The sequence below is a fragment of the Salarias fasciatus genome, chromosome 22 (genome assembly GCF_902148845.1).
Source record: "Salarias fasciatus chromosome 22, fSalaFa1.1, whole genome shotgun sequence".
NCBI classification, from domain to species: Eukaryota; Metazoa; Chordata; class Actinopteri; order Blenniiformes; family Blenniidae; genus Salarias; species Salarias fasciatus.
Window position 1 is genome coordinate 13,908,150 of NC_043765.1, and position 71,672 is coordinate 13,979,821.

The window sequence follows — 71,672 nt, forward strand, 5'->3', positions numbered from 1 at the left end:
CTTCTTTTAGAATCTGCAATCTCAATAATAAGTGTCAAAAAGTCCTAAAAACCAAAGATCAATGCAAGCTTTATTCCGGCTATACAGTATTCCAATATGCTTTCCTGTATAGCCCCTTAACTAGTGATTAGGAGAAAAATCAACAGCAGTCCAACTGCGTGTTCAGATTTGATCTTAAAACTCACTGTGCTAAATAAAAGAAGTCACTTGCATGCAGTGTCATCATGTAAACGCTCGCGCACCTCAAGTTAAAAATCTACCTTGTACAATAGAGGCCTCAAATCACACTTAATGTCTGTAAATAAGAGAGAAACTGGCGGGACGTGAAATGAACATAAGGTACAGATGAGTGGTGTTTCCGATGCTTCCACTGAACTGCATGAACAGAATGTTTTAACTAGCTATGATTGTATATGTAGTGTGTGTTGTATTAAGATTCCCCGAATGTGTCGCTCTGAATGTCTCTCTCTGCTGTACATGTCAACCAGACCAAGACCAAGACGAAGAGGAAAAAAACTAAAATTATCAATGAATGTTTGTCCTGAATGTGTTCACGACTACACCGGACACACACACACCACACACACATTTCAATGTGTGTGAGCATTTTTGATATGTATCCCCGTCCAGCCGTGCACACTGTCTGTTGAATGTTGTGTGGTCAGAAAAGTCCTGTTGTTTATTTTTTATTTTTGTGAATCGTTTGGTTCAGATCTACGATCTGCTGGATTTTTCGCATTGGAAACTGTGACAAAGCCGAGGACATGTTCGGGCTGTTCGGAGATGTTTACACTTGGGCCAGGTCGCATCGTGAAGCAAAAAGCGTGACAGTCGGTCACCTCGCATTGTTTTAGTTAAACCTTCCACTATCCTCTAATATAAACCTTCTCTTTTCTGGTTTCTCTTGAAGTTTTCCATCATCATTCTTTAAAAAAAAAATGCATGAATCTGTTAGTGTAAATAATCTCAGTCTTTGCACTGGTGTTACGTTGCAGAAATGAACAAACTGTAACAAATTTTAAAGTCAGTCATTACACTGTGGAAGGAAACTTGTGCACACAGAAAAAAAAACATTCAAACAAACCCCATTCCTGGACTCCAGATCCACCACACCACCAAGGGTCCTATTCACAGTCTCAGCAGCTCAGAAACTCACCTCCTCTTCCTCACAGGTGTTTCTTTCCAGTTCAGCTCACGTGGCGGGACGTCAGGCAGCCAGCGTCTCTGCTGAGGGCAATAATATCAAAATGTGTAAGGTCACAATGAGAGTGAGGCCGTAGAGACGTTTTTTTTAAATATTGGTTCACCTCTAATGATTTCCTTTTTGTTCTGGTTCTGTGAAATTAAAGCAAATAAGAGGAATGTATCTTTTTATGTACTCGTCAATTAAATTATTGTGAATATGATTCTTTATCACTTTATGTTGTACATTGTTTCTCGAGCGAGATTGACGAACATGTTCTGTATATTAGGGTTTTTTTTTTTTCACATGCTTTACCCCTTTTTATCTTAATGTCTACAAAACTTCAGTAAACCTTAACAATATGCGGCATAAGATACTTGTCCTCGTGGAAACATCAAATAAATATTGTTTTGATTTAAATAGATGTGATGTACAGTGTGATTTTTTTTTTATATCCAAATCTGATATATAAGAAAAATCTCCCTCTATGGTTTCCTCACTTTCACACATTAATTATCCAACGTTCAGAAAAACATTTAACTTAGAAGCTCACCTGATCAAGTTCCACTGATTCCTCTTTACTTACTTAATCCAACAAGTTCACCCTTTAGATTTTTATCAAAGATGGAAAAAAAACCTTCTCAATTCATAACAATCGAAGACACAGTGAAACAAGCATGACAAACATGAGTGATTCAAATAAACTTTATTGACTTTGCGTCCAGATGTCAAAGGGCATGCAAATACAGGCTTCTGAATTTGAAATAGTTTTTTGTTTTGTTTTTTTCTTTCCCTCCCCTCCTCCTCAGTTTGGAACTATTTTCTTACAAAACTACGTGCACCTTAAGTAATCAATTTTGCAGCGTACAAACCACAAAAATACCAGTTTTACATTATCAAATACTGCACATAGAAAACATTTACAAAGCACAGGTAGAAAATTACAGCTCCCTTTTTTGTTTGTTTTTGTCTTTTTGTAATCTTCTTTGCCATAGACTGCATCCTTTCACTGCTCCGTGAGGCCTTTTCCATAAACTCTGAACACTCGTCGGTGGAAAGCTTAAGGCTGGGTCGGAAAAGAGACAACCACTCATTTTATAACACCAGCCATCCAACTCAAGTGGGCTGGATGAAATGTTTAGTTTTTCTGTTATTTTTCCAGGAATTCTCTGTGAAATGTTTAATTTTAAAGCAGCGGCCCACAGCCTGCGCCTGGGAATGTCATCAATAAGTTTCTATACGCTCCAAGTCCAAGCATTAAGTTGTATTGTGCTTTCCTGGCCTTGATAAGATGAAGGTTGTCTGGACAGCGGGGAAGGCGGGGAGCTACCGAGACCTTAACACAGCTTTTAGACGGTTAAAAAAAGGAACAGGATGGCTACTCGGCAGGGGGAACTTGTGCCGGGACGTTTACAGACGAGAAGGAACTCCTCAGCTCAGCAGCAAGTCCACTTCATTGGTGCTGCTACATGTGAAACGCATGCTTTTAATAAAATGTTAAGTTAAAAAAAATTAAAAAATGAAATTAAATCCGCTGCTTATGAGAGGCTATCATAATATTAGCAGCTATTCACAATGCTCTGCATGCTCCGTTGAGTCGAGATTGCTTTCTGCTGCTTGGAAATGCGAATGGACCCCACCGACTGTGGAGGCTACAACCGATGATTATTGCCAGGAGAAGTATTTCAGAAGAACGTAAGGCTAAAAGTTCCATGCTACTTTGAGATACTTCCGCATCTCTTTTGAGTTGCCTCGGATGTCGAACTGGGTCTGATCTCCCTCGTCAATACCGCCCCTCATCATCACCGTGGTCACTCCATCGATCGGGATAAATACGAGAAAGTCATCTAGCGTAACCATGCGGCAAACATCTTCGTGATCAAAGTACAAATATAACAATTCCTTTATCTATTAGGATAAATTGAGGAGTTAACTGGTGCTTGGGGGGAGAAAACCTTTCTGCTTGAAACCCATCTTGGCGATTTTTAAATAAATAAGATTAAAAAAAAAAAAATAAAAACGCTTTTTTCGCCAGACAAAATTCATGCTCGTTTGAAAAGACAGAGCTGTCCTTTTAAAACAGAAAGAATAAGACATACAGTATACAGTACAGTAAAAGTCGGGCCAGTTGCAGTCCCTGGAAAAGTCTTCAAAGAGACGAGATAGCGAACAAGATGACAACAACAACAGGAAGAGAAAAAAAATTGCACTCTGTTCAGGTGTCAGGATTTAGAAATACATTCAGAAAAAAACTATACATATACACATATATAACTTCAGTACAATATTCCAAGCAAAATACATTTGTTAAAACTTTCAGTTGTGTGCTACAATAGTGAAGCAATGTCTCCTAAATTAAGGCCATTGTAAACTGAACAAGCCCTCATTTTTGCAAAAGAATCCAAAGGCGGGTTTTTTTGCCCACACCACCTCTCTTCTCTCCTCCTCTTCCTCCCAATAACATCTCTGTGCTTAGAAAAATAATATACGCTCTCAACATGGTACTAAAGAGATGATTCAGTTTGGCTGAAATAAAAAAAACAAAAAAAAACAAAATGCATTGGAAGCATTTGGCAAGCGATGAGAGCGAAGAGAAACATGCTGCATGGAGTTTTACAGATGGGGGTTCGTCAATAACAGCCCTTTCAGTCAAATATAAGCTCAGTCATGTTGACATGTTTCACTGGAGACATCTTTCAGGAAGCTTTTCAATAAACTGCTTCATGTACCAAACCAAACCACCAAACCAGGGCTGCCAACTGTCAACCTCAGCTTCAAGTGTGAGATCATGTCCTCACATGCTCACATGTTATATGTCTAATTAAGAAGTTAAGTATTTTTTAAAAGATGGAAAACAATTCTATCAAAAAAGAAATGGAGGTGACTGTGAATAGAAGCAGTAGCAGGAAAAAACATGTAAAAAGAAACTAAATGTGTCTTAAGAAGAACAATTTGCACTATTTTTTGCTAAACATGAAGAAAATCTGAATTATAAATGATGTGATACCTGCTTATTGGTTAATTGAAAGGCTTCAAAAAGTCATTTAGAGGTCAAGAAAAGAAATCAGCATGTGCTGCTTGCAGCTTTGTATAGTTACACTATATCTGGAATAATTACAAATATCTGCATTAGCAGTTTTTTGTATTGAATCAACCCTCCAATGAGCAGGATCCTCCAGTTCATTTCAATTTCATTATTTTAATCCAGTCATGGTCATTAACTGAAACACTTTTACAACGTTTTGAAATTAGACATACTAAGTAAGAGTACTCAGGACAAATTAAAAGATAAAAGCAAATGAATACTTGAAAATAAGATGGAATGATCAGATGTGTGAGAGCTGGCAGCCCCAAACCTTACAACTAGAAACAGCCTCCATCAGACTCCCACATCCTGCTACTTGTGAGGTTTTAGCCCTCTTTTAAGCTTTCAGCTCGTTTCTTAAACCCCACTGAAGTCATCAGACAAGGTGTCCAGAAGAAATGAAACAAAACGCATGATTATCACTCCACACCTAATCTTCGTCGTCTACGATCAAAAGCCTCGATGAGAGAAATCTGAAAAAAACCCTGATCTCTTCCTTGTGGTCCCCAAACTTTCAAGTGGATTTTCAACCTGTACAGTATCTACACATTAGACTCTCTCACTCTCCGACTGACATCTCGCTGTCCTGCCACTCATCGTGCGTCACACAGCAACAATAAACACACCTCATTCACACACTACAATTTGAAGAAAAGGCAATATTTCAATTTCTCCTTTTGGTTGCAAGGATAAAAAAAAAAAAAATCTGAATAAATCTGGCTCTCTGCCCGCCTTAGATATACTTCATATAAGATACAACTTTTTTTTTTTTTTTTGCAACTTCTCTTTTCCTACTTTCAAGTTACGAGAACATTTAACGTTTTGGAGATAACAATTGCACAACTCGGGGTCACACACGGCCTCATACGAGCTCCAAAACATTTGGAGTAACATGGAGAAAAAAAAACATTTTTTTCAGTTTACCAAGGAATTAACATTCAATAGGAGTTTATACAAGTCTAGAAATATCATTTAGGATGGGTTTTTTTAAATAGTTTCGTTAATTTCCTCCTTATCAGCCAAGTTTTTTTTTTTTTTTTTTTAAGTTGTGCACACTAAAGACAAATGTGTGCAAACTTCCAAGTCCTTGTCGATCGTGCCAGCTGTCCACATAAATTGTTAGATACAAATTCATAAGGTACTCAAAGTTACTTCATATACGTGACAATACAACCCGGCAAGGAACAGCTTCAAAACTAGAGAAGAAATTGGAAGCCAGACCTTGACGGTATTTCTAGAAGGGGTTGTGTACACAGTAAGAGGGAGCCCTCCTCCCAGGACGACTCGAGAATGCCACAAATCCCTTTAACCAAGTTTAAAGAGCATTGAAATATGCTTTTTTTTTTTCAGTTGTTCTGAGGTACCGAGAGGGCAAAATGCCTCAGGTTTTTTTTCCCTTTTTGCAGAAAAAAAAGCAAAGAAAGGAATGAGCTGTACAGTCTTTAGGACAGAAAGAACAGTTAAATGTGAGCTGATGAACGCACGCAAGCTCCAAAAAGAGGTGTCGCCTCTGTGCACGAGAACGGATCAGCAATCAGACAAATTCACAACACAATCGGAAGATGAAGTCTTCATCTTCAAAAGAAAAAAAACTGTAAATACCAGCTGTGTAGTCTGGCGCATTGCAACTCCTGTGCCGTCAGTGAAGACCCAACTATTGCATATTAAACCGCAACAACCAGCAGGGCTTTTCTATTTAATTTTTTTTTTTTTTTTCAATCAAGTTAATTCCTAAAGTGTCTGATCATTATTTAAAAAAAAAAAAAAAAAAAAAACATCTGTTGAAGAAAGTCTCCAAACTGACAGATGATGCAACTTTGAAAAAATAAGATTTTGAGCATTTCTCCAAACTTGGCACACCTGACCGTTGCAGCTGACCAGAGGGTCTTCACACTGACTTCGAAAACACAATCCAGCTGCATTTACATGATGCAAATATTCCCCCAAAAAAAAAGGAATGTGACAATAAGAGGTCGAAATAAACGAAGTGGTCGACCGGCGCTAGTGCAGAATTGAGAAAAATAACACAGATTTTTACAGTAAAGTGCTATCGCAAAACACAAGCTCACTTCCTGACAGGAAACCTTAAATAAGAATGTCAAAAGGTGTGTCGCTGACATATTTCACCTGAAACAAGTAGAACCACCGTACACGGCAGGATACATACATGCTAGCAAAAAAAAAGTAACACTGGCTTCATAGTAAGATATCAAAAACAAAAAACACTCATCTGGAATCCGTTTTTTGTTTTTTACGCATTTACAACATCTTTAGTGACAGTCGGAGCGAAGCAGGGTGAAAGATCAGACCTGATACCATATGTGTGTGTGTGTGTGTGTGCGTGTGTGTGTGCGTGCGTGTGTGTGTGCTGACAAGGGCGACAGTAATACTGTAAGCCATTTGTCCACTCCTTCAGTGGAGAGCATTGACAGCCACCCTGTCGCTAAAGCCTCGCTTCCTGTTCCCACTCCTGCAGCGCTCCTCCTCCCTCGGGGGAAACATCGGCACTAACGCTCCCGTGACGTCGGTCAAGGCAAGCTAAAGAAAAAGATCTAAGCGCTTTAAAATGTCTCGCAAGCAAACATGCAGAATGCAGCCAATATATATATAAACACAAATAATTATAATTATTTACCTTTATTATATATATTCCGCCCTGTGAGAAATATAGCAGTGTTGCTACGTCACATAATAGCCATTATGTGAATTTCCAAGCCAGTTACCCAGATATGTTGTATTCGGCCCGTCGATCTCAGCCTGTGTGGAAAATGTCTTTTCTTTATTTTCTTTTTTTGCATTACATCTAAGTCATTGACTCTGCTACATATCCATACTTTATATTATGTACTACTTCAGCTACTACTTATAATAATAATAATAATAATAATTATAGTAACAACAACAATAATAATTGCTTTGGTTTTAAAAAATAATGTTTTTTTTTTTCTTCTTCTTCTTCTTAGTTTGGCATAGAGAGTTTAGAAAGTGGCTTCGGGGTTTGGCCCTGTGATGAGACGTCTGGTGACTTGGAATGCAGAAACATGGCACCTGGTGTATCCTGGTTTCATGGAATGACATGTTGAAACAGCTGTGAAAAGTGCTACATGTTCAGGTAAATCACTGACTGTGAGACCGTGTAATCAACCGATGATGGCGATGGCAGCTTGTTTGGGTGTGTGTGTGTGTGCGTGTGTGTATATGTGTGTGTATGCCTACCTGTCTCTTTGCGCTTCAAATACAGTCTTTGTGTATATACAGTACGTGTGTCTGTGTCTGCATGACTGCCTGCGCTTGTGCGTGTGGACGCCTGCTCCGTGTCTAGGTGCAGGAGGGGCTGGTGGCGCTCTCCAGCGAGGACTGCGAGAGGCGTCTGGTGAGGGGTCCGATGCTGGGGTCTGCCAGGGAGGAGGTAGGGAACAGCTTGTACCAGCCGCTGACTGTGGCAGACAGGTCCAAGTCCTCCAGGAGGATCTGGGCCATTCCCATGAAGCACTTGTGGTCCATACGTCCGTAATCCCCCCAAACTATTACCTGGAGGAGAGACGACGCTACGTTACAGCACCGCAGTGATGGCTTTTTTATAGTAATGAATGCTCACTGAATATTATTTTAAAGAAAGAAAGGCACCTGTAGGACTTTGCCCTGAGGACTCTCGTCAAACAACAGAGCCTGCTGGTAGGTGGGGTCCAGATTCCTCTTCACTACTTTGGTTTTCTTTTTGGCCAAACACACGCCGTTCTCCAGGACATAAACCTTCACGTAGGTTGCTGCAGAATGAACGAAAGAAATCGACCCTCAGAACAGGCTGAAAAAGTGTGAAAAAGTCGTTAAACGGAGTGAAGCCAGTACCTGGTATATTCTTGGAACCCCGTTTGGGGATCAGCCCTCTGGCCTGGTTGACCTCCACCTCTAGCTGCCCTCCTCTGTCAACCATGCCCACATTGACATCCCCTGCAGAGAGAACAGAAAGACTTGAAGTTGCAACAGCTTGTGTTTGACACTAGAGGGAGACAGCGAGCCGTAAAATGTCTCCCAGCAGGCATGCAGGAGCACCTCTCTGTTCAGTTGCTCCTATAACCAATGAGCCTCTTTGTATTAAAGATTTACAACTGCGCTGAGAACAAATGAATATTATCTCCTATTTTTAGATGTTGCTGTGTATTTAAGCATTTCTATGTGAGCGTTCTAAAGTTTTGACATTGACCTGGTTCACCATCAGCTTACCCATGGGGGGTGTAGCGAGTGTTTGCCGGCCTACGATCTGAGCCGGGCCTAGTCCGTCCAGAAAGTCACTGAACTGGCTCTCGGGCCCCAGGCGTGTGGTAGGGAAGACAAACCTGAGAGAGAAAGAGAGCAGAATATATAAGAGGATGTGTGGATGAGTGACTGAAACAGTGCACGGGGATGTACGCATGGCCGGACGGCTGTCGTGGTTATAGGCCGACATCCTGGAGTGATGGACGGACGGACGGATGCTGGCAGGACACTCACGTTCCGTCGGAGCTGTTGGAGTTGGTGCTGCCATCTGTGGAGTCCTTGCTGCCCTGCCGCGTTACCGGGTTCCTCTGTGCGGCGATGCCGGTCTCCGTGCTCCTCCGGATGGTGCTACGAAGCTTCTTCGTTCCGGCGTCTACAAAAACAGAGGTCACAGTGCCTTGTTGAAGCGGGGATAATCCACCGAGTGGGACAGAGCAGGGGGGAAGTTCTCGAGCTGTCTGATAAGGAAGTCAGGTATTATACAGGCCCGGCGATGATAAGCTCCTGGCATGAATCTCAAAAGGAGGCGACTTTTCAGAAGCTTTTATTGGATTTATTTGGGGTGGGGTGTTTTAAAAACAGCATGTACAGGACGGATGTTGTTCTGAAATCTTCTCAGGGATGAGCTGTAAAAGAGCGATCCACCCAATTTGCTTCTCTTCCTTTTTTAAATTTTCAGTACAAGAGAATTCAAGCCCGCTTTGAGAACACCCTATTTATTTTGAGGCAAGTTCATTCAAGCAAACAGGCAATCTCACCTAATATCCATCGGGATGTCCCCGCACTATTGAAATATCGTTCCACTTCGCAGGCATTACCACAGTCCACTTTTTAACAAGCAAAGCTCATTTGGCAACGGCGGTCATGAACAAGGGGCCAATAAGCCATAAAGGGGGGCTCCTGAGCCTTGACTTTTGAAGGAAACGCACACAAATTGGCAGCGTGAGGATAACTGTGTGTGGCAGGGGGGAGAAAGAAAGTCAGGAGAGCGAGCGCAAGACGACGAGCGGGGCGGGTGGCGCACTGAGGCTCCGCGGTCCTGCTGACGCTGGGAGAACGGGAGCGAGACGGAGAGAAGAGGCTTTCAGCACATCATCCTTTGTAAATGGCACACCGCCTCTCCGTGTGACGGGACGTGCCAAAAAAGTGCGAGGCCACAGTCGGAGAGATTTAGGTTGAGGATGTGACACGTAAACTTTCCACTCCTGCAACTTTAGCAGAGAACTTTGATGACTTCCAACCGGTGCCTTCATTCCCACTGTATACAGTTCACAGGGTTCTGAGAGGCGTCGTGGAAATGCAAGTTCATGTTTAATGAGATGGAACTTCACTAAACAGGAGCTGAGTGAAATAGCAACCATTAAGACAGGTTGAGATAATGCCAAAGTAATCATTTGGCACATGAGCAAGATAAAGCAGCTCTATAAGCTGTTCTGGTGGATGGAGAAAGTCACAACCACAGCACAAAAGCGGTCATTTGAACAACTTGAAGGAATTCATCACAGTCATGAGTTAAGAGCGCGCCTCTGTGAAATTAAGTAACATTTCTGCAACACTTTATTCCGAGCACTGTTAATTTTGCAGGATTAATTTGGTTCCTTTTCCAAAACTTTTACCCCTTTCAACCCCTTCGACAACACATCAATAATGAAAATTAGAATGAAACCAGCTCTACCGATCACATTATTCACATTTCAGCAAATGATTTCAGTTACATATTTACTATGACTCATTTGAAGAAAAATGTTATTTTGATTTTAAAGATCAGAAAGTAAAAAAGATGCTGAAACAGCCAATATGTGACACATAAACTGAAAGAAGCACTCGGCATCCTCCACTGCATCCAACAAAGGAACATAATAGCACAAAATTCTCTTTGGATCTGAGGAAAAGCAGGATCAGAAAAAAAAGAAGAAATGTCACGCTGACACGGCGCACATTCACACCTCATGTGCACGTGAGCCATCTGGCCTGCGGGTGACAGTTCAGTGACACACGAGGATGAGAAAGCAGTTTTGAGCTGACGAGCATGTCAAAGATGTTTGATTTTTTTAAGGCCTTAGCAAGGTGTATGATATAAACCTTGGAGGATATTTTGGAAATTAATGCTGCACTTAAATCCTGGAGCAAGAAATCTATATATTTTTTTGATTTGGTGGTCAAATCACTGACTGACACAGCAAATAAAAAAAAGTGCAACCTGCTTAAATGATAGGAACTTATGAATGTTTCCTCTGTCGGGAGTCTGGAGAGTTCGACGGTGCACTGAAGCCATCGGAGGGTAACTTGAACAAGCAGTTGCTCGTTGTTGCCGGTTTAGTGCACACCCAGGTACAGTCGTCCCACTTCATTAGCCCGAGCAACTCCAGTCTTATTAAATATCCTCGCCGTGCCGCCCGTCTCATCGCCATGACAACAGCAGACACCCTGCATCATCACCATCACTATGGCGATAAACGCACGGCGCACAGAGCAACTTGACGAGACTTCGGAGGGTTGGAGGGGCGAGGAGGGAGGGCGGCGAAGGATGGAGAGGGAAGACGAGTGTTGAAAAGTGATCGGTGAAAAGGGAGACGGGCCTGATAGGGACCCGAGGGTGATGGAGATGAAGAGAGGGGTGCTGCCTTCTGCTGCCTTCTATTTATAATCCTGCACAAAGGGTGTGTGTGTGTGTGTGTGTGTGTGTGTGTGTGTGTGTGTGTGTGTGTGTGTGTGTGTGTGTGTGTGTGTCATGACACCCAGACAAACTCCATGCACTCCAGCTGCCATGACAACCCCCGCCCTCAGATCCGGACCCAGACAATGCCACCTGAGACAACCGGCGCCATGGCGACGGGGCTCATCCTCCATCGCTTTCCCAAATGAATCTATCGAGGCAACACTTCACTGGAAGTCCTGCACTTCAGGATGGAACAATGGGCTAACACCTCCATAGCAAAGCTCACATCAACACTCGTAACTCGCCCACCAAGATTTGTTAAAAAAAAAAAAAAAAGCTGTTCATAGTTTTTCCTCCAACAATGATTAGGCTCTAACTGTGCGTGAACCACTGTAGCAGTCACATGTTTACAACAACTGTAATTACTTCATTACAGTACAAAGTGACAGAATTACTTAAACAAAAAAAGTTACTTGGAAAAGTAATTGATGCTTTAAATTGATTTGTCTTTCAATAGGCCGGTCGTTCACGTAAACATCGTTAAGTTGCAGGAGTTGTCCGTACTTAATGATTCGGTCTCATGCATCCTCAGCTGAGCTTATTCAGTGAAATGAATGAATGGCTAGAGGAAGATGCTCTATACGCTGCATTATTTTCATCCTGTTCAATCAATGACAACAAAAAGAAACAGATTAACAGAAGGCAGCATGCAGCTCTTCAATAGGTGAAAAAGTGTTTATGGAAGGTTGTGAACGTATCCGAGCTACGGTCAATACAGTCATGTTTTTTTACTTTGAGTCCGTTATGTCTTTCATTGAGGACAGAATTTGTTTAGGATTGATGAGGCACTGCTGCTGCCCCGGTAAACAGGAGCTTAGTGAGATAGTGACCCGTAAAACAGCAGGTTAAATGCTAAACTAACAGAATTCTTGTGCAACATGTAGAGAAAGAAATTATTGTCATAGATGATAAAAATGAAAAGAAACTTCAGTATTTGTAGTTAATTAGTAGTTAATTCTACAGCAGGCATCAGTTACTGACATGTTACCAAAAACTAGAGGCTCGTCCAAACACACACGTGGAACACCACGAATCAACATTTAACTTCGCCTTGATACCGATTTCTTTCTGCCCCCCCCCCCCCCCCCCCCATCAGAACAGAGCCCCATGCGACTCCTCAACCCCCCCGATGGTGCGAAGCAGTGATCTCTTCCTTCCTATTTAATCCCCTCCTCCTCGTCTGCGCTCTCCCTCCAATCGTTTCCATGGCAATGCCTTCTGCATTGCACCAAGAGCCGGGGCCGGCATGTTCGCTCATGAGCTTTCCCTCTCGCTCCGTGTCTTTCTTTCCTCACGCTGTCCTCTCGAGGAGCCTCGTCTCTTAATCACCGTCACCCTCTTCTCCTCTCTACCCTTCAAATAATGTCTCCCAGTGCTTTCTTTTTTTTAGCCGTTTATCGTTAGTTCCTTCCTCGTCAGATGTATTTTCTTACCCTTTTAAACTTGTACATCTTTCCCCATCTTCATCTGTGTGTAGTTTTTTTTTTAAGTTCCTCAGCGTTTGTCCATCTTAATCGCACGGCACACATCTTAACCCTCCTCCTCCACTCCATAATTTATTTGGTGTGCTTCTTCTTTCCTGTCCTCCCGGTAAACAAACTTTGTTATGCAATGTTAACATCAAATGCACACACACATCCTGAAAGGAGTAATTAGAGGTTGTCTGACATATATGCCAGTTGAGCAGCTAAAATAACATCATTACATAAGCCGTTGTGCTTTATTGTGCTGGAGGAGAGAGGGATTTCACGGGCTATGTGTGTTACAGGGCTGTTAAAGTGTCTCCTGTAGGCTTCCCTGTGATGAGTAATACCCGAACCCTGGAAACGCACTCATGAATCTCACGGACATGTGCAGCGCGGAGAGTGAAAACTCTTCTTTTTGTCTGCAAAAATGTATAAAACACTGGTGCCACACGAGTGAAAAATGTCTCTTATAAGCAACAAACGAAGACATCTAGAGGAGAGGAGAGGATTGGAAAGCGGGCGAGTTCAGTGGGAACGGAACGAATTCATAGCTTGAGTGGTGAGGATTAATCGAGAGGGAAACAGAGAAAGGTGAGATTATGGAAAATGCCAACAACGCAGAAAAGAGCCGTACATTGTGCATACAGTGCCATGTGTGTGGGAAACAGTGTGTGTGTGTGTGTGTGTGTGTGTGTGTGTGTGTGTGTGTGTGTGTGTGTGTGTGTGTGCGCGCGCGTGCGCACGCGCGCATATCTGAGATCTCAGCAGATCATTAAAGCTGCTCTGACATTTGGTGGGAACACTGATGAAGCCTTTCTCATTATATGCTGTAATATAGGATGCTGTTTTTAGACTCCCTGGCTGCACCAACATGCCGACTGGATGCACCGGTGACGGCAACGATACGCCACGCATAGCAACAGTAACTAGGCACGGGTGTTGGAGATGAAAGATGTGTTGTGGTATCTTTACCCCCTTCTAAATTTGGACAGAAGACAAAATGTAAAAGTATAAGCTGGAGTCAGAAAGCATACTGTGTGGGCTGAAGAGTCATAATCATGCAGCATACTAGTTCCTTTCCCTTTTTTTTTTTTTTTTCCGTCTTAAAACTGATTTATAGTATTTGCTCTGACAGGTATGCCACTTGATTCATTTTTGCAATTATTTTCTAGAGATTTTTCTTATATTTAAACCAAATATAAAAATATTTAATAAATGTTTTCACGCCCTTACACTACAAAATGTCAGACATGGACAAAAAATATATATTTTTGTTCATGTATCTTTGAGTAGGTAAAATTTTGACTGAGACAAATGGGCTTGTAACGGTGATGTCTGTGTTTAGGGAGACTGAAGTTTTGACAACACGCACTCCTCGTGAAATTAGTGGTGTTGAGATTCACCAGTTGTTCTCAAAGCTTAGAGAGGTCAGAAACTCACTGACTCTGGACTGAAATGTCGACTTGGCTCTGTGCACTGTGACATTTCTGGGTTAACAGTGTATTTGCATGCTGCAAATTTCTCAATGTTAACATGTGTAATATACACATCGCAAAAGGCTGAAGTGTGATGAATATGGTTTTCCTACACATCATAATTCATATATTCACATCTCAAAACAAAAATACATCAACATCATCTACAAAAGCAGTTGTATTCTCATAAATTGTTTTTTTTTAAGAGCAACTTTGCTCTTGAAGACAATGTGTCAGCTTTTAATAGGAAGAGCTTTCCTGAAGTCCACACTGTTGACTGAGCTGTGATTAAAATAGTGTGATAAAGAGGAACGTTAAATTAAAAAAAAAAAAAAAATGTGTCATCAAGCACTACAAAGGCAGCTTGAGCTTTGAAGCAAGGCTGCAGAAGCCAGGAGAAACAGGCCCTGGCCCCGCCTGCCTGAAATTCTACCTTTCAGGACCGCTGTGGCGAATGAATCAACTTATTACAGCTCGTCCCTTCAGTTTACACCAACAGTAAATAGAAGTGCAGTGAGCGTTTTTTTTTTGGAAATTCTTGCACCAAAACAGCCACGTTCTGACAGCAGTAATTTACTGGAGAGCAAAACTACTGTCAGGCTAGTGGGAAGGAATCAGCAATTTTTTTCTGCCTCTGGTAAAACCTGAAAGCACAACGTTTATTCGAGGCAGCATGTATAATACGAGCGGTCTCAATCTTCTTATTTAGTGCTCAGCAGAAGGTGAATGGACACAATTCCCTAAATTTAAAAGTATTTATGTTGAAAGAGAAGCAGTTATATTGCTAATAGAACATAATGGCTGCAATTCAGCAGAAAGCCTCTTATTTGGAGAATAAATACTCATTTCTGACTTTCAGAATAACCACCCGGTATTTTCTGCGCCTGTTCTTTCCCTCCATAATTTAACTTTTTATGGGACACCGCCAGTGTCTCACGTTTACTTTAAGTTAAGTCTTCAGCTCCAGCGGAGCATACAAAAAGAAAAAATAAAACACATAAGACTAGCTTAGCGTTGCTTTGTCTTTAACTATAATGCACGAGGATTAAACAAATCTAATTTCCTGTGTTGTCCTTGTGTATGCGTGCTCTGTTTGTGTGTGTGTGTGTCTGTGGTGTGTGTCAGAATTACATTAACGGCTCGGGCAGGGACATGCGCCTGGGAGTGGTCAATGTGAAGCGATTAGCCTCTCGCAGCGCCACGCCGCATAGGAAATAATTTCCAGAAATCGAAAGCCCTCATGTGTGGCAGCAGGATGTCTGTCGGCGCATTAATACGCCACACGGGCTCCTGTCTAATGGCAATTCATTACAATGAGGAAAAGAGTAATCTGATTTCGGTGTAATTTCCTCGTGATTACTTAACAGTGTGGCAGATGACCGAACGAGGGAAATGGCTTCGGACAATAGTCACATGTTGGAAAGACTGAATTCCACAAACATTTGTTTACATATAAATTCATCACAAACTCAATTTTTCTATTTCAGATTCAAAGTCCAAAAAATTCCGGCAGAAATTGATCCGACGGGGAAGTTGTGTCTGTGTCTTACACACACTTCACACTCAGGCTGGAGGGACGATAACATTCAGGTCTGAAAATGAAGCTGAACCTCTTGTTCAGCGTTTCCTGCAGTGCCGCAGCAGCAGTAGATTCAGAAATCAATCTACATGTATGTGTGATCAGTGTGTGCGTGTGTGTGTGTGTGTGTGTTGCTCCTATGCACCAAAAGCTTTCCTTTCCGTCCACCTTTCCCCATCACAGCAGCTGGTTTGTGCATCGTTTATGTAAGTGTGTGTTTACTGCACTTTACGAGGAGAGGCGTGGTAATAACATCTCGATTATGAGTATAACACACACACACGCGCATACACACACACTATGACTCATCTGGCGCACTTCAGCTCAGTGACAGTGATTGCCATTTAAAGCCTCGCCGGGGTGCTACTAAGTACTCTTGCTTAATAACAACCAAGGTTGCTAAAATTTGAGAGTTTTTTACTCAATTTCTGTGCTTACCAGATCAGGAAACGTTAAAAAAAAAAAAAAAAAAAAAAGAAAAGAAATGAGAGAAAAAGCCTGGGTGGTTTAGTAAAACACTGTGTGATTAAATGGTTTTATCAGCTGCACAAACATTCAAAGTTATGAGTGTTTTAAATGCCGTGGAGGAACAAAATTAGAAAATAGGAGCCGCTCGGCTCTCCGTCAGTGTAAAGTAAAAATGTTTAATTCAGCTAAGCTCACAAGCTAAACCTAGAGAAGAACGGCTAGCCTGATCTCATTATTAAAGTCAAAATTAAAACAAGAAAACAGATCAATACAGAATCATTTAACTGTGTAATTTATGTTTTTACAGGTACTTATAACTGAATTCACCTGCCTGGCTCACTTCAGTGCCCTGAGAAAATAAATCCAACCATCAATTCAAATGAGTGTAAATGACAGTAATTCACTGGATGTGATTAACTGCAATATAAAGTCGTGTTTATCAAGGCAGGGATTTCCAATATATTCGATCAGGTGTATGAATCAACAGTGAAGGTCCACGTGTGATGGGAAAAATAACTTGAGAGTCTATAACATTTACTGTAGGTGGTCTAAGCTGCATGCTGCTACATTGCGAGCAAGACAACAAAACAGGCACATTTCAACACTGCTGAGCTGCATTTTAAAGTAGCAACAAATTGAAAAGAGTTGTGCTTCAGACCTCTTCTGCAGTCAGATCTGGTTTAGACGTATCGTTTTACATGCAGAGGATACACACTGTTACACAATAGCTGGCATGTAGTCACAAAGGAAGACACAGCTGAACGCTCCACCAGCCCGTCTGGCTAAGAATAGAGCGCCGAGCGCGGATGAGTCGGTGGGCGTGATTGAGAAAACACGATAGACGCTGTGAGTGGAAGTGAGAGCAAAGGAGACGGAGATGAAGGGGAGACAGATAATGCAGGGGGGGGGGGGGGGGCATATAGATGTCAGCTGGCCGGGGAGTGATGGAGGGAGGGGGGTGGTGGGCACCAAGAGGGCAACGGGTGGTGGGGTTGGGGTGGGAAGAGTCAGTGGAGAGATGAGAGACAGAAAGAGGAGAGAAAGTGATCACTGGTCAGCTGAGCCGCTGTCTGGCAGCCTCAGGGAGCACCTGTGGGGCAGAGAAAGCTTTCAGAAACATGAGTAAGGTCTCACTTTGTAGGTGTCGGGAGAGCTACAGTGACTCAACGTGCTTCAAAGAGAAGAGAAGAACGAGGTGGGGGAGCGAAAGGTGGACTGAAAATACAACAAAAGCAGCAGTCTCATCTGAAGTAGCGATAAAAAGAGCCAAGACGGCTCGTTCGATTAGTCATAGCAAACTCTAAATAGCAGTCGCAGCTATTCATAGCAGATCGAAGGATGACAACATCGCAGGGATTCAACGACTCCGTGTTACTATTAAAGAAATAACGCTCTGTAATCCACTGCAGCTCATTTTGTTCTGCCTCCTTTCAGCCGATTGACGTGCGAGAATTCCGCAGTCGAGGTGAATTTCCCCTCAGAGGATCCGATCACCGTAAGCTTTCCAAAACGTCTCTGCCAAAATTCCTACAGCACGGCTTCTAGCTGTGACTCAGAAGCGGAGCTGGAAGTAGGGCATGAATGAGTCACCCTGAAAACACCACGATTCTTCAAATGCCAAGTCTACTGTTTATTGTACAGTTAAATAGTCTGGAGGACTCGCAGAGGCCGAGCGTTACAACCGAGGGCCGGCGAGTTAACACGCAATGAATAAAGTTGTTAATGAGCAGCGATATCGCTCCCCGTGTGAAGCCGACACAAGGCACACTCAGTGATGAGGGACGAACAAAAGACTACAATTTCTGAACACTGAGAGGTTCACTGACACAGACACAGAGGCTCTCAGAAATACAGCTATCTCCCCTCTGCATCACATCTGTCATTACGAGGAGGAGGACAGCGTCCCCATTCCAAGCATTTAGGGAACTACAAAGACCGTAGAATACAAAGAATGTACGCTGGAGTCAAAGCGAAGTGATCAAAGAACAGCTTGGACTAAACATCGATCAGAGGACAGAGATATGAGTGCAGCAGCAGCAGCAGAGACCAGGAAACGATAGAAGCAGACTTCTAGGACATATAGGAGGAAAAGAAAATCTATTTTTAGATGAGTTTTTCCACTATAAACACATTATGGACATTAACCAAACAATCGAACAACATACTGTTACCCAAGCAATTCTCAATAATGTTGAAACATCTTATCAATCCTTTGTGACTAATCATAACTTAGACCCCAAGAAAGACCCTTAAAAAATCTGCTAAATTGCACAGTCATACAAATCGGCTGTGCTTTGAGCTTGCATGCATTTTGAAGATGATGTATGAAAAGGACTGTGTGTCACATCACACACAAACAGGAATTTTTCACCGAGCACTCGCATCTTATGATAAAGTCTGCAAACAAAAGTGGCGGTGAGCCAGGTGAGGAAACACTTCCCTTCTCAATAGCAGAAACATCGTGGATGAAGTCTGAACTGGTCCTCCTTTAAAAACGCAGTAAATTCAATCAGAAGCACAGTGATTTCAGACTTAACAGATTCCACTATCACCATGAAGGCAAACATGATAAATCAATTACGTGCGTCTGTCTTCCTGTGTGGAGTATGAATGTTTTCAAAGACCCTGGCTGTGAACTGACCCGCCAACCTTTTGTCCATGGTAAGCTGGGATAAACAGAAGTTCAAGAATAAACTTGACTTTTGAATTGGTAGGTTTTTGCGCAGAGAATGAATGTGTCCTATGATATTTTTCAATTTGCACTTTTTTCCCCTCATTCGGAAACCAAAATCAGTGCCGAGGATGCAAACAAGTCTGAATCTCAGGCAAATGAAACTCCAGCTTCATGTTCCTGCAGCACAAACATGAAACTGAGTCAGAATTTGTTTAAGAACCAAACTAACAAAGGTCCTCTTCCAGTGTCAGACGTGTTTTCCGTCTTCACTTCTGGCTACGGCGTCACTGTAGAAACAAACACACATTGAAAGTGTGTTGAGAAAACCAAAATAAAAGTGTTGAGTACACTGAGGATGTTAAATTAAGCCGGGGGGGAGGAGATTAAAAAAGAAGTGAGGTGACTGAGTGTGAATGTGCAGCAGCACCTAGACATGTGTAAGCCGCAGCGTTTTACTGGGATTTTCACACGCGCAAAAAAAAAAAACGCACGCGAATGCACACATCTGCGCCTGGCTTGCTTTTATCTAGCTCTCCTTGCGCTCTGAATCTCATCATCGGTGCATGTTTTGAGCGGGAGCTGTGTCTCCGGGTGCACCGGGGAGCCGCTCTGCCGGCTCCGCGCTCACAGCTATGGATAAACCTGCTCAGGAGATAAGACCGTGTTCATGCGGAGGAGTGACTCACCCATTAAACCTGGGAAATCGTTTTTGTGTGCCGCGCGCAGGCGCGCGCGTGTGTGTGCTTTCTCCACACCGATACTAATAATAGCGGGGAATAAATAGAACACAGACGGAACCGAAATGCCAGCCCAACGCTCGGCGGTTATGAAACTTCGAATAATACGACAACAGTACAGTGGGTGTCGGAGCTATGAATGGAGACCAAGCAGCCAACCTGGGGTGGATCACAGAGGAAAACACGCACGGAAACAACTTTCCACTGAAGCTGGATGCGCAGCTTACAGCAACAATACACAAGTGTACTGTGTTTTGATGCAACGTAAAGCTACTTACATAACCCTGATTCCTAAAAGGACTTTAACTTTGACACCTCTGATCACTTTCTAATGTTGGCACCCGATAAAAATGCATGTGCTGTCAAACTGAAACGTGACTGATAAAAAGGTCAATTTGAACCTTACACGTGGGTAAAAGAGGAAATCTATCCGACTGCTGCTGCAACCAATGGAAATGAAGCAGAAAATCGGTCAAAAGAAACAAGAACTGGATCAAAATGATTCGCTGTCGTCCTCTGAACTTGCTACCAGAACAACCATGTGATTATTAATTCACTTTCTAAAGGAAGTGGCAAAAATTCAGCCAATCAAAGCTAATTTAGCAATTGCTTTTTGCACAGAAAATAATAATCCAAGGTGCTTTACGCATTATAAACGATCCCATATGCCCACCCGACCGCCCATTCCCCCCCATTCTCCCTACACTCACATGCACACACTCATATACATACGTTCTTCAAAGAATGAATATTAAATCAAATGATAAATAATAAAAATGAACATGAGGTTGAGTACAGGTGAACCAGATGAGGAAAAAAATCATCAGATAGCAAAAAAAAAAAAAACTGAATGAATCAGCTAAAGGCAAGACTAAAAAGGTCTTAAAAACTTAAACATTCTCTGCGGCCCTGAGGTCGTCCAGCAGACGGTGCATGTTCTGAATTTAGGAATTATTAGGAGCCGTGAGGGTTCATAGGGTAAAAGCAATCCAGACAGGCCCAAGACTGTTGAGACGTTTAAAAACCATTAAAAGAACCTTAAAATCGATTCTGAAAGCACACAGGGAGCCAATGCAGCGATTGTAAAACCAGTCTATATTCTGCTGAAGACTGTTAAACTTGCAGACCTGAAATATTCTTTTTGGGAAGAGCGTTACAATCGTCGATACGACCGGTGTAGCAAGTGATCAACCTGAAAGACTAATGAAATCTCAACGTCTGCAGGAGCCTGAAGGATGCAATCATCTGGACTCCATCAGTCAAAGCGTTGGACACGTTTCCTGAAATGAACCTCAACAATTTTAGCAGTTTTTGAGCTCAAACCTGTTTTTTCCTCCAGTTTTGCCACTGTGTATTGATTAGCCCAACACGTGTGTGATCCATGCTTAAACGCTTCCTGTCTTCACACACAGATACCAGTACTTGCTTCTGCTTTGTAAAACTGACCGCTTCTGTTATTAGCTCTGTACAAATCACCCCGTTAAGCTGCAACGGGGACAAAGATGCCTCGGTAAATAAGACGTAGCTCCGTGTCTTTATGTTTTTGTTCCTTCATCATTTCCAGGAAATGTATACGTACGTAGACTGCAACAGAATTATTTACACATGAAAAGACAGGAGCATTCAGGCTCTAAAAGTGGGGAATTTTCAGTTTTATTTCTTTGCTTTGGGTAGACGAGTTCTCATCAGTTGCCTCTTAAGTAATCTTGGCAAAGTACACAGATTATGTGCTCTTAATAAGAGATTAACCAAATACATATGAGAATTTAACACACACCACTGGATATTTTTACAGAGTCTTTGACTTTTTCAGGAACAAGACAGTATCACACTTTAACTTTTAAACAAACTGCTGGAGGTTCTGTGTAGTTTTAAGACATTATGCAAATCTAAGCACGACAAAATGACAGAATTAAACCATTTTCTGTGCACGTCTATTGTATGATGGATTAAATATTAGGTGTTATAAATGCTCATAATTAGGGCAGAACCTCATGACAGATGACAACTTGCAACAAGGTTCATGAATGATTATATCTAGTTGTTGGATATAAAGTGTTATAAACTAATCATTCAGAATTTGTGCACCTGCGTGGCAAAGTGACAGCTGTGTTTTATCCGATATTTTACCTGCCAGTTTAAAGAAAAGAATCGGAAATGCCATAATATTAAAATTAATGACGTGTTTAGCTTAAAATAAAGTGTCAGCAGTCCTAGGATAATACCTAATGTTCTCTAGCATGCCTGTGAGAGCTTACAGTGCAGAGGGAGCTTTGTGTCAAGTCATTAGCAGTTACATGTTACCCATAATACAACGCCAAGACGGTTTCAACAACATTAGCCGGCTGCAAGAAGAATCAGTCAAGAAAAAGAGTATTAAACTATCTCAACAGATTATTATGTAACACAGCATTCACCCCCCAAGCATATAATCCATATGAAACATGTCAGAAGCCGTTATATATTACCAACAGCTTTCATAAGGCCTTACGAAAGTGCTGGTAATCCATTATACAATAGACCTGCGTATGACCTTATCGAGACAGATTTCTCTTTGAAATTAAATGTTATTTGGTAATGAGAGCACAGCTAGTACATACCCTGCAGAAACTGACACCAAAACATCGTAAGCACATTACCTCTAAGTGGCACTTTAACGGTGAGACTGACATAACCTGCCACATACGCTTTGTTTGGTCTGTTCTCTGTCTTTCTTTGTCTTGCCAGTCGCCTTTTGCCAGCAAAGCGTATTCAGAGCAGCTCACAATCTCATCTCATAATTCAATAAAAATCTGAACAATTAAGGTATTCTAAAATGCAATTGATGGATTTAGAGAAGTTCACATCTGTTTCTGAAATTTTCGGATGGATTACAGCATGCAGCAGCTACCCAGCCAAACACATTATCAATATGAATATGGAGTTACTTTTCCAGCTGTTGTGGTGAATCTCTTCTAATCCTCACCCACATTCCTGCATCTGAAGCAGATTTAATTCATTTTGCGGTGAATCTGTGGCTTCCTGGTCATTAGATGGTGGAGTGGAGCAAAAAGAGTCCAGCAGCTCAGTCCACCCACCTCGATGACCGAGAACATGGAGCACAGCGAGTGGAGCGGACTGCAGAGGGAAGCAGCGAAGAGCCCAATGATACCTGGTTAGACTGAACCACATTGGCTTGAATTGGGATTCAAATTATCTTCAAACACACATAATTAATTATGGCCGACAGTGGCTTTCCAGCTTCAAGATATTTAGCTGAAAGCTGAACACGTTACCATGTTCGGAGTATCTGCTAACATTGGGTTCAGCCGACTACAGTCCTCACAAATGATGTTTAATTGCATGTGTTGTCACCTAATATTACAATTATAATAGTCTGTGATCCATCTGTTCAGTTTCTGTCTCACAACACTGCGTGGTTTGTAACTGGACCAATTCAGATTGTAGAGACTTGTTCATATCTCATATCAAAGCTCCACACATCAAAGGTACGCTTTTCAAAATTAATTTTAAAACCTGTTGCCAACACAGGGTGAAGCCTGCTTTTTCTCCAAAAGAAGAAAAGGTGTGGTATGGATGGAAAGAGAGGGGGGGGGGGGGGGGGGGGCACGATACTGTGATTTTTGTTCCAGGCGTGATGTGTTCCTCTGGCAGCAGAGAACATCTAAATTTAGACGCACCCCTCATATCCCCTTCCTCCTTTCTACCTCCTCATCCACACTTTCCCCTCCACTGTGCTCTCCTCAGCACCGCAAACACACACGAAAGCCCCTGTGGGGAGAATATCGACAGCTCTCTTTGCGTCAGACAAGTGTCAGCTGTGTCTGAGTGCGGCAAGCTCTTTTTGTGTGTGTGTGTGTGTGTGTGTAGGCGCGATTTTTATTTTAACTCTTACTCCAAAAATAGGGAGCACACGCCTATGTGCTGAGCCAGATGTCAACCTGTGTGTGTGTGTGTGGCCAATATTTATTACTAATGCAAAGAGCTGAATCTAATAGGACAGTAAACAAAATGTGTCTATAAACATATTGGTGTTTAAAGGATGGAAATCAATCCTTTAGTTTAGAGTGAGATGCCAGGAAATGTATGCAAAATATATATATATATATATATATATATATATATATATATATATATATATATATATATATATATATATATATATATATATATAAAACAAAAGATTTCAAATGTAGACATGATCACATTTCATCAATCAAATCTATTGCTGATTTTCTTAATTTGCACACCGTGGAGAGACATCCAATCAAGGAGCGGAACAGTTTCGGGTGGCTTGTGAGGTCTTGTCAGCTTCCTGTGAAGGTTCAAATCAAACAGTGGAGACACAACAAGCAGGAATGAGTTTGTTCATCAAACGAACAGAATGTTTTTCAGAACAGAGTGCTGGTGTGTCCACACAGAGGCCGCTCAGGTACAGCGCTGAGCGCAGGTCACTGTCAATTTTAAAGTGTTCTGAGAGTTAGTACAGAACAATGTGGTTCAAACTGAGAAAAAAAATACACAAAGTTAAAACATTATGAAGCTCCCAGCCTTTGTCAAAATGAAACTTCAGCCCATCGTCCAGAGAGAAGAAAAGCAGAGAGGGAGCAGAGAGAATGCCATAAAACAAGTGGGGTATTCATCAGTCAGGAAAAAGATAAATAAAAGTGTCTGTGTGTGATGAGTCTGTTTTCTCGACCAATAAACTAAAACTATCACCAACATTTTGGTCACTGACGTTGAATGCATGCTTGTTAAAGTCCATGAAACAAACCAGACAGTCCTTCGCAGCTGAAGACACAATTACACTCTCACGCCACACAAATCACAAAGCGGGCCGGGAATGCAGTGCGAAACACGCCGACATGGACACACTGTTCTGCGAAGGTCATAGTTCACTGTGCTGTGAGGAGAAACAGAACGCACAGAGGAAGCGTGGCCATGAACAGCCTGCTTTCCACTGACGAGCGGCAGACCAGCTTCAGTGAGTCGGATCTCTCGGCCCTCTCGACCCCGCCTCCCAGTCGTCGCCCACTCTCAGCCTGTGGCAGGTTGTTTTCTATTTACAACCGCGAACGAGTGGGTTTACGCTTGGCATTAAGGAGCAAAGTGAGAAACAGTGTTTTCTGCTGCACGGGCTCTAAAATTATAACATCACACCAGACATTTTATTAAATGTTTGTTTGAATAGCGACAAGTCAGTCGCATAAATCCAAGCCTATGAGCAACGCTGGCTCCTGGCCAGGCCTTAAAACACGTTGAAATGAAGCCCCAGCGCCGTATGCATGCTTGGTGTCACTGTTGTGAAACACAGGGTGGATTTAAACACACAGACTTTAAAAGAAGTTACTCCAGTGAAAATACCACAAGAGGCGAAGCCACTGAGACCTTGTTGAAGAAGGCAGAAGATCATGAGGAAAGGTGCAATGTGAGATGATTCAGTGGAGTACGGTATAAACTTCACCTGCAGAGTGATGACAATCAGCGTATTGGTGTAGCAGGTGTAGCAGCACTGCAAACCTTCAAGCAATGAGACTGAGAGACTCTGAAAATGTTCATATTTGATGCACTTTTGTGAAAAAAACACGAGGCAACCTAAAATGCACTCCGAAGCCCTCTTTGCCACGGCGTCCCTTCAGCCTGTTGCTGTTCAGGCTCCAGTGTGCATGTTCTCACAAACTCACTCATGCTTACTGTAATGTTACTAAGAAACAGTCACTTTGCTTCCCCTGCAACGTTTCACCGCAGTCCTCTGTTCAGTTGTGGATTAAATTGAATCAGTCTTCAATAAACAGCCGTACTTTCATTACATTCACCTAATTTTTTTGAGATATATACTTTTTAATGCTCGTTTTAAACGCCAATAATTCCTGTTTCAACCTGATGGGACATTGATTTATTGGCAATAAGTGAAATCAAAGAAAGTTAAGAGTGGAACTGACCTTGCTGGTTCAGTTGCTGTGTGCTCTTGCTCCACTGCGACAGCCCCACGATGGCCACCATCTTGGCCCCCAGACTAGAGCGCCGCTTCTTGTTCCCAGCCAGCGACGTGGAGTCGGGCCCCCCGCTGCCGGGACTCTTCTCCAGGCTGTACATGGCGCCGGAGATGCTGGAGGAGCGCACCACGTTCCGGGCCGCTGCGCTGAGGCTGCTGAGGCCACTCATCCCGCCCGGGCTGGGCACCTCCACGGAGCTGCTGAGCATCATGGTCCCCACGGGCTGGAGGGCCGATGGGCTGGGGGGGAGGGGCGGGGAACACCGGGGCAGGTCTGAGGAAATGAAACGGTAGAGGATATGATTAAGAAGAAGAAGAAGTGAACTGTTCAATTAAAAGTGCAGTGTGGCTGAAAAAAAATACATCATAAGAGCTTGTTTGAAAGTAAAAAGTGAGCAAAAACGACTCCACCGATAAACAGAACACAAAGTCCGGACTTGATCTCCGGTGCTTCTGCAAACTGAAACACAAAGAACTCAAAGGTCAGCATGCAAGGACGGTGCAGACAGCGGCACACACACTGACACACACACACCTGCTGTTGAGGGGTGACCCTGTCAGCTGGCATTTGTCTTCGGTGTTTTTCTGGAGTCTTATTTTCCGTCTGACCTTAAACAGTGACACATGATAAACTCTGCAGCTCAAGTCGTCACTGCTGGACTGCATCCTGGGAGAATACCGGCACACACTCGCAGAACCTTGATAAACTTTGGAATACACAGCAGCTTTGTTTGCAGAGGCGCAACTCTCCGAGTTTACCACGGCAGACATTTTTGACTTGCGTCTCGAGGTTCGGCCAGCAAGCTCAGGACCGTGCTTTCACAGTGCGAGATGAAAACTTTTATTTTCAGCGCTAATTACCGTTAACACGCCTGAGATACATAATCTTTCTGCAGTCTTCTGGTCATGTGTTTTTAACTCCTTGCGGTCTCCTCACATCAGAGAGATGATATCAGAGCTCAACCGGCAGCTAAGGGGCACATTAAATATGTAGATGCACTATGGCCAACATCATGCTTCTGCTCTTTTTATTCAATTCTCAATTCACTGCATCCACTGTGTTACTCCTGCAACCCAAGCTGTAGTTTTTTTATTTGTCGCCCTGCTCGATTATTTCACATTTCTGTTCATTATCTGCTTTAAAATGCAAATTACTCATGTATAGGGAGTTATATATGCATATATATTATGTTTTTTCTAAATAAATGCAGCTTTATGAAAGCCAAAATGTCATGAGCTAACACTCTGCACTATTTCTTGGCTCAGTTTAGAGCAATTTGTTAATTAGATGTTGTAGCATAAGTCGTGATGTTAATACCAGACAGATTTGAATTTTGAACTGACTGAAGTGTAATAAGAAAATTTTATCCCCTCAAGAAAAAAAAAAAAGCACACAGCCATCCACTTCCACATCGGTCCCTCCAACAGTTTACAGAGTCTTGGCTCTGGAGGACGAGGGATTCATCAAAAGAAGAATGTGAGTGTAAATACTAACCTTCATGTTCATCGGTCGCACAGCTGCTGCCAAGTAAACCAAGTCATACTTTCCAAAGCCTTAAAGACGTCACTTTTACATGCTTAGCCAGTAATCGCAGGGACTGCTGCGCAAACGCTCAGTGCTACTAAAACACTCCCTGCTATAGCTGGAGACCATCAATAATAAATATATAGTACAATGAATTTGCCCTTAATGCGTCTTCAGAGCAGAACACTCGAATACAACCGAGCCCAGCTTCAGACGTCTCTGAAAATCATCGTCACGGCGCCGCTCTGTCACTCCACCAAAGGCAGGATGCTTACAACCCAGAAAAACTTTGCTGAGCGGCACTTTTGTAGCGACGCGTTCACTGCTCACCGACGTGGACGCAGCGGAGAAGGAGAGCCGACGCAGGAAAGGGCAAATTTTGGCATCTTGTAATGAAACCCATAATAATCGGTGACAGATGGGAGAGAACGGATACTTTGTGCTGCATACAGCATCGGGAAAGACTTTTTTTTTTTTTTTTAAAAGCGCATTGAGATGAATGAAACAAGGATCAGGGAGGTAGTGTGATGAAAGCAGAAATCCAGAGGCGCATGTACATCCTTATTTTATTACCATAATCTTTTTTCATTTCCTCCCTCCTGTTTCTGCCGCAGCCCCGTGCACACCGGTCTCTGCAGGGCCTCTGCACTCTCAGCACACACAGGAGAAAATGAGCACGGGAGAGGGATGAAGAGAAGCAAGTGGAAGAGAGATGTGGGAGGAGACGCTTCATCAGGAATGGCCGCCGAGAAAGAACACAGCGGGAAGCCGCGGACGGATCTGTGAGAAATAACGGGAGTGATGACAGTGATAGCGACAACAACTGAGAAGTGCACCCATTCCTCCTTTTCTCTTAACGATAAGACACGTTATCTGCGTGTTTGTGTGTGTGTGAGTGTGTGTGTGGCTGGTGACATGCGCCAATCTGACACCGGGGGAAGTCAAGTGTGCAGCATGCAGCGTTCTTGGATGTATGTTTTACCCAGAGGACATCTACACTAACAAGTAACAATCGCAACCCACTGGATAAATATCAACAGTGTCACTGTGCATCCAGTGAAGGACAGACTTCGCATCCCGAGCACTTTCTAACTCGCACTGCTGCTTGTAAATATAGCACCACTTTTCTTTAACAGGCACTGAAAAAACACTGGATGCTACAGAAACAACCTGTCTCCACCCACAGGAAGCAAACAGCATCCACTTAACGATACTTCTGGAGGCCTGGAGTGGTTGCCTGGCAACCCAACCCAATTTAGTATAACCCCCCCCATTCAGCAAAAGCCAAAGTCAGCAAAAGTCTCAGAGAAAGATACCGGGCGGCAATGTCACAAAGGCTTAAGGGCCGACATGCTGTTGGTAAATGAACACATTTATCCAAGTCAGCAACCTTTCATTCACCCGTTCACACAACAATGGCGACAGCTGCCATGTTGCTTCCATTAGGCGAAGGATCAGGTTCATTGTCTTCTTCCCCCTGTATGGAATAGGTGAGGGGGATCGAACCGACGTCAAAATGCTAAACAAAAGAAAATCTCGGCAGCAACTTTTTGCATCAGGTTCTCAAATAAAATCCATACATTTCTAATTAGGAGTCTTTCAGAAAGTCACACACACTTCTATTGTACATGTGGTTTTTGACCTTGTTGTGTGACTGATGACAGTTTAGGCTCACTTTACGTTCACACCGTTTCTATTTTGAGTTTTTCGCTGAAACGTGGAACAAGCAAGTGAGCGAAACGACAGACTTTCTGCTCTTTCTTCACTTCTCCCCATACACAGGCTATGGAGACACATATCACTCACAGAAAACCATTATAAAGTGAATTTTTTCATAATATGGGATGTTTAAGAGGAAAGACGCTGCTCCTCCATCTCATCACCACATAACAACATCTGGAGAAGTGGAAATGAGGTGCTGTAGTAGTTTTGAGCTACCGCAGTTCGCAGCTCTACTGTAATTTCAAACACTTTACTCAGCAATTTAACCCCCATAGGTAGTCAATCAGTAAAGCACAACGGTTTCTTTTCAATCGATGGCAGGCTGGAAAACACTGACACTTGCGCCATTGCAAACACCGAGGTGCTTCTCAGCTTTGCAGCAGAGTGATGCTATTTCCCAGTCTTAAGAAGCTGATCTGACTTTGATTCTCTGAAGCAGAGCCTCTCATCTTGTTCTGCGTGAACTACACTGCTCATAAATCAAGTCAGAGGAGGGGGAAAAAAAAAAATGTATAGTGTAAGTAGGTCATGTACCAGCCTGGTCGATATCAAGTAAAAATATATATATGTATCAGCGAATCAGTATTCATGGTGGGTTTTATTTTCCATATGGAGCTTCCCTTCAGTCGTCCAGTCTCTAATACTGAGTGTCGACGGTGAAAGCGCCACGATGCACCCGTGCAGTGTTTTACCGGACCTCCAGGAGCACAGGAGGACCCTGAGCACATCTATCTTCATCTCCATGCCAGACTGCTCCCCTGCCATATGTCTCTGTGCTCTCTAACTTCTCATCACCGAGCTCGTTTATTTCTCCCCCCCCCATCAGCAAACCGCCGCTCCGCCCGTCCTGGGGGCTCTCAGATACTTCTCCATACTTCAACACCGACACGTCGTCGCCACATAAATAGCCCCCGGTCCGCGAGAGCTCGCTTCTTAATCAGAATGAGTGTCTGAATGATCCGGGTCTGAGGGGAGGAGGAAATTAAAGAAAAGGTCTTTTCTGGGTAAGGTGTAGGCTCGATCCGGTGCTATCTCCCTCTGTCTGTTATTCTGAGCCAAGGAAACGTGTCTCCTGGCAGGAGCCTCACACTTTTAACCCACCGGTATCAAAGCGGTATTGATTCTTTCACTTAACTTTCAGTCGAAAAACAACAGGCATACTTCCCAGTGCTGAAACGCTGACTAAACAGTCTAGTCTTTTTTTTTAATGAAACGTTTTGTTTTTTTTTAACTTTGGTTAAAGCCCACTTAATGCTGTATAACGGTCTAATAAAAATGAGAAAAAATACTTTCACCAAATGGAGCCTTACCTGGTTCATTTCAACACAAACTGCAGAAAATTATTTTAAAACCCCTAAGAATAACTTACTATGCTGTAAGGGAAAGGACAAGAAACCTGGTAACTCTTTCAGTTTCTCAGATAAATGCAAATGCCACAACCTTGTAATTAGATATGCCTGAGCAATCCATTAATGGCTTCTTTGAAGATGCTCTGCATTATGCAGACTGCGCTGCTAAAGCTGGCCACTTAATTAACCAACAATTTAGCAGCAGCAAAGTAGATGCTGAAGATTTACTGTAGGTCAGAGTGTCTTGAAAACAGGCGATATAAATTTCCCCAGATAAACAGGTGAAACAGCAATGAACTCAGACAAATTGAAACACCCAAAGATGGATTTTCACTATTTTTCATTTTCAAATTGCTGTTTCAGCCTATTTCTTTTACTGCCACACGTTTGTTTTTTCTAATTAGTTTTTTTTTTCCCCCCCCTGATGTCAGTCCTGATGCATCTTTGCCAAGTACATTTGGCAGCAACAAGGTGAATCACCCTCACGGGACAGACAAGAGCTGAGCAAAAACTAAATTAACGGGGTGAGAAGGGCAGGAGGAATCTATCCAGCAGTCAGTCAAATGTCAGCTGACATTCAATCCCTCCAAAAATCAGCATCCCTCAGACTATTCCCGGGCTGCAAAGGTGGAAGGTGTTGGCCACAATGAGCCTGTGTGTCACTCCTAATTTGATTAATGCTCTCCCAGATGAACGTTGTGTCTTCTCAGTTTAGTTAAAATAACTGCGTTATCCTCACTTTCCTCAGGTTAAGGCAACACAAGGGATACTGTGTGATACTGCGCTGCAAGTCCTTCTGCATGAAGTGTAAGTGCTTCCAGCTGCAAATCACTGTAGGTTGAAGAAAATGCACGCTCAAAAAAGCCAGCTTGAACACATTAAAACTGCTTCGGGTTCATGCAACTTTCAGCATATGCAGGAATAACAGAAATGCTCGAAATTAATTGAAATGAAGAGCGGCAGTGCGCCGGGGCAGGCAGGAGCCAGATTGCACTTCCTGTTGATGCAACCATGGAAACTTCCCAGGCCGAGATACCACATGTATCTGCACAGTCTGTGTGTGTGTGTGTGTGTGTGTGTGTGTGAGTGTGTGTGTACCACTCTGATCACAAGGGGTCTCTTAAGGCGAGAAAACAGAAGGCCGGTTTTACAGCTACTCACACGCAGAGTAGAGTTGAGAGTGCCAGGCTGTGGCAGGAGTTTGAGCCAAATGGATCACACACAAATTCACACACACTGAGAAGACCAGCACAGCGAAAGCACACACACATATGCCGCAACCGACTGTGCGTGCCAGAGCGTGGCACGGCCAAAATATTGAATGACAGAGGGCGCTGATCCTGACGTCTTGGCTGATGGGCTTGAACTACCATCCAAGTCTTGTGTAAAACACTCGGTTTCTCACTCAGACAGATTTAATTTCTTCACAAGCTGACCAGATACAGTCACAGCCCCTTTTAAAGATTCACAAATTTTCCATTTCACACACCGTGCGGAGCAACATTATGCCCGATGCTCACGAACACAAATCTGAGTCAGACACTAACGGGCGTGAAATGAACACAAAAAAACGAGTTCATGAGAAGGCTTCTACCGTCGGCCCAATCAAATTTTAATCCAATAAAATCTTTAATGAGGTGACTCATCCAGTCACTCTCTCCACATCAACCTCGTGACAGCAAACATAAATTCAATCCGTCACACCGTGTTTTTACACAAACTGCCTGGATCACGTTGAATCAGCCGCGGCGGGGGAGCAAAGGTCCTCATTTTCTCCAGCAGAGACACAATTATGGGTCAAATTAGCAGGTCTGGGTGTCACATGTGACACATCCACACATCGCTAACAGTAAACAAACATTACATGCAAAAATGCAACAACTTTCTATCTCAGTCTGTTTTCCTTGAACGCAAACTTTCATAAATACTGAGAAACTTAAGTTTAAATTAGCAAACAAGATTATTTTTAAACCTCATCTGCTGAAAAGTTCCTTTCAAAGTGTGCAGATCTGACCCCATACTGAAATAGCGGTCAACAAATCAATGACTCACTCCCTATGCAACTATCCATTTCCTGCATTTAGTCATGCAACTCTTCTTACATTAAGGAGGATCTCATGAAAGCATAATTTAATACTGCTCAAACATTTCTGCAGTCGTATCCAAATAAAAAGTAGGCCAATAATCCTGCAGATTAGGCCACATAAAAAACAGGACTACTGTTGACGGCCATAGGTTTTACCCAATATGAGTCTCTCCTATTAAAAACCAGTATGTCACAATCACATTTCAAACACAGAGTAGTTCAGGCATCATGTACAGAGTCTTCTTTAATACACACTGCTGGTTTACGACTGAAAGATAAAGAAAAGGTTCAATAAACTGCCACACTGACTGACTTAAATAATACTGAAAAGCATTCAGCTCATCTTCCTGTTGATTTCCACTGATTCCAGTCACTTCAGCACTCTTGATAATACCAACACATCAAAACAGTGTGTGAGCCAGCAGCTCTCTGGAGCACAGAGACCTGTCTCATATCAACCTCTGACATCCCTCAGAAGTCTCACCAGCTTTCCCTCTACAAACCTTCATCCGGACTTTTGTGTGAAAATGAGAGATACCATATATCAGTAAGATTTAACCTTCTTGTCGTGACACAGACTAAACAGTCGTCTTTTAATTGTGACATTTATTGCAGAAACTGCAGAGCACGGTCCATTTCCAATCTGTTTACCAGGGTGAACTACAAAGGTTGACCTTAAATCTCTTCTTGCTTTCATCTCTCGCAGTAACCTCAAACCTGTCCGGCGCTGAACCAGTCTCTTTGTATCCTTGCCTCCTTTTCATCGCCATCAAAAGAAGAACGGCAGAGTTACTCAGTCAGCAGCGGCACGGAGGAAAATAGAAAAACAAAAAAAGTCAAGAGCGGCCGGGCTGGAAGGAAAGTGGGTTAAGAGGGGTGTGATGGATGAGACTGGGAGCTTTCCTGACTCACGGCCTGCTTTCCCCGGTGACTAATGTGGTCAGTGACATCTCTCTCACTAAAGCCTCGGCTACCACTCCCGCTCACTGTCCCACCTGAGACGCTGGCAGCCGGGCTGCACCTCACCCACCACTTCACCCAGACTGCAGGAGCTGTACTGGGGGGTCAGAGGAGGGGGGTGAGGGGCCTGAGGAGACACGGTTTACCCGGCGCATGCCTCCTTATTGCGTTTACTGCTAAACCTCCAGGAGATTTGTATACATCAGAATGCTGAGGGGAGGATAAGAGACATATTTATCTCTCTTCCAGCTTACAGTTTTAAGATTTTCTATCACAGGCTTTCAGCCCATCGCTCTTCACACTCACTTAAATACGTGACATGATTTTGAGTTTGTCTGGGTGTTTGATTCTTTGTGGAGTAAGATATCAGTCAGGATTATTGTAATTTAAAGCATCAGTGACTGCACTTGTATTTTACAGAACTATTAAAAAAGCACAGTGAGATCAGACTGACTGCTTTGGATGGTGGATGTTGAATATTTCTATTTGGACATGTCCTACACCAGCTGTGGATGAGTTAACCGGAAAAAGACATTACTGTAAACATAACCTGGTCCCTCAGCATCCCTGGATGGATGATGAACAAAAATTAACAGACTTATTTTATTACATTTATGGTCTGAACCACTCAGCCGACTCAGAGAAATGCTGCAACATTGCAGTGTGTAAACTGAGTGATGAAGATAGTTTTACCATATATCCTCCATATTGATTCATCACCGCTACATTCTTGGCTCTTGTTTAAATTCTTGCATGCTTTACAATCCCCTTGAAGAACCTTACACCTGACGGGCGATCACTTTGAAGTCGCTATAGTCAGACAGAAATGGGCCTTCAAATTGTTTTTAGACAAAAAAAAAACAAAAAAAAAACGCATGAATACGGCGCAAATCAATTAATTATTCATTTCATGTCGTCTCACAAACCCAAGAAAGGCTTCAAAGACTATTTTAGGATTTTTCCATTTTGCGGGAGGCGTGGTACACTTTGGTATGTCTGAAAGGTGGTCATTTAGTGAGCGAGCACGCCACACGTGCACATAATAGAGGTGACCTTGCTGACTCTGCAGTGGCCTCACACTCCTATCAGGTGTTGATTGAAATTGATTTTTTTTTAAAGGAAAGGCTGTTCCACTCCCCGGAAAAATGAGCCTGTCATTCAACCGGGCGATCCACGGATATCGAATACTGAAGCATTTATCAAGAAAAATAGGTCAAAAAATGTGTGTTTGAGTTTGAGGCCTTATATATTGTCAGTTTTTCTTTGATAGCCAGTGAACTGGGCCTTGCAGATGATTCTCGGAGACATACTACGCAACAACACACTCCTAGAGCTGCATCCAGACGTACACACGGAAGCCTGGTCATTACTATGATAAGTGGCTGCTCTGCTCCTGGGTTGTTTTCATTTGATTTTCATTTCAAAGAGCTCCAGGACCAGCGGCGGGCAGCTGCAGATCTCAAGTGTGGTCAGATGCGTTTATCAGCGTGTGTGTGTGTGTGTGTTTGCGCCCGTCGGCTGCACAGGACGTTGCCTTTGCCCTTTCCTGCAGTCCGTTTTTGAGGCTTTGTGTGCATTCTGTGTGTCTGAGTCTGTGTGTGCATGTGAGCAAAGGCTCTCTGATGAGAAACAACACAGTGCACAACAGTCACCCTGGCCTTTTGAGAAGCCAGCTTATCTGACGGATATCATGTGACGCATATATCTCCCCACAACTCTCTGACTCCAACGTGCACATGTTGACATCGCACCCGAGCAAAAAGAAGCACTGTCTTCCCCGTGATTCTGTGTAGCACATCTTTAATCTGCTTTAATCATCGCAACAAAACTCAAACTGGAGTAAGCTGCATGTAACTCTTTATGTATGTGAACTGGGACGAGTGGCTACTTTCTCCCTTTTCATTTCTGTGGCTGAAAAAAGCCCAAGTGTTGGAAAATAGCTTATTAATTGAAATTGGGGGGGGACACGATTTTCAACAGCACAAGGGTGCTTCTCTATTCAGCTTTGTCTGTCTCAGTGTGTTATTGAAAGGATCAAATCTGAGTCAGGCGAGGATTTCATGGCTTGAGCACTGGTATAATTATTCCCTTTCTGCTTAAAAACGGGCCGAGAGGAGCACACTCCTTTAAGTACTCAGTGCTTCTTACTCTGTGCTTAACACTAACAATTACAGATGTCAGAAAAATCAAACAGATTATAGACTCGTGCATTCTGAGGAGGCCTGAGTGAAATTCACATGGCTCTCCGGAGCGCAGCGGAGCCGTCACGTGTTTCCTTCCACAGGTGGAGAACACAGTCTGAGCTCAGATGGGGACCTTGTTGTGTTTGTGCGTGTATGTGGGTGCAGCCATCTGATACAATCTCACACCTCAGCGTGCATTTGGCCTGACCCGGGATCTTAAAATATGCTTACGCCCTCCACCCCACCCCACCCCGAACACCCGTACTGTCCCATCCACCATCACAAATCTATGTACCTGTGGCCCCTGCATCCCTGACTGATATCTGACACGAATTATCTCCTTAAATCTAATTCTTTTCACATTTATTGAACTGCAGATGAAGTAAAATAATATAGGAGGTATAAAAAAAAATGTCAAAACAACAGCAACTGTGAGTTATTTGATCACGTTGCAATTTCTACAACAGCTTTAACCTGCATTATCGGGAACATGTCATCTCATAGAGCCATCTTTAAACCCTTTAAACAGTTAATGAGATTGACTGGAGCAGGAGAAGGCTGTAAGCTATGAGTACATCCTGCAATTGTAAGCTTCACTGTACCACACAGAAAGCAAGTCTCCTCAGCTGGTACCGACCATCTGATGCCACTCCAGCAGAGGCGTTTACATCCGAACAATGAACGCAAATTCACAGATGCATCCTCTCATCTCCCAGCACCTGCAAATCCGTCCATTGCATCATTCTGGAAATGCATTATTCTGTAGGTTAATGCCTCCTGCAGGACTGAGCTCTGCAAGCGCCGCAATTTATATATATATATATATATATATATATATATATATATATATATATATATATATATATATATATATATATATATTAAAAAATTCACAATTTACAGATACATCTTTTAAAAAAAAAAAGATGAATCAATCCACTCACCACTTAGAGCAAGGAGCGGGCGAAGGCAAGGTGTGGGGTCGGAAGTTGTCAAATGGATGTTTGCTGCTGTCGCTTCGCTAAGAAGATCATCGTTCGGGCTTGTATCTGGTCGCTGGTGTGCGGACGGCGGCGGGCTTTGCAGGACGAGGCTCTCTGCTGCTGCTTGCTGCTGCTGCTGCTTGCTGCTGCTCACGCGGCGTCCGAGGCGCGGTGGAGGCGAGATGCACGCGCCGCCGAGAGGAGGGGGAAGCGGCTCTGATCGCTGTCAAACAGCGACTACATGTGGCTGTGTGAGAGGTGGAGGGTGGTGGAGCAGGATCACAGCTGCTCCTCCTGCTGCGTGCTTTGTATGCTTTGTGGTCATTTACAGTCAAACGACAGATTCTAATGAAAAGAGCAAAAATGTTTTTACCGCCAGCAAGACACCTGTGACACACGGAGGACAAGCAAGAAGAAGCATCAAGTATCTACCTAAGAACATTAAACTATTCTTCTGTGACTACAGTGTAAAATACCTAGCAGACTGCAAATTAATTCAGCTTTTAAGATGCTCCAATAAACCAGTTGCATTCTGATGATGTGTATTTGCACTATAAATATGCATGAATAATTTAACGGAAGAATCAATTAATAAGACCTCTGTTAAAATTGGCAATCCCTTCAAACAGCATGTGTGCATGTTAACAAGATGAGGAAATAATTCACATATTTCTGTCATTCCGTAATGTACTGGACTATTTTTATGCAAATTTCTTTTTCAATAAGTATTCAGGCTATTTTATCTGTATTTTGTAACCATTTTTTTTTTGGAACAATTAAAGTTGTCTTTCTAATATACCATATGTTTTCACAATGTTCATTTTCCAACTAATTTTTTTACTTATCTGATAAGTGTTCTGACAGTGAAACTCGATGTGATTTGTAAGTAAGTATTTTGACATGGATATTGTACTTTTGCTTGGTATTTTTCAATAATAGTACTTTGTAATTGAGTTCAATTATTGTCAAATAGGTTTTACATGAATGAATGAATGAATACATCTATTTCGAGGCACAGGAAAAACAGCACAAAATAAATGTACTGTACAATATTTTACACAAAATTCCCCACACTGGGCAGAAAAAAAACACGATTGTACAGAAGTAGTACATTAAAAACAAGAACACAAAAAAAGGAAAAATTAATAATAAAAAAACAAACAAACCAAAAACAAAAATGAATTATGAATATAAAATGTCACTCCGACTTTTCATCTATGCATGAATCTATTTGACCCATGCCGAGGAGACAGGAATCCTCAGCCTGATAGTGAGTCTGAGGGTAGAAGTTGCTGCAAAACCAAGAAGAGAAGAGTCATGAGCACAGCAGCCCATCATGACACACAGATTATGTTCCTCATACTCCCTAACAAACAACTGTGTTCTTCAATGAATGCATGCACCAACATCCATAGATGGATGAGTGTGACATTAGAAAAAAAAACAACAACAACAACATAATGCATATAGGTAGTGCTGGCAGTCCATCTAAAAATAAGACTCTGACACATCATTTGACAGATTGAGCTCTGTCCTCACTCAGGTGAGCTCTTAGTGTGTTAAAAGAGCAGTGATCCAAATATGAACCCACAAACATCTGCAGCACAGAAAATAGGTTTGCTGGTGAAATATGTGCCACTCTGTCACCCGTACTGCAAGCCACTGAAACAGACATAAATCAGACCTCCGATCAATGCCCTGTTTCCCATAGGCGAGCTGCTGTGGCACAACACAATCAATTCTATGGTAGCAATTACTAAAGCGTTGTTCTCTGCTGAAACAGTAAGGAGGGCCGACCGGAATCAGCCCCCATCAAACATTAATAGCGGCTCTGAATCTGAATCAGCTCATTGGCATTCTGCACAGAGGTGGCTCAGGCGGCGCTGGGAGCATCTGTTGCTGTCATCAGCTGATGCACTGACCACCGCGGCTGTGTAATGGCAATGAACACAGTGTGCGTGCACTGTATGTGTGATTAAAATCAGAAAACAGCAGGTGGAGAGGGAGTCATATTTCAAGGAATTGATCCAAACAGAGCTTCAATATGCATGTACGGCTAGAGCAGGCAATGCAAATGGGGCATTCATGGTTCTTTTACCGCTAATGGACGAGTGTTAAATGTGCTAGAGCAATAAAAACAATGAATGTTTGGCCTGTCGAGCAAGGCTGCTTTGAATTAACTTGCAGGACAAACAGGATGGTTGGGTTTGCTGTCATTTCCACAGAAAGGAGGGTAGCACATGACAGGTGCACTGTGGTTCATCATTTCCTGAAAGCAGGTCATGTTCAGAGTACACTGTAGCCTCAAAATGAGTTAATGCAAAGCATTTAATCAAATGTATTCTCTCCTAATAAAAATATAATTCCAGATAAATCAGGGATTATGCATCCAGAGATTAATCCCTCACCTGGAATTTGGCACTGATTCACTCCTGCACCCTCATTAGCGTGTTACATAAACAAAAGTGGACCGGCAATTTAATGCTGCAGCAGTCACAAGATGAGATCTGCTAATTTGCGTGGAGGGGAGAAACAAGGCAAAGCAAATGCCCATATTTCTCGGTAAGATGTGTTTAATAGCCATCGGTTGGCAATTTGAAGAAGTTTCAGTGAAAATGAGGGTGCAAGTGCTGTTTTCACGAGACCGGCTCTTTCTCAATCGTTCGTTAATCTGCTGAATTATTTATGTTTTATCTGGTGGCAGGAGCGAGTGGGAGGCTCCTGCTGACACAACCGAGTAGCCGGGGGGGAAAATTATTATGGAGCACTCTGTTGCGTTGCAGTTAATGTTCTGCTATCATTTATAGGTACGCATAAAACTGTATCAGTTATACTTGCAGTGCCTTTTTCTTTTTCTTTTTTTTTTCTCCCACATTTACCTGGAAGATATGGACACACACAGACACAAACCCGTGACGAACTCAGTTGTGCCTCTCGCATCGCAAAGTCCCTGTCAGCTGAAAATATGCTCAAGTCAGCAAAGCAGGAGCCCTTATGGCAGCAGAGCAGCTTATTGCCATCTCTGTCGCTGTGTTACTCCTGTTGTGATCTCAGCAGGTGCTCAATACCTAATAAAGACACACTGAATGGAGCACTCGCTCATTGTTACCAGTGCAGTTGCTGCACTTTGCTCTTTTTGTGAGGAATACTTGGTGCCTTGTTATAATCTGCAGCCCGATGCAACGAGACATGTCTTGTTTTGCATTAATCACAGTGAGTTTGCCACTGGATAGTCGAGGCTGTGAATTATTATATTGCGGCACGGGCTACACAGTGGCTACAGCTCTCACCTTATGAGACTATCCCTGGTTTGAGTGCAGTCTAGGGACTTTTTTGTGCAGGTTTTGCATTTTTTCTCTGTTCATGCAAAGGTTGTTTTTTTTTTTTTTTTTTTTCAATTAATTTCAAAACCATGCAAATGAGCAAAGAGGTGACTCTAAATTGATGCTTGCAGTTCTTTCTGGTGCAACCTGTTTCGCCAATAGTCAGCTGAGACTGGCTCCATGTACGTGACAAGGATAAAGTAGTATCAAAGATGGGTGAATGACACCTTTGAGCTAGCACTGTGACACCAGCTTTGATGAACATGGAGATTTTGGTTTTAAGAACACCAGAGTCTCTCAACATGGAGTCAAGATAAACTATCTGATCCAGTGAAAAACCACAGTAAAGCGTTTGAAACTTCCCATTTCTTTCATTTTGACGGCTCCTGCTTTGTTTGTGTCATTGGGAGTGGGTGTATCCACCAGTGTTTGGCGTCTCAGTAACATTTGATCATAAATCAAAGAAGGACATTGAAGGAAGTCTCTTAAAGATTGTGACTTTACCACTTTATTAATTGCGCCACTGTGCAACATTGAATTCCTAAGTGAGGATAATAAACATGACTGCATCATTTCTCACTCCACTGAATCTGAGATAAAAACCATAAAGGCATAATTCAATACACAAGAGTTTTTAATAAGATTTAGTACAATTCAAAGCCTGCACACATACTTTGTTTAAAAAAGCGCATTATTACTTCTCCATTAGATATATAGCTGCGCTTTAAGTTAAGTAATTATGTATTATTTTTACTTCTGTCCATGAACAAGAAAATTTTACAAACCAAAACAAAATTGCCATTTAATGACAAATATGCAGACGGTTTTAAATGTACTTTGCTCATTGTACAGTGTAGCATAATGTTGACTTTTCATCTATTAAAACAAGTGTATCTAAATAATAAAGTATCTTAACAATAATCATATTCTTAAAATATGCATAAAACACTTGTTTAACCAAATGCACTACAAAGATGAAAACATTGTGGAGCTTTTCCCAAAGTGTTATATCACCAGCATGTTTTCCGGTGGAGGTTTCAGTGGAACCTGACCGAGGGTGAATCTTCTGGCCTTGAACTGATTCAGTTCTTCCTCGCTGAGCTTGTCCTCTGGTGAAAACAGATTGTCCGATGCCCCTCCAGCAGACCTAGCTCCCTGTGCAGGTGGAGCTGTGCTGCTGCTGCTGCTGCTGCTGCTGCCAAACCCTCCACTCGGCTGTCCGAAAACACTGCTGCTTCCTGATGCTGCGGAAGCCTGAGGTCCGAAACCGCTTCCAAAACCTCCGCCGGTGTTCGTTGAGGAGGCGAAGCTGAACCCAGCAGCAGATCCAAACCCCGGAGCAGATGCAGGTTTGTTGGAGGTTGGAGCAGCGAATGAAAACTCGGAAGCCGAAGGAGCAGAAGAGCCGCCGAATCCGGACGGTGGCTGTGTGGAAGTCGCCATGCCGCCCCCAAAACCTGGAGCAGCTGCAGAACCAAATCCAGAATTTCTGAAGCCGTCAGCCTGGGGAGCTGCTGGACTTCCAAAGCCTGCAAGGTCAGAAAGAAAGACAATGAAGGCTGGAGAAGTGATGATGATGATCTTATTATGCAATCTAACAATTATTTGATAATTTAGTTCAAAACTGAAATGCTGTTTCATGTCTGATGACACGAATGACAGAATGGCTGTTTTTTCCCCAGGCTTTTATCAGATGTTAATAACACCAAACCTTCACCTTTGCTTCCAAAGCTGGCCACAGAAGATCCAAACCCAGCTGCTGCGGCAGAACCGAAGCCACTTGAAGATGGCTGCGGTGCCGCACCATTCAGTTCTGCAAGCTGTACAGAAGAAAATGTAATGAATGACAACTGCTGAAGGGTGAAGGGAAGTGACTGTGGCTGTTACTGTGCTGCTTACCACCGCTGCACGAGTACTTGAATCCATAGTCTTCACTTCTTGAACTCGTCTGTTCCACTGACTCAGCAACTGATTGACACCATTTACCTACACAAAGCAAACAGGGGGTGTTAGACTAAAATTACTATTTTAGTTAAAAAAAAAAACAGCACTTACTCTGAAGCAATAACACTAAAATACAATGATCTGTACTCAACAATGAAATGAGAAAGGTTTCAAGAGCCAAAAATTCAACCAGAGAACCCTCCTTATGTGGCTTTATACCTAAATTATGCTGTGAGAAATGGCATCTGTGAAAACACTTACATAGGACTGTAAATCCCCAGAAGCTCTTGAGATGTAGTACTCCAGTCTCAGCTCTTCTGGGGAGAGATCACTAAATCCTGTGGACAAATGAAAAAAAAAATGCTTGAAGAACATGAAAAAGTTTTTATAGCTTGTGTTGGTGCAATAAAATCTAAAAATGTATACAAACCCGACAAGGCATTCTTGAGGTTAGAATAACAGGAGAAGGGCCACTGTCTGGAACGCTCCCAGGTGTCCATGTCCAACTGTATGAGTTCCCTGAAAAGCACAGAAGCTTAGTGTTTATGATGGGAAAACAATCTGAAAAACAAATATTCACACATGTAAAAAAACTTCTTTTTTTTCAAGCAAGGATACTCACAGTTTTTTGTCATCATCTTCATCACCAGCAGATCTTCCTCCACCTCCTCCTCCCCCACCCCGTCCTCCCCTGTCAAAGGTGCTTGGGGAATTAAACACTGAATATCTGTTCTGAGAAGAAAAACTGAATTCGGAGCTCTTCACATCGTCTCTTCTCCCTCCTCCTCCTCCTCCTCCTCCTCCTCCTCCTCCTCGGCCCCAGTCATTACTTCCATGGGAAGAGAACGAGGAAGGCTGGATGTAACCTCCTTTCTGCTGAGAGGGATTCACCCACACTCTGTTCCTGAAACCTGCAACGAAGCACAGAAACAATGGAAAATTATTAAAACACCACGTCGCTATACCCACAACACCGAACAGGATGAAGCTATTTGACTGACTCAGGACACTGTTAACAACTCGGTATGACTGTTCTCACACCTTAGCGTTAGTATAAATAAAGACTGATTGCACTGGAGAGGCTTTGTGGCTGATACTGTCACAAATTTTGGCATTGGCAGACAGGATTAAGGCTTGAAACTCGTCATGTGTGCAGCCCAGATACTCGTCTCTGCTGCTCATCCCACACATGAACGTTTTCAGGAAAATAAACGGATTTTCAGTGGTGCGGGACGGTTGATAAAGTGTATCAATCAAATAGCAAACAAACGGTTTGCTTCGACTGCTCCGATCAATATCTCACATGTTTGATTCCCTTTAAAATTAGGTATTGAAACACAATTTAGACAAAGATAAAACCCTCCTGACCTCCTTCTCCTCTGGCTTGGTGCTGGCCGGAGGAGCGGCTGTAGCTGTCGTTGTATCCTCCTCCTCCTCCTCCTCCTCCTCCTCCTCTGCTCCCTCCTCTCGGGTGCTCATTCCAGCATTTCTCGCCGTACCGACACCGGCCCTGGAGGAAGAAGTTGCATACCGGCATTTCCACACGTTCCCGGTGGTGTAAAAACCTTCACTTTCTCTCCCTCGGAGCTCTCGGTTTATCAACACGCAGTCGTGTCGGCCATGTTTTCAACAACAGACGCAGGATTTCTACGTCATCACGCAGTAAGCCCGAGTGCCTACAGCGACCCCACGTGGTCTGTGAGTCACATTGGTTTATTTGTTTTAAATAAATACATCTCAAACTGTGTTAATGTGAATGGACAAACAATAAGTGGATAAAGCGGCGTAAGGTAAGGTACATTTATTCACAACACGTCAGACACAAAGCAATTCACAGTGTTTTACAAGGACAGACTTTAGGCTGTAGCTCTGGTGGTACCTGTTTGAAAATCACATCAAAAATAATTACTGCTGACTTTTTTCTTTTTTTTCCCACGCTAACAGCTGCGTCAAATAGTTTTGCAGATATGAATAACTCATGGTTGGTGCACATTTAAATTCGCAGTAATCAAACCACTGCTGAAAAAAACCTAATGTCGATCCTGATATTCTAGCCAACTACAGACCAATATCAAATCTGCCTTTTATTTCAAAAGTTCTGGAAAAAGTTGTGGTTAAACAGCTTCGCCGCCACTACAGGACAATAGTCTATTTGAGAAATTTCAGTCAGGGTATAGAGCTTATCACAGCACTGAGACTGCGTTAGTTAAAGTCACTAATGACTTGCTATTGGCGGCTGAAGCAGGTCAAGTCTCAATCCTGGTTCTCTTAGACCTCAGTGCAGCTTTTGATACAGTTGACCACAATATTCTCCTGCAGAGGTTAGAATGTGAGGTCGGCATCAGAGGAAAAGCCCTCTGCTGGTTCAAATCCTATTTATCTAATAGGTACCAATTTGTTCACGTTAACCAACAGTCCTCACCGTGCTCCCAGGTCAGTTATGGGGTTCCTCAAGGGTCTGTGCTCGGGCCAATTTTATTTCTGTTGTATATGCTTCCTTTAGGGAACATAATTAGAAGTCACGATATCAATTTTCATTGCCATGCAGATGACACACAATTGTATTTATCTATGAAACCTGATCAAACTAATCAAATAGACAGACTCAGTGACTGCATCAGAGAAATTAAAACCTGGATGACTACGAACTATCTCCGTCTTAATCCTGGCAAAACAGAGGTCATTATACTAGGCCCCCATAAACTGAAAGAGTGTCTATCTGAACAGATTATCACCTTAGATAACCTCAGTGTATCCTCCTCCTCTACTGTGAGGAACCTCGGGGTCTTATTTGACCAGGATATCTCCTTTAAAGCACATATCAACCTGGCTTGTAAAACAGCATATTTCCACTTGCACAACATAGCTAAAACAAGAAACATTCTACCTAAAAGTGATGCAGAAAAACTCATCCATGCATTTGTTTCTACTAGACTGGACTACTGCAACTCCCTTCTTGCAGCCTGCCCAAAAAGTGCATTAAAAAAACTTTCAGTTGGTTCAAAATGCGGCCGCCAGATTATTAACCGGAACTAGAAGAGGCGAACACATTACTCCCGTTCTAAAATCTCTTCACTGGCTTCCTGTTGAGTTTAGAGTTAGATTTAAAATCCTTCTCCTCACTTACAAAATCCTAAATGGGATGGCTCCAACCTATCTCCAAGATGCTTTAACGCCTTATCAACCAATCAGAGCACTTCGCTCTCAAAATGCAGGGTTACTGGTGACTCCTCGGGTCTCTAAATGGACAGTAGGCAGAAGAGCCTTTAGCTATCAGCCACCATTTTTATGGAACCAGCTTCCAAGTGGTGTCTAAGAGGCAGACACAGTCTCCACATTTAAGGTTAGGCTCAAGATGTTTCTCTTCGATGCAGCCTATGATCAGGTCAGCCAGAGACTCTAAACCATCATTATTAAAAGCTGCCCCAGGAGCTAGAATGCTGTGGGAAGTACGGTGCACTGAGCCCTATCCTCTAATGTCTGAATGTTATTCCCTTTAGTCCGTTCATTGCTTTTCACCTGTTGTCCCCCCCTTCGAGGGGAAGTCTTCTCGAGTTTCAGTTGCTGACTCCACTATTACGAGGGCCTACGAACAAGTTCCGGCCGGACCGGGAGGACACTCCTGTCGGTGCTGTGCCTGCGGACTGGCTTCAGTTCTACTTCTGGGATCCGTGGTTCTTGTGCTGGACCGTCCAACGGACTGTACTCAACATAGTCCTAGGCTTTACTTCTTATTGTCTCATGCTAGCTGTTGCCAAAGCTGTCCGTCCCTGGGAGAGGAATCCCTCCATACTATGGTTCTCCCCAAGATTTCTTCTTTTCCCACTGGGTTTTTGGAGTTTTTTCTTGCCGGATGTGAGGGTCTAAGGCGGTGGATGCTTTGTTTTGTCTCGTTACTGTGAATTTGACATATTAACATTATGCTTATTCACCGATTTTATTTTTACCAACCAATGTAACATCTTCAAGTCCTCTGAGGCAACTGTTGTTGTGATGCTGGGCTATACAAAAATAAATTGATTGATTGATTGACATTTAGAAAAGATCTAATTCAGCGTGACTCAAAGACTTGTGTGCATGTGTAGGGTGCAGGTATGAACATGGGGTCTGTCAAGAAAACATTGCTCAGGTCACACAGGTGTCTGATGTGCAAAGTCAGGAGGCAAGAATAACAAATCTACTACTTCATTCAGTTGTGATTCACTTGTGTTGAGAAATTTTTTGATAGGTAATATTTCAAACTGGTGAAATGAAAAGAACATATATTGAAAACTGAAATAAATTCATTTGTGTTTGGATCCAAAGAATTAAAAACATTCTCAACAGCATTTCTTTTGCAAAATTTCCGAGTTCCGCTGTATCAAACGACAAAAGCAGTACAACTCGCTCAGGCACCATCATACTCTTAATTCCATTTTATTTCCTGAATGACTGCTCTGACAACTTCTCCTCCCCACCACGAGACAATAACAAGAGAACATACTTCCTTTCAAAAATACAATTTTATTGTTTCCAAGAGAGATGACTGAAACTGTCCATCCCAAGGACACACTGTTCATGCAGTATATAAAAAAACTTGGTGTTTCTTGCACGATATAAAAGCTAAATGACACTAATACATATAAGTGAAGATCGTTCAAAATGCATCAATCCATCTTAAAAAGCATAAAGTTTCGTTTTCAAACAATAAATTATAAAGTGGCAGCGAAGCCATGGCAAGAGCAGCTTCATGTAACCTTGTAGTTACAATACATCAATTTATGCACTAAATGTAAATAGTGCCTTTTAAAATACAATTCATCAATCAAACACCAGGATCACAGGGAATGTTAAAAATATTCTGTGGAATCTGGAGCAGAATCATTTCTCAAATCTCATTAGCAACAGTCATGTGCTTCAGCTTCTGCATGACATGGGTAGAGCAATAAACATTCAAAGTACTGTTACTGATTGGCATGCATTTGTTTACATGTAAACATTTCTTGAGCTCAGCAATCAGAATTGCTTTAATTATCAATCTCCTACTAAAAGGTTTAAAATCAATGAAGAAACAAACCTCAATGGAGGTAGGAAGATGCCTGGTCAAATACTGGGCTTTTCAATAATAAAATAATACAAAAAAGCAACAGCAAAAACCATGTTCCTACTTTTCCTCCTAAGTATTAAATATATATTTCTTTTTCAAATGCAAAAATATCAACTGCTTGTGTTGTATATGTAGTTGGATTGTTCACCCACTAATAGGTCTGTATATGTAGAAAATGCATGTAAGAAAATAGCAAAGTAGCAAAGAAGTGTTCTGTACTATATTGAAAAATTATTTTTATGAAGAAATAATACAAATTACAATGTGTAGTAAGCTTACTCAACAAACATTAAGTGAATAACAAGAATACCATCACTTTAGTGAAGTATGGTGCAGATGCAACACACCGCGACTACTTCAGCCCGCTGCACAGCACAGCCAGCCCATGTATGCTGAGGTACAGGGGAAGCACTCCAACACGTCTCTCAGTCTTCGCCCACAGGCAGTCGGCGTCTCTCCTCAGGATGACTTCTGCCGAGCCGAACAGCTGCTCGGCCATCTGCAGGCGCTGGCTGTCCTGCAACAGGACGGGGAGAGAGCGCACGGACACAGGCTTGCTGCTCTCCTTCAACCTGCACATCTGTGGAAACAGCAGGACAGATGTAAACAAAAAGCACTTTGTCACAAAGTTTTCGTTTCAGGGGGTTTGATGACACCCGATGTTACCAGAGGACCGGAAAAAACACATGAAGTGCTTGAATTTTAAAATCCCAGTAACCGGCTCTGACCACTCAAGATTAAACTGGGCTGTATGCAGCCCTGAACTAAAATGACTTTGACCTGCTGAAATGTGAAATAACATTAGTGTGTATACACCTTGAACAAGACATTAGTCCACCACAGGTGGTCAAAACAGATAGATAAACACATCTACAGGCAATTTACTGTCACCAATTACCCTATAAGGCACGTTTAGGGACTTATTGTTTGTTTTATTTTAAAATTAAACGAACTGTGAGAGGTAACATGATCTGGTCTGGAAGAAGGTTTCAGACCATTGAGTCTCAGCTGGTTGATCGTCACCCAAAGGTGGGTCTGTGGCCTGTTTTTATGATGGTCATGAGCCTATAACTTGATGTAGTGTCGCCTAGTCACACTCCTGGGTGGCGACAACGCCTTGTGACGACTGCAATTTCACACTGTATAGGATCATCAGAGTTTGTTTTCAAATGCCAATTCAGGATGGCGAAACAGGTACGATGCAGGATATGAGATATGAATTTCACTGCTTTAGAAACAGGGGAACAATAGTGTGTGTGTGTGTGTGTGTGTGTGTGTGTGTGTGTGTGTGTGTGTGTGTGTGTGTGTGTGTGTGTGTGTGTGTGTAGGCTTCAAAATTGTAAACATACTTTCAGATTCCGTATAAACTTGTTTTACCATTCTTTGAATTCAAGTTTTTCTCACTGATGAAATAACCCAGAAGTCAACAGCAGAACTGACCAGCGTGTCGAAAGCCTTCAGGTCTTCCTGGCTGCTCCTGCTCAGAAGGTTCAGAGTTTCATCCGGAAGCTCTGCGTAAAGTGAAAACAGAGTGAAGACGGGGAAAACGGATTTTTCCGGTGTTGTGATGAGAGCACCTGCCGTTTCCTCTCACCTTCAATTGCACTGACCAACAGGTGAGCTGCGCTCAGCGGAGCAGGGATGCCGTCTCCAGAGTGCCTGTCGGAGCCCGCTTGGTCCAAGATGGCTGCCAATAACCTCTCCTGATCCTCTGAGCACTCACCATTCTCAGTTGTGAGTGTTTCGCCGTTACACACCTCTTCCAGCTAAAAAAACGAGAAAGAGGTCAGTCTCCAGCAATCCAGATTTTCCAGTTCAACAAGAGTCAAAAACATGAGACTTTGATGACAGAGGCCGCAAAGAATCACAGTGGGATTAACAAACGTGCTGATCAGGAAAATGTGAGATTTTACAACTGAATTGAGGTTTGTGATTTGATGGTCTCTTTAGAGCCTACATAATTTTTATCTCTTGGTTATAGCTCCTTCTAAAAATGAAACTCGGCGTCCTTTCTTGGCAGTGGAAAATCTAAAGCAGTCTATGCAAGTAAGTTCTCAATAAACTTTGATTCATTGAAACTTCGGGTAATTGTCATTATACATGTTGTGTTTCCCTTTCATTGCAGACACGAAATGTCAACGCATTCTTCAACAAGCATATTTTCATTTCCTGTTTCTGAGCTGCCACTGAAAACCCCGGCGTGGATGATCCCAGTGTGTTCCTCACAACAAACTGTAGAGATGTCAGAGCAGGCCGGTCCGTCATAGCCTCCTGTAGCATCCCGAAAAAGGCACAACGAATCGACTCTGGGAGTTCTGCCAGAGGACAGAGGTCAAGCTCTTGAGCTCCTGAAAGAAATCCCATGATACCTTCAGAGCAGCGAAGCATCACGATTTCGCAAGACACCCATACAGATGCAACAATTCAAAGAAGAAACAGAACCGTGAACAGTTTGGTCATCCTCCCGCCCCGTTTCACTTCCTCACGAACACTCAACGAGTCATTTCCAGTTTCTGAGTAATAATAAACAGCCTTGTGAATAAATACACACAAACCATTCAAAGGCTCCTGGAAGCAGTTGGAGAGCGACATCGCGACCTCCTCGAACGATGCTCTCATGTCGTACTTCGGGCAGATGGCTGGAATGACACACATCAGGCTTCAGTAGAGGAATGAACTTAAAGGGAAGAGTACTGGAAATGAGAAGTTTATGACCACTAGGTGCATTGCCTAAATTAAATTCATTAACAGGTATGAGGTTGTCAACCTCATTTGATTGCATGGTCATTGGCAGGCATTTAATTCCATAAGAAAGGAAAAGAAAGTCACAATGCAGTAACTTCAGCTACTCTTCATTGAGTATGTGACCATTACCAGTAACTTGATTTTTTTTATTTGATTTCTTATTTTCTTTAAAATAGTCATCATGAGATTACTAACAATTTCAGTGAGCATAACCTATCAGAAAAATATCAGGTTTTGCAGGACTTTGGTACCATGCAGTGCTCAGGATTATAAAAGATTTATGAAAACATCCAATTTGGAGATTTTCTTTTATTGGGAGTTGTAAAATATTCTGCAATTTCAGGACTTTTCCAGAAAATTCTGTTGTACATAAATGGCATTTGTTGGTGCTCATCTCATCTCCATCAACACCCAAGAGTGAAAACGCTCAATAAAAGGTTAAAAGAATTAGCTGTACAATTACATAAACACAACTTATAACTTTTAAATATAACTCCATATATACTCCATAATACGCTCCCATCTGAGCTAATTGTGGCTAAGTTAGCAAAAACTGTCAGCTCGTCAGCTGACCCACCTGAAGACGGTGGATGAGCTGACTTTATGATAACACTGGTGATGGATGAGAAAATACAGCGGAAATGAGCGACTGATTCGGGGGCCGGCCAAAGGCTGGATTCTCTTCCGGGGGGGGAGTGGTGTTCCTCTTCCTGACGTCAGAAAGAGGAAGATTTCAGAACCAGGTGTTTGAGTGTATATTTTCTTAAAAGTGGAGAGCACAGTTGAGGGAGGTGACTGGATTTTTCACTTCTGGGGGATCATACAGAGGCTCTGGGAGGCAATATGACTGTAAAGACACCTTTTTAAAGTGAATTTTGCATAATATGACTCCTTTAATGTAAGTGCAGATATACATTTTTTTAATTTGTGGAACGTTTTTTTGATGGGCGAACTTAAGTGCATTAGTTGTGAATGACATTTTGCTTTTGCAAAACACACTGAGTTTGTTTGTGAATCATCGGCTGTGAATAAAACATGTTTTTTGTTTTGGAGAGGTTTTGGCATTAATTTCACTCCATACATCCATCATTTCCAATCTCCAGTTCCAAAATGCTGTAGGCAATAACTGTGCCAGCCGGGATCTCCATGGAAAGGACACTGTCCACTTCAACGCTGTTGCTGTTCTTCAGCCGAACCTGAGTAGACACACACACACTCCCACTAAGAAATTACACATTTATAGATGAGAAATACCAGCATTCCTGACTGAAAACAAAACAAAACTGATTGTCAAATCAGAAATCACTTCAAAAACAGTGAGATGAAGATTTTGTTAAAAAGTAACTCAGAGATTTACTTCAAGAGGGCTTCCCAGAAATCCCAGACCCCCCTGAAATTTGCACTGCCCCTTTTTGGTCTGCTCGATGGGACAGGAGCTGGTGGTGAGGATCCTCGCCGTCACCAACGTCAACACTTCGGCTTTTTTCATTATCTGTTGCACCAGCACTTTCTGCATGTCCACGAACCTGAGGCGGAGAGGAGGCCGTGTGAAGGATCTGAACCAGTCCGTCACAGAAGGCACGGACGTTAGAAAGACGTGTTCGTGTTTGCCACCTGTCTTCGAAGTCATTATAAAGCTTCATTACATTCAGTTCCTCCTTCTTCAACTGGCCAAAGTTGGTATGCTGTTTGTAAGTGCCGCTTCCCTCCAGTGCTAAGTTGGCAGAGCTAACGTCAGCTTCCACCTTCCCAGAGAGCTGGTTTCCAATAGTCCCCTTAAAGGTCACGAAGGGCTTCTCAGACACTTCTGTCAGAACACAAGGTGTCGCACAGAGCTATGTCAGCAATGGTTCACACACTGTAAAATTGAATCAAAGAGTTTATCTAAATGTTGACAGTTTGTATGCACACCTACATACCAGGTTTGAGCACCTCATCGCCCAGCAGCAAGGCACTGAGGGTGAAATTGGTCGGTTGGTACTTGGGTTTTTGCCAGAACCAGCCTTTGCGTTTGACGACGAGCGTCATTAGATCCAGCTTCCCCGAGTCGTTCAGTTGAGACACAGGTATGAGGCTCCTTCCATCGTCAACCTGACGGACGAAGTTGGCAGTGGCCTTGCAAAACATCGCTTCGGCAAGCGACGACACTGTGGGCAGAAAGGGGGCAATCCCATGTGCTTTGGTTTGATCGAAACAAAATGTCATGGGGTACTTCCCAGTTGGTACTCTGCCTAATATATTCTCAGTCTTGATGAAGTTTGTCTCAGTAGTGCCTATAGAGCTGAGCGCAGCATGTGTGGGTGTCATGTTGCCCCAAAAAGAGTGACTCATGTGGTACAAGGGAAGTCCCCGGGTTGTTAACATATTAGTGACACGACCAAAACACAAGCGATCAAATACACACACACACACACACACACACACACACACACACACACACACACACACACACACACACACACACACACACACCTGACTGATTCTCTAGGCTCAGCTTTCATAACTTAAAGCTAGGGTTGGCGATTTTGGAAAACTAGCATGTAGCACGAATGTAGCATCTCCCCAAGGCTCCGCCTAGCTCCCACCCCATTGGAGGAGCTCCTGTTGGGAGCGGAGACGCAGAGACGTTCGCGGTGCGCACGGCACTTCCGCGTCCAGTGCGTTTCTGGCGTAACCTGTCCTCAGCGCTTCGTTTCTTCATTTTCCTGTATTTGTACTATGCCAAGTTATGGCGCACTCAATGGTAAATAAACCCCCAAACATTCTTCTCCGCCATTCTGCAACGATGCTCCGTCCTTCTTCACGCGCACTGAACCAGGGTCAGTGCACGCCATTGACATGTACGCGCAGGGGGCAAGTCGAACGGCAAAGGGATTTGATTGGTTTAAAAAAAGGTGTCCCGTCAAGACTATTGGTTGCTGTTTTTCCCGTTTTAGTCCTGCTGAGGATAGCGGATATTTTCCAAACTACTTTAAAAACACGCTATGAATTGCTTCCCATCGGGTCATAAAGATCATTTTAACCAGTATTAAAAAAAAATGTATCTCATTCAGATCGCCAACCATAGCTTTAAATATTTAAAGCTCCGGTACTCGATTTTTTTTTTTCTGTTTTAGAGTAAATTTGGCTTTACCGTCATAGAGTGTGATGTAATAGTAGCCATTTAGTCCGAAAAGTTTAATCAGTGAGCTCTCTCAGCCTTATAAATAAGTAGGGATGTGCGAGTACCGATACCAGGTATCGGTATCGGGCCGATACTGGCCTTATTTCAAGGTATCGGGTACTCGTGAAGGCTACCGATGCCAGCCGCCGATACTCACGGCAAGAAAACCCCACGCGTAGTAAGCCCTCCTCACCAGCAGTTGGCGGTAGTGCAACCAAATGGGATGCAAGCTGCCGACAAACATGAAAGAGGAAGAAGCTCCTCTCTGGAGCGCTGACAGGCGCAGGGCTACACTGCAGCGGGCTGACTTCTCCATGAGTCTCATCCAGAGCAGAGACAACAGGATGAATCCAGAATGGCTGCTCGTCTCACCAAAACTCCGCCGGTGTGGAAATTCTTTTATACAAGTGAAAACGAGCCGAGCTTTGTAGAATGCTAACTCTGCAATGCTAAAATTGCTAAAGGAGGTACGCGATGTTGTTCATTTACCACTAGTAATTTGTTTAAACACCTCAGGGCGAAGCTTGTGGACAAGAGTCTGACGCTGTTGTGCTGGAAAAAAAGAAAACTCCGGCAGCAACTCGACGGCAAACTCTGCAAGACCGAGAAACTGAAGAGCAGAGATCCGAGAGCAGCACAGAGAACACGAGCAACTCTTTAAACTCAGGGGTTTTTCTATCTTTGACTTTAGTTCATAAAAAAATCATTAAAATTAGTACATTTAAAAACCTTCGTTTATGTAAAGTGTAAAACTCAGAGAAATTGTTTTATCTTGCACTTAATTTCATTTAAATAAGTGCAAACTCAGAGTTGCTTGTTTTATTTTTCAGACTATTATTTTGGACTTAAACGTAGTGGCTGGGCTGCCTTTTTATTGGAAATAAAATTAATTTTCAAAAATAATCTCATTGCATTATTTTACATTTTATGTATATAAAGTATCGGTATGCAAGTATCGGTATCGGTGAGTACTGAAGATGAAGTACTCGTACTTGGTATCGGTCTGAAAAAAAGTGGTATCGAACATCCCTATAAATAAGCATTTTATCCTGGCGAAACCCGGAAGACGAAGTCACTTTGTCTTTGCCCGGACCGGGTCCTGATCCGCCAATCAAATTTCGAGGTGAGGAGGGGCGGGCTGAGCACAGGCAGAGCCAGCTGACAGCTTCATCTACAGAGAGAGTGCACGCGCGAGCGGCCGGTGAACCAGAGCGCTGCAGCAAACAAAACATTTCTCACGCTGCTTTGACAAGTGACTGTGTGAAGCTATCAGGCTGGAGCTCCGTCTACTCTTTCACACTGACAGGACGGAGAGAGCAGACTCTGTCTGGAGGGATGGAAGTGAAAGTGAAAGTAACTAATGCTCGGGCGCAGCCCCCGCGCTTCAGAAACAGAAAAAAAAGTCAACATAAACTTTAGGCTCATCCCAAATTCAAATTCCAAAATCCTAAATACATGAATTCTAAAAATCTGCATATATTAAATGCGTCCAGGTGGGTGTGATGTCTGTATGTTTCTCTATCAGACATAAAATAAGACACGACAACAGTGAGTTGCTGAGTAAGTCTTCCTTTAGTGAACTCCTCATACAACAACAGCCACCAAACGCACAGGGCACAAGCATCCCATAATAGTCTGTTTCTTAAAGTGGCAGCCCTATGTTTACACATTACAGTGGGAAAAACTGAATTTTTTTCTGGCAAAATTGAAGGATCAATGCAACAAATAAATAAAACAAAGCTGTAGATATGATTTGGTAAACTTTCGCAATAGACAATCTGCTAAAGATAATCTAAGTGCGCTGTTGAGCTGCACAACATTCCTGTTGTGTATATGGATTCTATGCACAACTTCACCACTTCCTGAACTTCAGGAGGCTCCTTGTTTCCTGTTTTTCATGATAGGACGAGCTGATTAATCCAAGTGTCCCTGACCTCTGTAACAAAATCAGACACACCTGCATTAATCAGCTCATCCTATCATGAAAGACAGGAAACAAGGAGCCTCCTGAAGTTCAGGAAGTGGTTGAGTTGTGGAAAGAGCCCATTGAACTACACACGCTGTCAGGCATGCATCCGGGCGCGTGCGTGTTTCCCGGCAGTCCACTTATTTCTAATCCAAGACCTCCAGCGTGTGGAAACGATGCCGCTCCTCCGCAGTGAGGAGCTCCAGGACCCATTAAGATTCAGATTATGAATACCAATTGCATTAAAAGAAACATGACAAAAAAATCACGACGACAGAGAGTCACGTGGAAAAGACCACAGCGGGTCAGAAACACGATGAAGACTTCAGCTTACCTGGTTTTTAGCAGAGAAACGTTTCAGGTCGACTTTGCTGTGACTTTGAAAGGCGCGTGTCCAGCTGTCACTGCAGGAATCTAGCGGATGATGCTCGCTCCGCTCGCGCGCGCGCCGAAGGAAGTATTAAAAAAACGCGGACAGAAATAGTTGTCGATGCGCGTGCAGAGTGAAGGGAAATAGAAGGTGGACTTCACTTTCCTGCTGCTGCGTGGAGGGAGGAGGACTGACTGACGGCGAAGTTACCCACTTCACACAGGATGAACTCTTCCTCCTCCTCCTCCTCCTCTGACTGGGGTTCATTACGACCACGTAAATGCGCTGGTATTCCTGCGCGCGCACAGAGACATGAGCAGACTTGTTTTTTTCAATCTTTTTTTTTTTTTTTTTTTTTTTTACCATAAAGTTAATATAAAAACGAATTTGTTCATTTATATCTCGTTTGTGTTCATCTCCAGGACTGGAAGAAGGCCAGTGCAAATCATTCCTGCTCCATCTGCAAACCCCACACCCATCACACCTGTCTACACCTGTGCAGGCAGAGTTTGAGGAATTTACAAGTGTCTAGCTTTTTTCTACTCACAATTATCATTATTATTATTATTTTTGCATATGCACGAGCATTTTCAAACCAAGCGGAAATTCCCTTGACGATTCAGATTTAAGCGTGAAAGAAAAGTGTGTGTGTGAGAAAGAGAGAGAGAGAGAGAGAGAGAGAGAGAGAGAGAGAGAGAGAGAGAGAGAGAGAGAGAGAGAGAGAGAGAGAATGGGTGGGTGTATTGTGGCTTGTCTGCGTTGATAAACAGTAACTTTGTAAATGTGTGCAGGGAGTTGTCACAGATGTAGAGATACTCTGCTTTGCTGGTGTGAGATGAATACACTCAGGCCACCCACAAATATCAATGATTGCACAGAACAACCTTGCAGCTTTAATCTAAATATTTGAGGTGTGAGCCATCCATCAAATCAATCAAATCAATTTATTCATTACCTCTCAATTTATTTAAGTAACATAACTCCAGTACTTTTTGTTGAGGAAAGGCAAATGAAATTAAAACTACTGACACATTCAAATACTGTTTTCTCTTGATACACATATATATATATATATATATATATATATATATATATATATATATATATATATATATATATATATATATATATATATATATATATATAAAAAGGAATAGAAATTTTCGAAATGACATGAGATCTATGTGAAAGCACCATTGTCATAAATTGTGAGTATTGAAGTTGAATCAGTTTGTTTCCACAGTAGCATGTTGCAATGACAAACATCCACCAAATTTTGTGGTCCATTTGCATCTAAAAAGTATTCTACTTAATTATTGCGATGCTAATTAACAAAAGTATCTTATCTTCAAAGTTACACAAGTAGGATGAAACGTAGAATTTAAATCCTTTTTCCATCTTGCTTTGCGGTGTGGTGGTACACGAACGAGCAATACGTCTCACATTATTGATGGTTATTTTGGGCAACTCCAACAAGCACCGGGTGAAATCCTCCAAACACTCTGCCAGTTTCTCCTCGTATCGCCAGGAGCTTCACCGGAAGTTAGCGCCCTCCTGAAGTAGAACCTGGAAGTGTAGCATGCATATAGCCTATTACAACTGTTTGGTGACATGTAGTGCCAAACACGCCTTCACTCAGCAAAAACAAAGTGTCACAGTCCTTTAACAGGTCGACATGGGCCGACCTTATTTGAAAAGAAGCTCACATCGATGCCTTTCTGGGATGCAAACAGGTTAATCTCCAAGTCGTTGAAGTCGGGTAACTTTTGGATGAAGTCCCTCTCGATAGACAGCGTGGCAAGTGCATTCAATCAAAGCAAATTATCCACCTGGTTCATGCTACCGCCCGCCATTGCTGAACTTTTTCTCCCTCCTTCCCAACTCTGGTACCAATAGCAGCCCCGCTGTGTTAATTCGCTGCTGTTGGTCAAAAGTCAGTGGCCTGTGGACTAACTGAAGTTAGCCCAAAATGCTCAGTAAACCACAGGGGGCGGGACATGACACCTGTCAATCACTTACAAGAATGAAATGAATGTGTCTGCTGGGGCTGTAAAAAAAAATCAGCCCATTTAGAGATATTCTATGTTTTTCTTTTGACTGATTGGTGCTGTTGCTACCTTTGGTTTCACCTAAACTTAAAACAATCTGTTGTAAGCTATTTAAAAAATAATTTTCTCATCTTTTTTGTGTCAGCTGTCTTTTTGTGCTGGGAGGGCTTAGTCCTGCTAGCCCATTTATACCAGCTGTCCCTGATCACAAAGCTGGATGGGCACACTATCAAGACCTCCAGTTCTGTGTGATGATGCAGGTTGGCTGTACTGGATGGCAGCTGTTGGAGAAAGGCATCATGGCGGGATGGACCATCTCCCTGGTGGCCTTCACCATGGCGATGGAAATCATCATCCGAGCATCAAAGTGGGTGGTTGGAGGTCAGTGATTGGACAGTGGGCACCGACTACCTCCAACAAGAGTTTTTATGAATGACATGACTACATTAAAGGCCCCCTACTCTAGAATGACCACAACTTACTCCAAACGTTGAGTTGATCATGACGTCAACAAAAGTATAATCGTAAAAACTGTCAACTGTGTAATCTGTCTTCAACCAAAACACCAATGTTTCCTGACTCTTTGTACAGTGTCCAGTGTTTTGATCCTGCTATATGAGCTGTGCAGATCACACAATAGCAATAAAGATAAAATAAGATGAGAAGCCTTCCAGTCTTCCACTGAAACGTTGCTTCATTAAACAGAAGTAACTGTTTAACTGCATTTTACTTCCTGGTTCTCCTTTTTGAACCAGGCAGCTCCAATCTGACTGTAGGTGTGAATGTGAGTGTGTGTGAGACCTGTGCAGGGTGTGTTCTGCCTTGGTCAGTTGAGAGTGGGGATCAGCTCCAGAGCACTATGGAAGGTAGACGGATTGTTGTTGCACTGCTGTTGCTTTGTCTTCATTCAATCCAAACTGAGTAAAAGGAGCAAAGTCAAATAATGACTACTTCTCTCAGATCTCAGGTATTTTCTCAGAAAACTGTTTAGTTTATAACTGAGACAGAGTTTCTTCTGTAAATGGGCCATTTTCACAGCTCCACTACTTCCTGAAATTAACTGTGCACATTCATTTCCTGTCTTGCATTATTGGCCAAAATGATAAATCCAGGTGTGTCTGGTTGCAGCAGTCTAAACCAGACACACCTGGATTAATCAGTTTGGCCAATAATGCAAGACAGGAAATAAATGTGCACAGTTAATTTCAGGAAGTAGTGAAGCTGTGAAAATACCCTATTGTTACATTTGGATAAATTCCTTGCAAAATTTACCTGCAGAAAAAGAAAGAGGAAAATACTGAGAGCACATTCTTCTTGGTCTAACCGCAGTTTTTTTTTTTTTTGTTTAATTTTCTCCTTTATTGTCACTCAAGGACATTTTGATTGAGATTGCAAGTTCACTGATAAGTCTGATCATTCCAGAGAAAAACCAAGGCCTTCCTGTCATCAATAGGCTAAGAAATTTTGTTCCATCCCTCAATTTGTGTAAGGCACAGCCAAATAAACTTTTTTTCAACCTGGGAAATTTTCTCAGAAAAATATTAGTTTTTAACAACAGTTTTCTGTGTATTTTTATAAATCCCATGAAAACTGACTTATGGATTACTCCTGCAGAGGCAGGCCAGATGGGGAGTCAAATCAACTCACGTTCCTCACTGACATTAGAGATCTGTACCAGAGTTAATCACACTAAACCTCTCGACCGTATCAGACTGGTTGATGTTCTGGTACAATAACAGATTATATAATGTTTTTGACATGGTTGGCTGGAGATGTTCACAAGTTTTAATTTAATTCTTTGCAGTCTAATCAAGTGCACTGATAAGATGTTTGATTCTACAACGAAGATGTAAAAACTCAAACGTGACAACTTTCCTTCATGTGTCAAAGTTCAACAACCATTAAAAACAAGGACATGTTGGCTTCGGTCTCCCCTTGTGTCTCCTCAACCTTCAGTCAGCTGAAGTCACGTCTTTTCTGAAGTGTTGTTTTAATATATCAAAGTTTTGACTGAAAATGAATAAATTCTCAGTTTTCTGTGACATGTCAGTGTGTTCTGATCCCCTTTTTGTTGGGTCGTGTTTGGACATCATATTGCTGTTTACAGTTTAAGTCGAGGGTCTCTGACAGTGTGTCTCAGATTAAAGGCCCCCTGCTCTGGAATGACCACAAATTACTCCCAATATTGAATTGATCATTACGTCAACAAAAGTACAATCATAAAAACTGTCAACTGTGGAGTCTGAAGTCGTCACGTTGTGACTCGAGTCCCAAACTCTGTTATCCGATGTGCAGAACATTACTATCACACCACCAGAACAAAAACGTCCCAGAATAGATATTTTTTTATTGTCTACTGTGAATAATCCATCTTTATTGTTCAACATAAATTAGATTTCAGCCTTCTTAGGTTTACTGCAGCATGGAGCTGATTCCAGGGAACTCTGGGTGGAGTTCTTCTGTTGAAGTGTGCTTGACTTTAGAACTGACTGTAAAAATTTCTGGAACACACACAGCAAACCACCAAACAAAAACACACATGCAGGGATGTGAGGGATTTTCTCTTATTTCTTTTCTGCAGCTTCAGCATTTTGAACAAACTGTGTTTTCTTCTGTCACACCAGCTGGAATAGTTAGTCAGTGTTGGAGTTCATGATGGAAGGCATCAGTCTTAAAGCTAACTGTGGAACTACAGCCATGAGCAGACTCATGGTTCCTCTTGATGCTATGATGCCTGTTCACTAAATACAGAGTCTGGATAGAATGTTTTCCTCTGCAGAGCTCCTGGTTGCTTCCCTGGATGTGCTCACCTCCAGTAGAATTGAATAAAGGAGTCTCCCAGTGAGTGAAGTGACTGGAATATCAAATATGTCATCCAGTGTTCACACTTGGTGCCCCAACAATCTTGATTAGAATTCCACTACTTTTAAATCAAAGTAAACTTTCATGTAATTCATGAACAATGTCACATCTGGCATTGACTTCAGGGACAGCAATGCAGGGTGAGAATCCAAACATATTACTGCCATAGTTCGATTCTCTAACTGTAGTAAATCTGGACTCATTGGTAACAGTTCCACTGTGTACACTGATAGATTATCTGATATTCTGTTGTTCATCACATTAACCTTCGATTCTGGAACATAAACTGCTTATCCAGTTTTTCCTGAAACAGGATCCTTAGATCCATCAGTATAAACCTCAACAAAAGTTTGATATACTGTTTGTAATCTGTCTTCAACCAAAACACCAATGTTTCCTGACTCTTTGTACAGTGTCCAGTGTTTTGATCCTGCTGTGTGAGCTGTGCAGATCACACAATAGCAATAAAGATAAAATAAGATGAGAAGCCTTCCAGTCTTCCACTGACAGGTTGCTTCATTAAACAGAAGTAACTGTTTAACTGCATTTTACTTCCTGGTGCTCCTTTTGAACCAGGGACCCAGCAAACATGTAATCATTGGCCCAGCGTAGGCAACATGTTGGCACATTGCCGCTGGCTGCTGTCATCGGGCCACTGTTGACCCAACACATGTTCACCAACCAGTCAACACTGAAAAGTGTTTGTCGTAAGATTGTATCTAACGTACACTCTCTCCTCTCACAGGCCATTTCTATCTAATGCAATGATGGCCTGTCATTCCCTGAATCAGTGTGGACATTGGGCCACTGTTGACCCAACATTGGCAACACAATGTCATGTGCATACAGCATATGAATGTGAATATGAATACATTTATTCGAGGTACAGGAAAAGCAACACAAAATATATTGTACAATAACTAACACAAAATTCCCCACACTGGGCAGAAAAAAAAAACAGATTATACAGAAGCAATATAAAAAATGAAAAAGAAGAAGAAAAAAAATTAATTGTCAAAAAACAGAAACAACAAAAACAAACCCCCAACAACAATATTTACAATTAAGAACTAGACATATGTTGTTTTCAAATTTGATGACTGTGCCTCGAAAAGGAGTGGGATGAAGATAACTTGTTAACTCCCACCCCTTGTCTTCCTAAACATCTTTAGGTTGCCATAATAATGAATTAAGTGCTAATAGTATATATATATATATATATATACATACATACACATATACATATATACACACATACATACATATATACATACACACACACATACATATATATATAACTCCATATACAGACACACAGAAGCATCCTCTGCGTTCACCTTGCTGAAGCGTGCTTGCTGATTGTCAAAACACACCAGTCAATTTCTCTGGATATTTTGGCACCGACACCTGTGCTGTAAGAAATTGCTTGAATATCTACAGGAAAATTTATTTTATCATTCTACAATTTTTAACTGTATACCACAATGGGTTGAAACTAATTACAGTAACCTACTGCATAACTCCACTGTAACATATTGTAAGTTGTATTCTGGCATGTAGATGATGTGTATACTGTTGATATTCGAATTTGAAAAAAGGTGGTTAACTTCACAAGAGAGAGGGAAGGAGCAAAGTGTATGTGATACTCACAAATGTGTGATCACAATTGTAAGTTTTTTTCTGTTTTCATATTTGGAAAAAAAAAACACATTTATGTGTTTTTGTGATGTGCTTTTGGGTACATACCAGGCGCAGTTTCAAAGTTTTACCACAAGGGGGAGTGTCAAGCAAGTGAGCGTGAGTTTTGTAGAGCCGCCAGGCTTCCGTCCAGGCTTCCTTCCAGGCTTCCTTCCCTCAGACAGAGAACGGCCTGCTCAGCGTGAACATCTCCGGACTCATGTCTCTCTTTCTCCTGTGCAAAACAGGCTAGTATGGTGCAATAATTTGTCACAAAACATTTGAAAGGACTGTCAAAACTAGTGATGGCGAGATGAAGCTTCGTGAAGCACATAGGCTTTCCAACCAACTGGTTCACTCATGGGTCCAAGCTTCATGGTGCTTCATTTGCTCTACTGCGCCATCAAGTGGACAACAGTACAACAGTACAACAGGCAGAGTGCCCATGGCACACTGGCTTTACGATGTGAAGCTTTGAATTGTGTTTCAATGATCCTGCCAATAAACAAGTAATATACTTAATATAGTGTGTGTTTTTCCTGATAGCAGGGACAGAGGGGGGAAGTGGAAACAGACTGAGGAGAGATCTGATATATGTAGTTGACTGTTTGGGGTCAGGTTCTGGTTGTCAGTAAAGTGCTTCGATATTTTTTAAATTATAAAACGGACTTGATGAATAAAATTTTATGTGCTTGTGGGTCCGTGTATACTTTGGTAATTGGATTTTCCGTTCTAAAGCAGATATTGACAAACAAAAAACAAGTGGTAATTCGATTTTCCTTTTAAAATACAAAAACTAAAATAGAAATACAAGGCGTTTTTCCTTTTCATGATTAAAAATGTGTGTACGAAATTTGAAAAATGCTTTGATTTTCATTTTATATTTACAGTAACAGAAATTAAAATTACTAAGAGACAGAAACTGCAAAAAGTGGGTTACTTTCTATGCAACTGGAGATCAGCTTAGACCAGGGTACTTGCTCCTGTTCGAACACTAAATGTGTGTTTTGGGGGGCAATAAGTGCTTTAGGATTTTGTAGGCGTCAGAATTTTAGCTTAGAGGGGGCACTTTGAAAGAACTTGGCCAGGGGCACGTCAGTGTCTTAATCTGGCTCTGCACACAGCTGGTTAGCATTAGCACACGGTTAGGCTAGTTAGCTTTACACCCAGCTGGACATCATATTCCATGTGGCATTATTGTGTTGCATAAAGTGCGGTTTATGTAACGTTTCTGCAGGAGGACAGGAGTCACTCCTGGACCAGGAGTCCTCCTCTGGGCCCAGGGGTGGAGAAGGGAGGAGCAGGATGGAGCATCCACTCCACCTCTACCTCCAGCTGGACTCTCCTGTGTTATGAAGCCCCAGCAGCTCTGAGGTGAGCTGCAGCCTTGTTCATGTTATAGATACTGCAGTAAACCATTCAGCATCCATACTGGTATTCTATCAAGTAAAAGCACAGAGATACGTTCACCACTGCTGGTCCAGCTGGATACAGGGCCCAGTGTGCAGTACTATTGATGCAGAGTACTGAAATAAATATATGCTGCTGTTTCTGCAGCTCCAGTTTGCTCTGTGAACTGTGGATGTTTATGCTGAACAGCTGTCTCTCGTCCACTGTTACAGTGAACACAAACTGTTAAAGTAACAAAAACTGCTGGACAAACGACAATAGATAATATTGAATCCATTACAGATGTGCAGAGCCATCACCTGATAGGCCACAGTCTGCAATTACACCCTGAACATCATCCAGCAATGTTACTGTCCAGGAACGTCTCCACCAGCTGCCACAACAGGGTCTGATGGGTGGATGCAGGGTGTGGGTGGCAGTGCCTTGCTTAACTGCTCTCTTTCCCCCTTTGCTTTTTAACCAGGAGGAGGCTGGAGCACCAACCAGACCTGACGGTGCCCCTGACAGAAATCCAGGCTTCAGGTGAGCTGGGAGCTGCAGCGTGATGAACGGCATGTCCATCAGGAGGAGCGGCGTCTGAACCTGCAGTTCCTTGAAGATGAAGCAGGGCAGTGAGGCTGAATGAGGCTGACTTGGCCTCTCAGCAGCAGCAGAACCAGGCCTTCAGACGTTCTTGCTGGGGGTTTCTTTGCTGGTCCAGACCCCGAGAACCCAGCGTTACACAGGAGCAACTCAACAACTGGTGGTGTTAATTTCCTTTCAAATAAAAACAGTTTTCACACCCCAAATGTGTCTGAATTTACTGGTTCTTGCTCAACACAAGCACAGCAGTGTTTTGCATTTGGCATTTCTTTCTAAGTAGTGGTGCTGAATGGAAATGAAGTAACTCCATTTGTAAGGGATGTACGTGGTGATATTTTGAATATTTTATATGGTGATTATCATGAACTTTAATCCAGATAATTCTGCACTGTGACACGTTACAATATCAGGGTCCTTTATGGAAATCACACACTTTAGTCTGACTGCCGTTGAAGAGCAAGGCAAGGTGCCAGTGTCATCTACATGTAAGAAGAAGTCAGTACTGATCTGAGCTCAACCCATCACATCTTTAAACACTGCTGTCACTAAATACAGCCTTATAAAACATTCCTGTCATCAACCAAGTCTTTTGAGCTGGCCTCACGTTGACAAGCATGTAGTTTGTACAATTTTTAAGACAAGTTTGAAACTGTAAATCTCTTATAGCAAACTGTTTTGTCATAGAATTTTATGAATGTTACCCAATTATGACCAAATCTGTGCTTGATATAGAACAGAATAGACTATCTCACCATGGAGAAATGTAAAGTTACAGAGGCTCATAGAACACAGGGGTGCAAAAAAATGAGGAAACGTGCAAATAAAGAATAAGAAATAGAAATCTAAAAGACGAAAAGATCAAACTTGATATACAACAGATCTAAAATATAACAGGAGCATATATACAAATATGTATAGGAATGTTTTAGTACAAAAGAATGTGTGAGCAATACAGTGTCCATGATTGCTTATGGGGGTTATAAAGTGGCCATTATATAGTATCCATAATGTCAACAGGGTTTCATACACTTTCTCACCTATATTTTCACTGACTGAGGAGAACACCGCTCGCTCGATTTGCTCACCCAGTTGCCCAGGTACCTACCACAAATTTGTATTTTGTGGCCATGATTGTAGTGTTTCGTGTTCACCTAATTTTTTTTTTTTTTTTTTTTGTCTACCATGTCATGTCCGGGGCTCCGTACATGTCACATTAGCTGCAAAAACCAAAAAAAAAAAAAAATTGTACTATGGCTGGTAGCTGGTAGCTAGCCACCACAGCTAGCTAGTTTTATTAATTGTGTCCGGTGTCTTCCGATGTCAATAGCGTGGGACACTGCTGGCATATTAGTTGGGACTTATGTTAATTATGTAGGATATGGCCCATTTGCAGAGAAGGGTCCAGCTGCAGACTGCAGGCCCTACAAAACACGCCCATGGCAGCAAGTGAAGCGAAGACGTGAAGGAATCGTGTCAGCCTAGTCTGACCCATACTCCGGTACAGTAGGTGGCGGTAATGCTCATAAGTTGGTTGCCAACTGCCGTAAAACTCCAAAAAGAAGAAGAAGAAGAAGAAAGAGGAATCGTGTCTCATTTCCACAACAATCCCTCTGTGGCGAGCTAATGTCATTAATTTTAATGCTGACTGGTGTTTTCACATGTTGTGTTTGTAATTTTCAGTGTCAGGTAAAAATTCTCTGACAGGCAAGGTGACAATTAGAGCTCGGTGTTACCGCTCATACAGACGGACATCCAGGCATTTGGCCAACATCCGGGTCCGTCGCCCATAGCAACTAGTGCAAAGGGGAAAGCCATCGTCTCCGCTCGCTTAGACAGAGTAAAGACGTACAATACGGGGGAAGTTCTAAGATGGTTAAAAGTTGTTGTGTGGTCGGCTGCACCATCAACAAAAGAAAAAAATCCTACTCTATAATTTTATATGATACCGAGTGAATGTGCGGAACCAGAAACGCGCCGACTGTGGCTGCAAGCTATAAATAGAAAGTCGACATCGAATTCAGAAAATGGTCTGACCCTTCGCCACAACAACTTATGGCACTGGTCATATGTGTATGGTCATTACACATATGTGCGCTCAGCTCATTTTATTTCAGGTATGTATTTATTACTCCTGATACCTTTTCAGTGTTTTTTGTCTTTTCCACCCTGTCCTCCTCTTCCTCCTGCACTGTCTCCTCCTCTAACCTGGGCTGTATAGATAGGGTGACCGAGCATCCCCTTTTTCCCGGACATGTCCACTTTTTACGTCCTGTCCGGGGCGTCCGGCAGGTTTTATAAATTCAGGAAAATGTCCGGTGTTCACTATTTTTTAATAGCACAATTACATGTGACTGTAAATTGACCGGCGCTTTGTACACAATACTATGATACTACTTTGTTGCACGAGGTAATTATACACACACAGACGGAGCGGAGCAGACGGGGCTGTTCAGACAGTGCCGCTTCACAGATGAATTGCTAAAAAAATATCACATACCGTCATACTTGTCAGCAGGGAGTCTGAAGGGGCACACTTTTACACCCACAATGTCCAATTTTGTCTTATATCGAGCGAAACTATCCCCAAAAAGCTCGTCGTAGTATGTGTAGGCCATTGATAGCCGACAAGACCTTCCACGCACTGAACAAATGTAAAATTACACTACAATAACACCTAAAACCACAAGGCACAACGTACTGCGCGAGGCTGTAGTTTTTCCCCCTTGAGGACGGTTGCTATTGGCAGTCACATGACCTATGACGCGATTCCGTCTGCAAGACATTCTTGTCTTGTCTTGAAGTCTGAGGCTCCTCACCAGCTAAGAGTAGGAATAGCAGTCATGTCCATCGTTCCATTGGACCTAATGTTCCTTGGTCCTATTGGGCTTGTTCTGTTGTTCTCAACTCCCGTTGGATTTATACTGTTGTTCTGTAGTCCTGTTGGACTTATCTTTTTGTTATATAGTCCCGTTGGACTTATACTGTTGTTCTATGTTCTGTAGAACCTGTTCAAATATTCATGACACAACGTTTTCATCTTGTACTTGTTACAAAATGTTTCAGGCTGAAACATTTTGTAAGGCAGCTGAGTAGGACATGATTTGATATGGCAGCACTGATGCATTTTGATTACTTACAGCACATTAAAAAATACAGCATGAACTTGGCTAAATTTCAAATAATCTATTCAGTATACCAATGAAATGGTCATGATATATTTTCAAGCTACTTGGCTGCCTTTTATGCTGAAATTAAAATTTTAACCTTAAAACTTTTCTAAAACCTAAAGTGTTTTTATTGTTGCAGATTACGCTACGTGATTCAGCTCCAGTTGTGGTGGCAAGGAGTTCCTGCTCTTGTGTGGCTGGTCGGGCTCTGTGCAATCATATAGTTGCTCTGCTGTATCAAACTGCGCATTACTCTGAGAGTGGGATGTCAGTGGTCCCACTTGTCCTGTCCTGCACTGAAACAGAGCAAAAGTGGCATAAACCTCGAACCATGGTTGGTACTATTTAATGTGCTGTAGCTCATTGCAATCAATTTTGCATGATAATGAATTCTAAACACACTTTGTAGGGTGTGAAGCCTGGACCAGTGGACGGTTATCAAGGCCAGGAGCTTCGGCAACTAATGGAATAAGGTTATTTTACTTATTTATTAGTGAAGATGCATAGTGGACATCTGTAATTGCATCATTAGCATGTCAGATTAGAGAAAATTTGTCAGGGATAATGTCTGATGAGGTGTACATTATCAGTTTTTAATGGATGACGCAGAGGTGTTGTTTTTGTTGTTGTTCTTGTTTTTCTGAAAAATTGTGTAATCATTCCTCATGTACAATTGTATTATTCATTATAAGTATTATTGTTATTTAGATCTACACTCTACAAAGCCTTCAGGGGTGAGCTGCCAGTAACTTCAACACTCAACCCTTCAGCTCACTATGGTGCCTTTGAGCCAGGTATGCTTCCATTGATCTGCCAGATGGACATCTCTGCTGACAAGCCACTGGTTGATTCCGCTTTTGGTAAAGTGCAAGCTGGAAGAATCTTGTCATACCACCACCCTCCACCTTCACCTCAGGGTGTTTGTATCCATCAGGATGCGCCGCCCTTTCCAAAACTCCCACTAGACGACTACCACATACCACCAACTGACTGTAGTTTTGTGCCAACGTCTCAGCAGCAGCTTCACTTGCACTCGCTGCAGGTGACCTTGTCCCAGTGTCGCCACATCGAAGCCTTGACCAGAGGTCAGCACCCAAGTGGCATCTTCTCAGAAGGGAAAGGGTGACTGCATCTCATTTCAGAGAAGTCTGCCACGTTCGAGGACAAAAATCTGCTGAGAATCTGGCTGAAAGGATCTCGCAGGGCACCAAACAAACTGCACTCATGAGAAGAGGGCTTGACATGGAAACGGGAGATTTAAAAGATTATGCCACCTTGAAGAACCTGAACCTGTCTCACTATGGAATGGTCATACACCCTGATGCACCATGGCTCGGAGCATGACCTGACGGACTGGTGCATGATCCTCTGGAGAGACCAACATGTGGCTTGGTGGAAATGAAATGCCCAAACCTGCAGAGCTACATTGACTGTAGTTATCTCACAGTGCAGCAGAGCCAGCACAAACTTAAGGAGAGTCATGCTTACTACTGGCAGATCCAGGCAGTGTTAATTTTGACATGAATTTTTCATTTCATTTTAGTTTTAGTCACTCACCAAAGACTTGATTTAGTTAAACCCTAACCCTAACCCTAAAGTCACATTTTAGTTTTTTAGTTTTGTTTTGTTTTAGTTAGAATTTAGTCTGTGGAAATTAGTTTTAGTTTTAGTCTTAATTTTAGTCTTGATGAAATTTGACAGTTTTGTTGTCAATCAATCAATCAATCAATTTATTTTTGTATAGCCCAGTATCACAACAACAGTTGCCTCAGAGGGCTTCAAGATGTTACATTGATTGGTAAAAATAAAAACAGTGAATAAGCATAATATTAATAAGTCAATTTCACAGTAACGAGACAAAACAAAGCAACCACCGCCTTAGACCCTCACATCTGGCAAGAAAAAACTCCAAAAACCCAGTGGGAAAAGAAGAAATCTTGGGGAGAACCATAGTATGGAGGGATTCCTCTCCCAGGGACGGACAGCTTTGGCAACAGCTAGCATGAGACAATAAGAAGTAAAGCCTAGGACTATGTTGAGTACAGTCCGTTGGACGGTCCAGCACAGGAACTACGGATCCCAGAAGTAAAACTGAAGCCAGTCCGCGGGCAGGACCGACAGGAGTGTCCTCCTGGTCCGGACGGAGCTTGTTCGTAGGCCCTCGAAATAGTGGAGTCAGCAACTGAAACTGGAGAAGACTCCCCCTCGAAGGGGGGGACAACAGGTGAAAAGCAATGAACGGACTAAAGGGAATAACATTCAGACATTAGAAGATAGGGCTCAGTGCACCGTATTTCCCACAGCATTCTAGCTCCTAGGGCAGCTTTGTGAATAGTTTAGTATTTAAACTAGTATTTAGTTAGTTTAGTTTAGTTTAGTTTAGTTTAGTTTAGTTTAGTTTAGTTTAGTTTAGTTAAGTTTAGTTAAGTTTAGTTTAGTTTAGAATCCCTAGCTGACCTGATCATAGGCTGCATCGAAGAGAAACGTCTTGAGCCTAACCTTAAATGTGGAGACCGTGTCTGCCTCTTTGACACCACTTGGAAGCTGGTTCCATAAAAATGGTGCCTGATAGCTAAAGGCTCTTCCACCTGATGTCCATTTAGAGACTCCAGGAGTCACCAGTAACCCTGCATTTTGAGAGCGGAGTGCTCTGATTGGTTGATAAGGCGTTAAAGCATCTTGGAGATAGGTCGGAGCCATCCCATTTAGGATTTTGTAAGTGAGGAGAAGGATTTTAAATCTAACTCTAAACTCGACAGGAAGCCAGTGAAGAGATTTTAGAACGGGAGTAATGTGTTCACATCTTCTAGTTCCAGTTAATAATCTGGCGGCCGCATTTTGAACCAACTGAAAGTTTTTTAATACACTTTTTGGGCAGGCTGCGAGAAGGGAGTTGCAGTAGTCCAGTCTAGTGGAAACAAATGCATGGATGAGTTTTGAAGGAGGATACACTGACGTTATCTGAGGTGATAATCTGTTCAGATAGACACTCTCTCAGTTTATGGGGGCCTAGTATAATGACCTCTGTTTTGCCAGGATTAAGACGGAGATAGTTCGTAGTCATCCAGGTTTTAATTTCTCTGATACAGTCACTGAGTCTGTCTATTTGATTAGTTTGATCAGGTTTCATAGATAAATACAATTGTGTGTCATCTGCATAACAATGAAAATTGATATCGTGGCTTCTAATCATGTTCCCTAAAGGAAGCATATATAACAGAAATAAAATTGGCCCGAGCACGGACCCTTGAGGAACCCCATAACTGACCTGGGAGCACGGTGAGGACTGTTGGTTAACGTGAACAAATTGGTACCTATTAGATAAATAGGATTTGAACCAGCAGAGGGCTTTTCCTCTGATGCCGACCTCACATTCTAACCTCTGCAGAAGAATATTGTGGTCAACTGTATCAAAAGCTGCACTGAGGTCTAAGAGAACCAGGATTGAGACTTGACCTGCGTCAGCCGCCAATAGCAAGTCATTAGTGACTTTAACTAACGCAGTTTCAGTGCTGTGATAAGCTCTATATCCTGACTGAAGTTTCTCAAATAAACTATTGTCCTGTAGGTGGCAGCAAAGCTGTTTAACCACGACTTTTTCCAGGACTTTTGAAATAAAAGGCAGATTTGATATTGGTCCGTAGTTGGCTGGAATATCAGGATCAAGATTAGGTTTTTTCAGCAGTGGTTTAATTACTGCGAATTTAAATGACTGTGGCACATAGCCAATTTCTAGAGATGTATTTATTATAGTTAAGATCGTATTTAAAATAACTGGAAGAATATCTTTGAAAAGCTTAGTTGGAATTGGATCTAGGAGACAGGTCGAAGTTTAAGAAGACATTACAATCGAAGTAATCTCAGCCCCATTTACTGGTAAGAAACTATCTAGTATTTCAGGTATTCCAGGTGGCGGCAGTGGCTGGTTTCCCTGAGCTTGATCTGAGGAAAGTGCTTCATTGATTTTACCTCTGATGGTTGTAATTTTATCATTAAAGAATTTAAGAAAGTCATGGCAGTTTAAAGATTCTGGGATTATTGGTTCCACTACAGTATGACTGTTTGTCAGTCTGGCTACAGTGTTGTACAGAAACCGAGGGTTATTTTTGTTTATTTCTATTAAACATGAGTAATATAATGTCTTGGCTTTAAAAAGAGTTTGTTTATAGCTTAGCAAGCTACATTTCCAAGCCTTCAGAGATTGTTCCGATTTAGATTTACGCCACAGTCTTTCTAATTGCCGAGTTTTTTGTTTGAGAACACAGGTTTCAGAATTAAACCATGGAGCAACGCACCTGGGTCGATTGGTTCTCAGCTGCAACGGAGCCACTACGTCAAGGGCAGATTTTAGTGAGTGCATAGCACTGTCAACAAACTGATCACTATTATCACCACTGGTCAGTAAGCTCATTTCTGTGAGTTCACAAGATAATGCAGCAAATGCAGGCTGGATCAATTCTTTGTACCGAGCCACAGATTTTTCAGATAATGTCCGTATCAACTGAATTTTATCTTTTTGAGCAGAGTAGTCTTCAATCAAAACCTGAAAAGTAATTAAAAAATGGTCTGAGAGTATGGGGTTCTGAGGGAGAACATTTAGGTCACTAACCTCTATCCCATATGTTAAAACTAGATCCAGGGTGTGCTTGTGACTATGAGTGGATTCATCAACATTTTGAGTGAAACCGATACTATCTAATACTGCAGTAAACACATTACTCAAACTGTCACCAGAATCATCCACATGGATATTAAAGTCACCTATTATAAGGATCTTGTTATGAGTCAATACTATATTGCTTAAAAACTCTGAGAACTCGGTTAAAAAGTCAGAGTAAGGACCAGGAGGTCGATACACAATAATTAATAGCACAGCCTTTTGA

The 71,672-nt window shown here is 42.4% G+C and overlaps 4 protein-coding genes across 6 annotated transcripts in view; 1 reads left to right on the forward strand and 3 right to left on the reverse strand.

The window, feature by feature from the left end:
- smap2 (small ArfGAP2) overlaps positions 1–1,052 on the forward strand; it is a 15,958-nt gene extending 14,906 nt beyond the window's left edge. For both annotated transcript variants that reach the window (XM_030082306.1, XM_030082307.1), the window contains one exon: positions 1–1,052. This exon is cut by the window's left edge. The gene's annotated coding sequence lies outside the window, so the exon portion shown is untranslated.
- Positions 1,053–7,474: 6,422 nt separating this feature from the next.
- On the reverse strand, positions 7,475–36,541 carry rims3 (regulating synaptic membrane exocytosis 3). Its single transcript, XM_030082337.1, has 7 exons — positions 36,408–36,541; positions 25,586–25,878; positions 8,760–8,898; positions 8,493–8,605; positions 8,118–8,219; positions 7,896–8,035; positions 7,475–7,799 (listed from the first exon to the last, which is right to left on the reverse strand). The coding sequence occupies exons 2-7, from the start codon at positions 25,848–25,850 to the stop codon at positions 7,587–7,589; spliced, it is 972 nt and encodes a 323-aa protein (XP_029938197.1). The 5' UTR covers positions 25,851–25,878; positions 36,408–36,541; the 3' UTR covers positions 7,475–7,586.
- Positions 36,542–40,260: 3,719 nt separating this feature from the next.
- Positions 40,261–43,336, reverse strand: nup42 (nucleoporin 42). The gene is made up of 7 exons (XM_030082320.1): positions 43,082–43,336; positions 42,336–42,624; positions 42,144–42,232; positions 41,975–42,051; positions 41,669–41,755; positions 41,487–41,589; positions 40,261–41,298 (listed from the first exon to the last, which is right to left on the reverse strand). Exons 1-7 carry the CDS (start codon positions 43,248–43,250, stop codon positions 40,775–40,777), a joined length of 1,338 nt encoding a protein of 445 aa, XP_029938180.1. The 5' UTR covers positions 43,251–43,336; the 3' UTR covers positions 40,261–40,774.
- A 3,058-nt stretch (positions 43,337–46,394) lies between these two features.
- On the reverse strand, positions 46,395–55,282 carry LOC115380974 (gasdermin-E-like). 2 transcript variants are annotated; one of them, XM_030082318.1, is made up of 10 exons: positions 55,008–55,282; positions 51,464–51,691; positions 51,159–51,351; positions 50,902–51,070; positions 50,626–50,740; positions 49,355–49,438; positions 49,026–49,147; positions 48,394–48,565; positions 48,240–48,310; positions 46,395–47,379 (listed from the first exon to the last, which is right to left on the reverse strand). In XM_030082318.1, exons 2-10 carry the CDS (start codon positions 51,669–51,671, stop codon positions 47,152–47,154), a joined length of 1,362 nt encoding a protein of 453 aa, XP_029938178.1. In that variant the 5' UTR covers positions 51,672–51,691; positions 55,008–55,282; the 3' UTR covers positions 46,395–47,151. The 2 variants fall into 2 exon arrangements, with proteins under 2 accessions (XP_029938178.1, XP_029938179.1); XM_030082319.1 differs by lacking the exon at positions 50,902–51,070 and having other exon boundaries at positions 51,071–51,351.
- Between the last annotated feature and the right edge of the window lie 16,390 nt (positions 55,283–71,672).

Excerpts from the sequence above, each read along its gene's own strand:
- rims3 (XM_030082337.1), bottom strand. The coding sequence starts at position 25,850 with ATGATGCTCAGCAGCTCCGTGGAGGTGCCCAGCCCGGGCGGGATGAGT. Across the intron at positions 8,606-8,759 it reads TCCAACAGCTCCGACGGAAC|GTTTGTCTTCCCTACCACAC; the intron begins GTGAGTGTCCTG and ends TTTCTCTCTCAG. Across the intron at positions 8,036-8,117 it reads GGGTTCCAAGAATATACCAG|CAACCTACGTGAAGGTTTAT; the intron begins GTACTGGCTTCA and ends TTCATTCTGCAG.
- LOC115380974 (XM_030082318.1), bottom strand. The coding sequence starts at position 51,671 with ATGTTTTGCAAGGCCACTGCCAACTTCGTCCGTCAGGTTGACGATGGA. Across the intron at positions 51,352-51,463 it reads CGATGAGGTGCTCAAACCTG|AAGTGTCTGAGAAGCCCTTC; the intron begins GTATGTAGGTGT and ends GTGTTCTGACAG. Across the intron at positions 48,566-49,025 it reads TGACATCTCTACAGTTTGTT|CTGGAAGAGGTGTGTAACGG; the intron begins GTGAGGAACACA and ends TCGTTTTTTTAG.
- nup42 (XM_030082320.1), bottom strand. The coding sequence starts at position 43,250 with ATGCCGGTATGCAACTTCTTCCTCCAGGGCCGGTGTCGGTACGGCGAG. Across the intron at positions 42,625-43,081 it reads CCAAGCCAGAGGAGAAGGAG|GTTTCAGGAACAGAGTGTGG; the intron begins GTCAGGAGGGTT and ends GCTTCGTTGCAG. Across the intron at positions 42,233-42,335 it reads GAAGATGATGACAAAAAACT|GGAACTCATACAGTTGGACA; the intron begins GTGAGTATCCTT and ends TGTGCTTTTCAG.